Source organism: Arachis ipaensis, chromosome B9, assembly GCF_059453495.1.
Source record: "Arachis ipaensis isolate K30076 ecotype BB chromosome B9, ASM5945349v1, whole genome shotgun sequence".
In the NCBI taxonomy this organism is placed as follows: domain Eukaryota; kingdom Viridiplantae; phylum Streptophyta; class Magnoliopsida; order Fabales; family Fabaceae; genus Arachis; species Arachis ipaensis.
The window spans coordinates 138,454,679-138,526,767 of record NC_142444.1 but is presented as its reverse complement, the minus strand read 5'-3'; the positions used below and the strand labels follow the sequence as shown (position 1 = coordinate 138,526,767).

The window sequence follows — 72,089 nt, the reverse complement described above, 5'->3', positions numbered from 1 at the left end:
GAAGGGTTGGGATAGGGGATTTAAGGGGTTCCAAAGAGGTCAGTACATATTTTACCTATTTTTGTCTTTTTCTGGTAGAGTTTCTACATTGTCTCAGTTTGGGTCGCACCATTATTCTAAACTAGGGGTGTAATCGGTCTGGTTTGGTTCGGTTTTGGACCAAAAACCAACCGAATCGACCTGTTCGGTTCTACACTGATCTCAACCGTTTAGTTTGCTGCTGTCTAGACAACCGAACCAAACCGAACCAACCTGTTAGCCTAGTTTCACTAGCCTTTTTCTTTAGTTTTCAATTGAATTATGCACTTTCTTGAGCCACAAGCAAGTCAATTAGGTAGATTTTCATGCTTCCTTTGATTTAATCAACCATGTATGAATTCATGCTATTTCATGAGGTTTTATACTATAATTGTTACATATTATGAAAGAATGAATATCTCATGATTTTGAGCATAGCTTTGATGTGTTTGGTTGATTATGATAGGTGAAGAAAGCTTGGAGAAAGGTTGAAGCAAGAAGGAATGGCTAGGAGTAAAGGGAGGACAATGGAATAAGTGAAATTGAACCAGGAAGCAAAAAGCTGGACCTAAAGTTAGCCTCAAACTTTTGCACAAATTTTTGGGTGAAAAGTTAGCCCCAACGTTAGACCCCTAACTTTTGGGCTAACGTTGGAACTTAAAAATCACTCCCTGGGCACCAAAAGTTTGCGCCAACGTTAGACCCCTAACTTTTGGGCTAACGTTGGCACATGAAAATCACTCCCTGGGCACCAAAAGTTTGCGCCAACGTTAGACCCCTAACTTGGTGGCTAACGTTGGCACATGAAAATCACAAGGGGAGGAGCAAAAGTTTGCGCCAACGTTAGCCCCCTAACTTGGTGGCTAACGTTGGCGCCACAAGTGCACAAGGTAAGGCCAACGTTAGGGCCAAAGTTAGACCCCTAACTTTGGCACCAACGTTGGTATCAGATGGATATAGCTGCTGATATGAAAAGTTTGGGCAAAAGTTAGCCCCCTAACTTTTGCTCAAACTTTTGGTCCAACTTTTGCAAAACTCAAACCCGGTTCAATTGGTTCACTTTGGTTCCTCTCCAAACTTCAAGAGCAATCAACCAAGGCCTCTTTCAACCCAATTCTACCAAGAGCAAAGGCCCAACTCAAGGCTTGAAGATCATTGGAAGAAAGTGTATAAATAGGATAGAATTCAAGAGCTTTCCCTGGGAGCTTTCCCTTTGAATTTTCATAATAGTTTTCGGAGAGCTTTGGATATTGAGTGATCTTTAATTTCTTTGTCTTGGGGAAGGAGAATTCACTTCTCTTCCTCTCAATTTTATTGCTTTCAATTTCTATTACAATTGTCTTGGATCTTGGGTTGAAGAATTGAAGAAATTCTGTTTCAATCTCATCCTTGGATCTCTCTGTTTATTTACTGCTTAATTGAATTTCAGTTTGGGTTAATTGTTCTTCATCTATTTTCTTTGTAATTTACTTTTCCCTTGCAATTGTTCTTGTTGGATCTAGGAAGGCATTGAGATCTAGACTTGGTTTTCTAGTCTCTGGGTCCTGAGATCTAAATTCCCAATTTACATTTTGTTGCTTGCTTTCAATGTTCATTTACTTTACTGCTTCAAGATCCGATTCAACCCAAACCCTCTTCTACTTCTCTGCTTGATGCAAATTTACTTTTCCTTGTTTAATTTCTGCAAATCCAACTCCCAATCCCTTTTACATTTCGAGCCATTTACATTTCTTGCACTTTAAGATTCCGCAATTTACATTTCTTGCACTCTAAGTTTCTGCCATTTAATTTCTTGTTCTTTAAGATTCAACAATTTAATTTCCTGCTCTCTTTAATTTCATGCAATTTAAATTCTGCAAATCACAAATCACCCAACCAAATCTTGATTCGCTTGACTAAATTAACCACTAAACTAAAATTGCTCAATCCTTCAATCCCTGTGGGATCGACCTCACTCCCGTGAGTTTTTATTACTTGATACGACCCGGTACACTTGTCGGTTAGATTTGTGTGTTTTGGGAGAAATTTATTTTTCACCAAAATACTCATCAAGTTTTTGGCGCCGTTGCCAGGGATTGATTAGATTGACAATGATTAAGTGAAGTGGAGATCTAGATCAAGCACTTTTTCTTTTCTGTTTCTTTAAGTTTTGACTAACACGCTAACTGTTTGAATTTTTGCCTAAGCTAACTAATACTTCACTTCAGCCATGGATTGAAGTGTTATTGTTTTTTTGGTATTATGTGATTCTTGTATTTTGCTTGTATGTCAGATACAAGAAGAGAGATCCCTACCTTTCATGAAACTGACGAAAGAATCCTCCGAAGGCTAAGAAGAGAAGCAAGAGAAAAAAATGTTGCTGGAGAGGAAGAATCAGATGAAGAATATCATGAATTGGAGGAACACTCAACAAATCCAACAAATCCACCAGTAAGAATGGCCAACAACAATGGTCAACCCCAGAGGAGAGTCTTGGCTTCATATACACTTGCTAATCCAAGGCATTGTGGGAGTAGCATCCTTACTCCAAATGTCGATGCAAATAACTTTGAATTGAAGACCCAACTCATCACCCTGGTGCAGAACAACTGTTCTTATGGAGGAGGCCCCTTGGAAGATCCAAACCAGCACCTATCCACCTTCCTGAGGATATGTAACACAGTGAAGACCAATGGTGTACACCCTGACAGTTACAAATTGTTGTTGTTTCCATTTTCCCTGAGGGACAAAGCTACTCAATGGTTGGAGTTATTTCCAAGAGAAAGCATCAACAATTGGGAGGATCTAGTGAGAAAGTTCTTAGCAAAGTTTTATCCTCCTCAAAGGATCATCAGGCTCAAAACAGAGATTCAAACATTTACTCAGATGGATGGAGAGTCATTGTATGAAGCATGGGAGAGATACAAAGCTTTACTCAGGAAGTGTCCACCAGAGATGTTTAATGAATGGGATAAACTCCAAAATTTCTATGAAGGACTGACAATGAAAGCTCAAGAGGCACTTGACTATTCAGCAGGAGGCTCAATGCAACTCATGAAGACAGCTGAAGAAGCTCAGAACCTCATTGACACGGTGGCTAACAACCAATATTTCTTTGGCCATCAGAGACAACGCCAACCATCACTAAGGAAAGGAGTGTTAGAAATGGAAGGGGTTGACACCCTCCTAGCTCAAAACAAGATAATGCAGCAGCAGATTCAAGAACAATTTGAGCAGATGGCTAAGAAGATTGATAGTTTACAAGTTGCAGCAGTGAATACAAGCCAACCATCAACCACATGGGGACAAAATGAAGAAAACCAAGAAAATCAGCAGCAGGAACAACCTCAATATGTGCACAACCAAGGCTCAGGCCAAAATGAGGTTTATGGTGACACCTACAATCCCTCCTGGAAGAACCATCCAAATCTCAGATGGGGAGATAACCACACCCACAGCCAGCAACCGTGGCAGAAAAACTCAAACCAAAACAACTCAAGAAACACAACTTACTCAAACCACGACCAGCAAAACGCTAATAATAATCAATACAAGAAACCACAAAATACATATCAACCACCCCACCACAATCCACAAACTCATCAAAATAGCATTTCCGCACCAACATCTAACCCCCAAAACTACCACACTACCCCTACAAATAACTTCCAGCAACCACATTCTACCCCCATCATATCACCAATAGACCATCATGAAAGTAGAATTTCAAGTCTTGAGGCAGCCATACAAGCAATTGCTCAGTCCACTCAAAGCTTGGTCAAAATACAAGAGAGAAATGAAGCTACCATGAAGAGCCTTGAACGGCAAGTGGGACAATTGGCCAAACAAGCTGAACGACCAATCAATGTTCTCCCAAGTGATACAATCTCCAATCAAAAGGACCAAGGAAAAGCTACAAAGTGGGAGGAGTGCAAAGCAATCATAGTGGGAAGTGAAAAGACTAGGGAGGAGGAAGCCATCAATCAAGAAAAACACAACAGAGAAGTTTCACAAGAAGAGACAGAAGAGAGAAGTGAAGAGGAGAGAAAGACCAAGAATGCAAAAAGCTCAAAGAAAGATGTGGACATCCTTGAAACACAACTACAAGAGAAGAAGGAAGGGGTGAAGCCAGATGTCCCCAAACTTCCGTACCCTCAGAGGTTCAAAAAAGAAAACGAGGATAAGCAATACTCAAAATTCCTGGATATATTCAAGACTCTCAGCATCAATATTCTTTTCTTAGAAGCACTTGAACAGATGCCATTATATGCCAAATTTATTAAAGAAGTACTCACAAAGAAAAGATCCCTGAAGGAAGGACAGATTGTTAAGATGACAAAGGAATGTAGTGCTATCCTCCAAAGAGAGTTGCCAGAGAAGAAAAATGATCCTGGGAGTTTTTACATACCTTGCACCATAGGAAACATAACAATTGAGAAGTCATTTTGTGACCTCGGTGCAGGTATAAACTTGATGCCTTTGTCTCTAATGAGGAAACTTCAAATTTCTGAGCTGAAGTCCACACGAATAGTTCTCCAAATGGCTGACAAATCCATTAAGCAAGCACTGGGAGTTGTGGAGAATGTGTTGGTAAAAGTGGGAAAATTCTTTCTCCCAGCTGATTTTGTCATCCTGGATATGGATGAAGACCCTAACACTCCCATCATCCTGGGGAGGCCTTTCCTGGCTACGGGCAGAGCATTGATAGATGTTGAGAAAGGGGAGTTGTTGCTGAGAGTGCATGATGAGCACCTAGCATTCTATGTTTTTAAAACCCCACATGAGCCCACTCAAGAAGAAGATGGTATGAAGGATAAGGCCAAGGATCAAAGCTTAAAGGAGGCATTCAATGAGTTAACTCCAAGACTTTTACATCCATGCTTGAAAGAAGTAGAGATGGTGCAACAGACCAAAGAAATCAAGGAGGAACTAGATCCAAAACCCCCAGATGAGAACCTTAACATTCCAGATAAAGAACCACCAAGGCATGAATCATCTCTTAAGAAAGAAGAGAAGAAGAAGAGGCCAAAAGGGTGGAAAAACAAGAAAATCCCCACTGAAGGCTTTTCACCAGGGGATAAAGTAATGTTAAACACCCAACCAATGAAGGTGTCCCCACAATCATCTGAATGCTATACTGTGAACCGGATCCTTTCACTTGAACACCTAGAGATCATCAAAGAGGAGACCGGAAGAAAGTTCACAGTAAGAGGAGAAAAGCTGAGGCACTATGATTTTCAACCTCCATGATCAAAAGAACAAGATGTCAAGCTAGTGACATTAAAAGAGCGCTTGTTGGGAGGCAACCCAACCTGAGGTAATTTTCTTTTCATAGCTTTTTCAATAAAAATGTTGAATAATTAAGTATGTATTGCAAGGAGCTAAGTTTGGTGTTGCACACCAAAACAATTTAAGGGAGAATGGAGGATTCTAAGTTTGGTGTTCCACCAAAACCTCATTCAAAAGCACATTCTAACTTCCTGCACATTGCTAGTTCCAAGCAATCAAACATATTATTCAACCACTTAACTGCTTTTTAGTCTTAACTTCATAACCTTTAGCAAGGACACAAGATTTTGCCTAGAGTTAACCTGCTGTACCCAGAGAAGTGGCAAGAACTCAAGTTTGGTGCTACACCAAATTAAATCCACAAGCCACACTCAATTCATGCATACTAACTGGTCATCTAAGGGCTTGAGAAGCAAGCAACTTTTGAGAATTATGCAGGGAATTCACCACCATTTGAAGACACTATGCATCATAACTCAAAAGGGCACAACAGAAGGAAGGACAAAGGAATTGCAAACCAATAGGTTGTATTTATATTTAACTCTTACTATTGAAAAATGTTTTGACTTGTGTTTTGATAAAGTGTTCATCTAATACAAGTAGAATTTTTCTTAGAATAAGTAAGCTAGTCTATGTGTGTGCTTGTATGTTTACTTTCACTGAACAAAACGCATGCTTTGTCCCCTGCATTTTCAATTCAATAAAAGAAATGTTTGAATGTGAAGTGAGATAGTTCTCTGTTAGATAGAAGTACAATAAAAGTAAGTGGTGGTGTGTGTGTGATTGTATGATAGCTCACTTTTAGTGAATAAGAGAACTAGGATGTCTCCTTCTAAGTAGAAAGTGGCCTACTGTCTATGAATCTCAATCAAATAAAAATCCTTGGTTAGAAAGAAAAACAAAAAGAAAGAAAAAAAAAAGGGAAAAAAGAAATAGCCAAAGAGTGGCAGAACAAAAGGAAACAAAAAGAAACAAAGCTGGACACCAATAGCTTGAACCTTAAAATATATGCCTGTGGTCTCTTTGTACTAGGATCTGCTTGGATTAGTAAGCTCTTCGGAGTGCATCAACACTTGGTGACTTGGATTAACTAATCCGGGATCATCAGCTGAAAACCCACTATCAAGAGCAACCTAACTACAAGGCATTTAGTAACCCAAAGAGGTGCTGGGCATCAATGTTTAAAAGGGAATGTGAGCCAAGTGTCCATGGTGAATAATGTGTCAAGTATACAGAAAAGAAAATGAACTTGCTACACATGACACTCAAATAAAGCTTATAAACAAAGTAATAGCCAAGGATAAAGGAATAATGAGAGGTCATAGCAGTATGTTACTTGAAGCTTGAAGGAGACTTTCTAGGCCTAAGAGTCAATAAGAAGTGAGTATTTACATATCCACACAAAATCCCATGAACTACCAAGAATACTCTGCTAGCATGAACATCCTCTTCCTTTTCATTCTTTCTTCTCAATAAATCTTTTCTTGCTTGGGGACAAGAAAGCTTTAAGTTTGGTGTTGTGATGACAAGTCATCTTAGCCTAGTTTCACTAGCCTTTTTCTTTAGTTTTCAATTGAATTATGCACTTTCTTGAGCCACAAGCAAGTCAATTAGGTAGATTTTCATGCTTCCTTTGATTTAATCAACCATGTATGAATTCATGCTATTTCATGAGGTTTTATACTATAATTGTTACATATTATGAAAGAATGAATATCTCATGATTTTGAGCATAGCTTTGATGTGTTTGGTTGATTATGATAGGTGAAGAAAGCTTGGAGAAAGGTTGAAGCAAGAAGGAATGGCTAGGAGTAAAGGGAGGACAATGGAATAAGTGAAATTGAACCAGGAAGCAAAAAGCTGGACCTAAAGTTAGCCTCAAACTTTTGCACAAACTTTTGGGTGAAAAGTTAGCCCCAACGTTAGAACCCTAACTTTTGGGCTAACGTTGGAACTTAAAAATCACTCCCTGGGCACCAAAAGTTTGCGCCAACGTTAGACCCCTAACTTTTGGGCTAACGTTGGCACATGAAAATCACTCCCTGGGCACCAAAAGTTTGTGCCAACGTTAGACCCCTAACTTGGTGGCTAACGTTGGCACATGAAAATCACAAGGGGAGGCGCAAAAGTTTGCGCCAACGTTAGCCCCCTAACTTGGTGGCTAACGTTGGCGCCACAAGTGCACAAGGTAAGGCCAACGTTAGGGCCAAAGTTAGACCCCTAACTTTGGCACCAACATTGGTATCAGATGGATATAGCTGCTGATATGAAAAGTTTGGGCAAAAGTTAGCCCCCTAACTTTTGCTCAAACTTTTGGTCCAACTTTTGCAAAACTCAAACCCAGTTCAATTGGTTCACTTTGGTTCCTCTCCAAACTTCAAGAGCAATCAACCAAGGCCTCTTTCAACCCAATTCTACCAAGAGCAAAGGCCCAACTCAAGGCTTGAAGATCATTGGAAGAAAGTGTATAAATAGGATAGAATTCAAGAGCTTTCCCTGGGAGCTTTCCCTTTGAATTTTCATAATAGTTTTCGGAGAGCTTTGGATATTGAGTGATCTTTAATTTCTTTGTCTTGGGGAAGGAGAATTCACTTCTCTTCCTCTCAGTTTTATTGCTTTCAATTTCTATTACAATTGTCTTGGATCTTGGGTTGAAGAATTGAAGAAATTCTGTTTCAATCTCATCCTTGGATCTCTCTGTTTATTTACTGCTTAATTGAATTTCAGTTTGGGTTAATTGTTCTTCATCTATTTTCTTTGCAATTTACTTTTCCCTTGCAATTGTTCTTGTTGGATCTAGGAAGGCATTGAGATCTAGACTTGGTTTTCTAGTCTCTGGGTCCTGAGATCTAAATTCCCAATTTACATTTTGTTGCTTGCTTTCAATGTTCATTTACTTTACTGCTTCAAGATCCGATTCAACCCAAACCCTCTTCTACTTCTCTGCTTGATGCAAATTTACTTTTCCTTGTTTAATTTCTGCAAATCCAACTCCCAATCCCTTTTACATTTCGAGCCATTTACATTTCTTGCACTTTAAGATTCCGCAATTTACATTTCTTGCACTCTAAGTTTCTGCCATTTAATTTCTTGTTCTTTAAGATTCAGCAATTTAATTTCCTGCTCTCTTTAATTTCATGCAATTTAAATTCTGCAAATCACAAATCACCCAACCAAATCTTGATTCGCTTGACTAAATTAACCACTAAACTAAAATTGCTCAATCCTTCAATCCCTGTGGGATCGACCTCACTCCCGTGAGTTTTTATTACTTGATACGACCCGGTACACTTGCCGGTTAGATTTGTGTGTTTTGGGAGAAATTTATTTTTCACCAAAATACTCATCACATACACAACTAGCTAATTTATTTGCATCATTTAATACTCACTAACTGCCATACATTAACAGTTTGGTCGTTTGCAATTTTCACCCAACTGTTGAAGTAGTTATATTTGTTTTTTTAATACTCACTAACTGCAATACATTATTTTGAGATAATTCAACACAAATCTACTAAGACATAAGCAGCTCATAGCCTCATACACAGCTCATAAACAAAACCAAAGCAGCTCATAAACAGAACCATAACTAATTCATTTTTAAAGCCAATCAACAGAATTTAAATAACCATACACATTCAGAAATAGCTACCCATATATATTCAAAAAGACACTAAGGCAAAACCATTTTATTCAAAGTTTCTAACAAAGTAAACCTTTTCTTTCTCAAGTATTTCTATCCAATCAGACAGCACATGCCCTTTATAGAATATGCAAACTTGAAACTTCTAAGAAACAAGTTTGTTTTCCATGATTATAAATGTCAAAATAAACAAATGTAATAAGAGGGCAAAAGTATTACTTTCCGATGCTAATCCAATAATTATTGCAAAAACATGGTCTTTCTTTCATTAATCACAAATCAATCCTTCCAATCAAAACCCTATAAATCACAAAACAGATTCCAAAAAAAACGCATTTTCCAAACTTTTTATAATCAGAAGGAAAAAGAAGTTCAACCCTAAATCCCTAATACTAACTAATATTATTGCATAAATAAGCCCTTTTATCGCAACTCAAGCAATCCAATCAAACCCTATAAATCACAAAAACCTCAACAACCACAGAAACACTCTTTCAACCCAGAATTACATATCTGAACCAAAAACAATTAAAAGAAAAACATATCTAACCTCCGAAGAAGATTTTGTTCGGTTGCTTTTTGCAGGAGAGGGCTCGGTGAGACGGTGACTGGAGTGCTGCTCGAGTTGGACTGCTCGGCCACTGGCGTCTTGCTCGGCGACGGACTGCTGCTCGGCGACAGACTGGATTGGAGTGCTGCTCGGCTTTGGCTTTGTTGCGACGGCAACCCTGCGACGGCGACCCTGCGATGGCGATGAAGCGACAGCGACCCTGGAACCGTGGAAGACTGGGAGATAGAAGTGTGGGTGACTGGGTTTAGGGTTCGCGTGAAAGGAGAAGAAGAAAGCTAGGGTTGTGCCGGCCCTGCGACGGCGATGCAGCGGCGACGACCCTGGAACCGTGGAAGAATGGGAGATAGAAGTGTGGGTGACTGGGTTTAGGTCGCGTGAAAGGAGAAAAAGAAAGCTAGGGTTGTGCCGTTGTGGGCTTGTGGCTGCAGTGCTTGGCCCTTTTATACCTAGGTTAAAGGGTAAGTTAGTAAAAACACACGCTACTAAACCCTTACTCTTTAGTTCGGTTCGGTTTCAGCAAAGACAACCGAAAATCGAACCGAACAGATCGGTTTAGTTCGAAAAAAAACGGTTTTTTTGGTTTTTCTTTCGGTTGTTGTAAAATTCGGTTCGGTTCTGCGATAATTTTCAGTCCGGTTCGGTAACTTACACCCTATTCTAAACTAGAATTAGATATTAAAATTAAAGATTTTATTAAATAAACAATGACTTTTTTAAATAATGTGAATAATGAATTTTAAGGTAGCGTTTGTTTTAAGGTATTAAGATAGAAATTAGGAAATTGAGATTCAGTATTATGTTTGTTTGTTTAGAGACTGATACTAAAATTTCTGTCTCTATCCCTAAAATTTCAGTATTTTAATACCTCTAAAAGTAAGAACATAATTGTTTTGAAGTACTAGAATGGAGACTCAAAGACTGGAACTTATAGTATCATGTTTGTTGGCGCAAATACTGATACTAAAATTTCAGTCTCTATCCCCAAAAATTTCAGTATTCCAGTACCTTTAAAAAGTAGGGACACAAGAGATTGAAATTTTTGGAGATAGAGACTAAAATTTTAATAATATTTTATACCTAAAATACCCTCATTTCAATTAATGAATTCTAATTTTACCCTTTGTGCAAATTAAATTAGAGCTTCTTTCTTATTTCAATCTCTATCTCCTATTTTAGAGGTATTAAAACACAATACTAGATTTATTTCAATCTCTGTCTATCCGTTTCTGTCTCTCAGTCTCAATCTTAGTCTCTCAGTCTCTGTCTCTCTTCTAAACGCTACCTAAGATTGACCCAATAAAGTAAATAAATACTCCATCCCCAAATTACCTCTTAAACCTTAATATTAGGATAATCATCTAATGAATTGAACATCCAACCATTGTTAATTATACATGAGTAAATCAAATAAACAAAAAATAATCATCGAATTAAGAATAATCAACCTAATCATCTGCATACCTATTGAATTGAACATCCGACATATCTATTGTTCACATTGTTTAATATTCTCATTATCTCCCTATACTTTTCCTAAAATTAATTATTAGTGTAAAATATATATTAAAATATAAATTTATATTACAAATAAAAATTTAATTATTTTATTAATTTTTATAATTTTATCAAATTTTTAATGAAGTTTTTATATTTTTTTAATTAAATTTTTATACTATTTTAAATTTTATAATTAAAATTTTTATATTAAAAATACTAAAATTAATAAAATATTTTTTTAAAATACATACCCTCAAAAATCTATTTATATTTTTTACTATGAATACTTTAAATTTGTAAAAAAAAAATATTCAATTAATTTTAATATTTTTCATACCAAAAATGACGTAATTATAAAGTTAAAAGTTAGAGACTCAATTAAAAGAATAAAAGTAGAAGGATCTAATAATTTTGAAGTATATCTCGTTTTAAAAAGAATCGAACTTGACTCTTCATCTCTATACTTGTCTTTTTTTGGGCAAATGGCAGTATTAAGTTAGTTTGGATGAGATATTACATGATTCAACCAAGCAGAAAAATAAGACATGGATCAACCAAAAGCATGTATCTATATAATTCGAATTAATGTAATTCGAACTAAAGACAATGATAATTCGAATCAATGCCGTTCGAATTATGAGGGAGTATGCATGCTAGGTAGTTCGAATCATACTGATTCGAATTACGCATGGGGAAGTTCGAATCACTCTGACTCGAATTATGCTTGAGCAGTTCGAATCACTCTAATTCGAATTATATGGTGAGCAATTCAAATTCTATACAATACTCTTCTGCCCATTTTTGATATAATTTGCAATACTTTTCTGCTCATTCTTTTATTAAAAAATTAATAATTTATTAAAAAAATTATTAAAAATTAATAATTTGAAAATTAAAAAATTTATATTTTATTTCATACATTAAAAAAAAACTAACAAAATATTTAATTATGAGACTTCTTTAAAATACTAATGAGCTATCAATTCGAATTTCATACAATACTCTTTTGCCCATTTTTGATAGCTCATGAATATTTTTTAATAAATTTTTTAAATAAATTTATTTAAATTATACTATAAAAAATTTTATTTTATGCAAAATAATTTTAAAAAAATGGTTTAAAAGATCTTAGAAGTACTATAAAAGTTTGTAATATTCTAGTGACCTAGGTAAATACATGCATATACTCAAATTTTAAATAAAATACTCTACATAGTCATTAATAATTTAGAAATTAAAGAAAATATATTTTTATCATGTATTTACCTAAGTCACTAGGACATTACAAATTTTTATAGTACTCCTAACATCTTTTAAGCAATTTTTTTTAATTATTTTGTATGGAATAAAATATTTCCTATAATTTCTAAATTATTATTGACTATGTAGAGTATTTTATTTAAAATTTGAGTATATGCATGTATTTACCTAAGTCATTAGAACATTACCAATTTTTATAGTACTCGTGACATCTTTTAAACCATTTTTTAAAAATTATTTTGCATAAAATAAAATATTTTTTGTAGTATAATTTAAATAAATTTATTAAAAATTTTATTAAATAATATTCATGAGCTATCAAAAATGGACAAAAGAGTATTGTATGGAATTTGAATTGATAGCTCATTAATATTTTAAAAAAGTCTCGTAATTAAATATTTTGTTAGCTTTTTTTAATGTATGAAATAAAATATATTTTTTTATCTTTAAATTATTAATTTTTTTAATAAATTTTTTTTAATAAATTATTAATTTTTTAATAAAAGAATGGACAGAAAAGTATTACAAATTATATAAAAAATGGGCAGAAGATTATTGTATAGAATTCGAATTGCTTACCATATAATTCGAATTAGAGTGATTCAAACTGCTCAAGTATAATTCGAATCAGAGTGATTCAAACTTCCTCATACGTAATTCGAATAAGCATGATTCGAACTACCTAGCATGCATACTCCTTCATAATTCGAACGGCATTGATTCGAATTACCATTGTCTTTAGTTCGAATTACATTTATTCAAATTATATATTATATAGATACATGCTTTTGGTTGATCCATGTCTTATTTTTTCTGTTTGATTGAATCATGTAATATTTTATCCAAACTAACTTAATACTGCCATTTGTCCTTTTTTTTTATACCAAATATAAGGAGATTCGAATTTACAACCTCTTAGAATTTATCCTTATTTAAAAATAAAACATAACTTATATAAAAATTAAATTATAAATAATAATGATGCCATGACTGTTTAATAATTAAGTTGGTCATGATGGCTATTAAATTTATCAGTTATAAACATAAAATTAAGATAAATAAAACTAAATTATTACTCATCATGTATAATAAAAATTAGATAAAAAGATAAATAGATCCTTAAACTTTTGATTTACGGATATTTAAGTTTTTGAAAATTTGAAAATATATTTAAATCTTTGACTTTTTCAAAATTTGAATACATCGATATCTCTATTCACTTGAATCTGTCAAACTGAAAAAATTAAATGTGGCTTCCATTGTATTGATGTGACCGATAATATAGATGCACACACCACACATGAAAAAATTTTAAAAATAAGACAAATTAAATCTAAAAATCGATATATCTATATTTTGAAAAATTAAAAACAAATATATTTTTAAAATTATCATAAATTTAAATATTTATGAACCAAAAAATCAAAAATTTATTTATTATTTTTTCTAAAAGCTAAATTATTCTCATTATATAAGATTAAGCCGAATTATAGTTTAAGTAACGGATCAAAATCAATCAATATTATCCATAAATATCACCGTCCAAACAAAATATGATAGGGAACTAATTCAAATTCAACAATGATAAACTCATCGAAGGAATTTTTTTAAAAATTTAAGGCTCTAGTACGAGTACTAATATGTATTGATATGAAAAAATGTGAACATGTGAAAAAGAGAGACGTCAATGCCGACTAGTTATAGTTTAAATTTATTCCTTTAAATATTAGTTTTAAAAAGATTAAAATATATTTTTAGAAATTAATTTTAAGATTAAAATAAATATCTAGAATTAATTTTCTTTACTTGTTTTATAAAAAAAAATTGAATTTAATTTCAAAAAGCTAACATATTTTTTAGTTAATTTAAAAAAAAAAACTAAAATATTTTTTTAGAACTAAGATTCGTTAATTGTATTAAAAATTAGATTTTGATTATTAAAAAACTAAAATAATTTTTTTGTAAATTTTAAAAAGAGTAAGTTATAATACGGTAAAACTCCTCTCATTAAATATTTCTTCCTTTCACCGTTTGATTGCTATGCATTAATTATACACAATTGACAATCATAGTGTATTTGTATTTATTTTATTATATAAAAATTAGATTTCTGTAGTTAATGATAGAATTAACGTAGTATGTTTTTAAGCATATTTTTAAATTTATTTTTTAATTCTTTGAATATAATTTATTATGCTAAATTAATTATATCAACTAATTGATTTGATTATATATTTAGATATCACATAATTTATTATAATTTATATCAATCAATTAATTATAATTTATTATATCGATTATTTTAATTCATTAATTTATAAGATACATAATAACATAAAGAATTTGTCATTTATTTTGATTAAATAATATAATAAATACATATTAATTTAATTAAAAAAATTTTATCTTTTATAATTTGCTATTTATTTTTTTAATTCATTAAATCCAATCAAGTAAAATCAAATAAAATCAATTATACTAATTATTTGTATCATAATAATAAGCCACAATTATACTAATTATTCTAATCAAATATAGCATAGAGAATTTATTACTTATTTTGATTAAATACAATAAATATAGATTAATTTAGTTAAAAAAATTATTGTCTCTTATGTGTTTATTTTTTTTTAATTTATTAAATTCAATCAATAAATCAAATAAAATCAATTATACTAATTAGTTATATCAACTAATTGATTTGACTAATTTTTAAGAGCACTTTTATTTAATTTATTTTATTATTTAAATACATAAATTATAACTAATTAATTATTTAACTTTATTAGGATAAATATATCAAATTCTATTCTTAATATAAAAATACAAATTTTTATTCCTTTCATTTTTATTTTACCACTATAAAAGACCGTATATACTAGAAGAAAATATCATTTGTTTATTAATTACTCTTTCATGAGTAGTTTTTACAATAATTCATTTCCTTTCCATGAGGTGTGGTCGCAAGAAAGCACCATCGTGAACACAAACCACCACACCCTCCAACTCCTATTAACTGGTCTGAGTGTTCATCATTCGAAGTTATATATGATATGTTAGTCCTGAAGCATTCATGAACCATGGTGTTATTATGTATGCATAAATAAGAAAAAAGTACGTATTTGAACTTACTCAAGTCATTTACCTATTTGTGTGGTATATTGTAGTGTAAAATTATTTTTAATTTGTATTGTACAATGATATTATGGTCGAATTTAAGCTTTTACTTTAGAACTGTGTTATAATTTTATCTCATCATTTTCTCTTAGATATCAAGTTGATATATTTTTATTTATTATTATTGAAACGGATGTGATATGAAATTTATAAAAAAAACTCTCGCACTCAATTTATTTTATTATAGTTTTCTATCTCTTCTATTTTTTTATTTTCTTCTTATTCATTTTATATTTTTTAATATCACACAATTTATTATAATTTATATCAATTAATTATAATTCATTATATCAGTTATTTTAATTAATTCATTAATTTATAATATGCATAATAAAAGAAATAATTTGTTACTTATAACATTAATTCTTCTAAAATCTAAATCTAGATATAATTATATTTTTACTTTTTGTTATGATCAAAATATTATTAATAATGAATAATAATTAATTACTTATACTTTTAATTAAAGTGTTTGAAAGATTTTTTTATTTATTAATATTAATTGTTGATTTTTTTTGTAAATAAATTATATTATAATTTTATGTTAGTTCATAATTTATTAACGATTAATCTTCATGAAGATATGTTACTCTAAATTTTATATTTTACAAATATTTTATTTAAATATAATTTTTTGAACAGAAAAATTTATTATTTTTAATAATATCATACTTTTATTTTTTTAATTCTAAATGAATATTTTTATCAAATACTAATTAAAGTTATCCTTTCATTTGCTTTTACTAATCTATTATCTAACTATTATATAAAATTTAAATCATATTAATATATTAAATATTAAAGTTGGCTTGGCTTTTTATTTAGAGTATTTTTTGACTTTTTTAGTCTAATCCACCAAAATTATTCAGTTATAAATAGTCACTTCTATCTTATTTTATATTATTAACTAATTAAAATTACTAAAATTTAATAATACAATTTTATTTTATATTTTTATATTTAGTCTAATCTATCTAAACTATATAATAATCACTTCAATTTTTATATTTTATTATGTAATACTAAATACATTAATAGTAAAATAACATAGTAAATTATCATATTTTAATATTAAATATAAAATTAATATGTACAAAAATTTTAAGCTTTTAAATCAATACAAATCATTGTAAGTAACAACAATACTTATTTATAGCATAAAAAAAGGAATACAGAGTCTTTAATTTTGCATATAAACATTTAGAAACATATTATACAAATGTAATTACATATTGTTAATTTTTTTTAATGGTATAAACTAACACCTCTAGTTTTATTTCATTGTCAAATTAAAAAGAAAGTTATTTTAAAATTAGTTAGAAAAAAAAACAACGAAATTGATAAACAAAATAGTTAACTTATATTATTCTATTAATTTATTTAATATATTAAATTATTTTTATTTATATTAAGATAAATTTTGAATATTTTAAAATAAAAAATATAATTAATCATAATTTGCATATTAAGTTATGTTAAGTACATGACATTTTATTGTTCTGCTTGACGGAGAATAAATGACGGCTTAGAAAATTCTAAGATTTTTAAACTCGAATGTCGCAAGTATAGTCCAAACCGACATGTGATCCCCAATTAAAGTTTAGAAGAGTGTCACAACAATCAAATCAATTATCAAAAGTAGAATCCCAGATCATTTTTTCTAGGACTTACAAATGAATGCACATCATTGGTTAGAAAATTTTGAATTGCTTGCAAAAAAAAAAGTGAAGTGACAAGAATCTAAGAGCAATGAACAATTAACAATTAAATTGAAATAACTAGAATTACCAATAATGTAATTAACTAACTAACAAGCATGCAAAAAAATGATAGCAATAAAAAGGGCATATAACTAATGAATGTGAAATTAAGTTAAAAGGGCGAAGAAATTAAAGTCAGCAAAAAGGAATGATAATCAATCTAAAAACCTTGGCTAGGGGTGAGAATTAGAATTCCTATCCTCATTATCATCTTCAATTGTAATGGAAATTGTCTATTACTCTCAATTAGTCATCATCTAACAATTAAAGAAAAGTCAAATGAGCACAATTGACTCTAGTCTACAATTCCTAATCAAATCCTAGTGAAAGATTAGCTTTAGTAGAGTTCAAGTCAACTAGCAACCCTCAATTACAGATCAACACTAGATTTTGATAATTCAAGAGTCTCCAATTACTCAACACCAAAGCCAATAATAGAAATCTACTCCATAATCATAAGTTACATTTTCACAAACACTTAGTGAACACTAATAAAAGACATCTTAAAATTGAAAAATTAACCCAAATCAATTCTACCCACTATCAATTATCAACAATAATAAACCAAACAACACGTATCAAACATAAAAACGTTAATGCATTAATTAAAAATCAAATCCAACAAGAACCAAAATCACAAGTAAGATAACTTGAATTACAAGATTACTAAGCAAAATTAAATTAGAGAAACTACAATTATGGTAGTAAAAATGAATTTGAACAAGATCTAATCCATGGATTGAAATAAAAATTGAGCAAGGAATAATAAAACCTAGAAACAAGAGTTTCTCTCTCTAGAAGTAAAGACAATGTAATTTTTTATCTAATGGTATGTTGTGCCTTGACCTCCTTCACCCCATCCTATTTTCCTTTAATTAGGATTAAAATTGGGCTAGAAGAGCTTCGGAAATCACTCCCCATATAAGTGATGTGCATGGTACATAGCATGAAAGATAAGTGGCAACACCAAACTTAGTGTGACACTTTCATTTTAGAATGATGCAAGTACGTGGTGAAGATTGAAAATCAATTTGTTGCAAGGCAACACCAAACTTAGAATGCAATCATATGCCAAATTATTAAAAATAAACAAAGCAAGGAAAGAAAATGTTACCTACGGTTGGGTTGCCTCCCAACAAGCGCTCCTTTAATGTCATTAGCTTGACATGGTGTTCTCAACTTTCTTCCTCTTCTTCCAGTTTGTTAAGAGGAATGACCTCAAGAGGAAAGATGAGCCAGTTGATGTCCCGTGTTTTGAGTGCCTCCTAGCAAGCTTTCTTTTGTTGTTAGCTCGAGTGAACTTGCTTGTTGGGGTAGGGGTGGGATGGCTTTTGGTTGACCTCTTCTTCATGAATATTATCCTTCTTTTCTTGGTCATCATCCTCTCTTTGGTATTTTTGTTAATTGCCTTCACTTCTTTGATTTCAAGAGTTGGGTGTTGTGTGATGATTGGAGTGTCTTCTTTATCAAGAGCTTCTTGAATTGGTGGTTGAATGAACTCACCCTTTATGCAACTCTCTGTTTCAATGGAGTGTGAACTCCCTTGATTGACTTTCTCCATTTCTTCTGCATGATTTTGTATTGCTTCCTTTGGGAGTGAGTTTGCATGTTCATTTGTCACTCTCATTAGTCTCTGTGGGTATGAAGCCCTAGGTTTATATACTCTCTAAACCTCCTCCTTCTTCATAGGAATCTCACTTGGTATGGGTGCCTCTTTTTCTTGTTTTCCAATTCCTCCTTTGCATCTATCATTTGATCTTCATCCTCCTTGCTAAGCACCACTTCATCCATGGCCTTGCATTCTTTCCCTGAAGTGTTCTTAATGTCACTTGAAAAGGTATTGGTGGGTTTTACTAAGTATTTAGCAAGTTGGTCTATATACACTTTAATGTTCTTGAAGGTGATATCTTGTTCCTCTCTAAATTTTCTAGACCATTGGATGAAATCCTCCATACTACTATCCATCTTCTCTCCCTCCTCTCTCATGATTTTTGTTTTCTCTCCAAGGCTTTCAAGGAGGTCTTCTAAGGAAGGTTGTGTAGGTTGGTTAGAGTAGTAGGCTTGTGCTTGTCTCTCTACCTCTGCTAACCTTGCCATTGCGGCTTCTAATACATTTTGATAACGGTTGCTGTGTGGTTGTTGGTTGGAGTGGTAAGGGCTTTGTGGGTGATGGAATGAGTTTTGTGGACTGTGAAAAGAATCTTGTGTATAGTGGAATAAATTTTGTGGATGATGAAATGAATTGTATGATTTAGGAAGGAACTTTGTGCTGAGGCATGCTCAAGTGATAAAGAATTTGGACATGTAAAACTAGAAGGTGCGGTTGGATAATTAAGAGGTGATGGCTCTTGATGAATGGGGTATGAATGAGTGAAATCTCTTTGATTTTGATCTTCCCAGCCACAACATGAGTAGTGATCACACCCATCAAAATATGGACCATTTTGTGGCCCTGGGAAGCACCCCATTTCATGTTCTTGATACTCCCACCCACCACGAGCATAATAACGTGAATCATTCTCTGGTGGTGGAAAGTTTCCCATGAAATTTGATTTACTAAAATATGATGGACACTCCATTCTTTCTTGCAAAAAAGCTCTATCTCAAACAATAATCACCAAAAGAAATTGGACTCCCCATTATCATAAATGAGGAATTCTTAGTGAAGCAATATCACAAATAGTTAGTTAGCAAAAGAAAACAAAGAAACAAAAGAAATTAAAGACAAAAGAAAAATGTCTAATCTAGTAAATCAATCAACCGGTAGTTTGTTAATCACAATTAATCCCCGGCAACGGCGCCATAAAACTTGAAGACCGGAATTCACTCTCCATATAAAATGAATCCGTTCTTTGGCAAGCGCACCAAATATCGTCAAGTAATAACCCACTAAGAGTGGGTCGAATCCCATAGAGATTAACGGATTAAGGCACACTATAAGGTTCCACATCAGTTGAGGAGGGGAACAAAGCATGCCTTATAAGGGTGTGGATACCTCTCCCTAGCATGACGCGTTTTGACGAGTGAGTATGGGAGACTTCGGTTATCATCCCTATCGTCAAAGGCAAAACAGTGAGGCCTTGTGTGCCAAAGCGGACAATATCGTGCTAGCGAGTGGTCTGGGCTGTTACCGATGGTATCAGAGCTGGAGCCCGAATCGATGTGCCAGCGAGGGCGCTGGGCTCCCTTAGCGGGTGGATTATAAGGTCCCACATCGGTTGGAGAGGGGAACAAAGCATGCCTTATAAGAGTGTGGATACCTCTCCCCAGTATGATGCGTTTTGACGAGTGAGTGTGGGAGGCTTCGACTATCATCCCTATCATCAAAGGTAAAACTGTGAGGTCTTGTGTGCCAAAGCGGACATGATGAGCAGATAATTTATACGCTTTTTGGCATTGTTTTTAGGTAGTTTTTAGTATGTTTTAATTACTTTTAATTATACTTTTATTAGTTTTTGTGCAAAAATCACATTTCTGGACTTTACTATGAGTTTGTGTATTTTTCTGTAATTTCAGATATTTTCTGGCTGAAATTGAGGGACCTGAGCAAAAATTTGATTCAGAGGCTAAGAAAGGACTACAGATGTTGTTGGATTCTGACCCTCCTACACTCGAAGTGGATTTTCTAGAGCTACAGAAGCCCAATTGGCGAGCTCTCAATTGTGTTGGAAAGTAGACATCTTGGGCTTTCCAGCAATATATAATAGTTCATACTTTGCCCGAGATTTGATGGCCCAAACTTGCGTTCAACGCCAGCCAGAGACCCTTTTCTGGCGTAAAACGCCAGAACTGGCACCAGAACTGGAGTTAAACGCCCAAACTGTCACCCAAGCTGGCGTTTAACTCCAAGAATGGCCTATGCACGTGAAAGCTTCAAAGCTCAGCCCAAACACTCACCAAGTGGGCCCCGGAAGTGGATTTCTGCACTATCTGCACTTAGTTACTCATTTTCTGTAAACCTAAGTTACTAGTTTAGTATAAAAACTACTTTTAGAGATTTATTTTGTAACTCATGACATTTTACATCTCATATTGTATTTTCTACGGCATGAGCCTCTAAACCCCATAGGTGGGGGTGAGGAGCTCTACTGTGTCTCAATGGATTAATGCAATTACTATTGTTTTCTATTCAATCACGCTTGATTCTGTTCTAAGATACTCACTCGTACTTCAATATAGAGAATATGATGATCCGTGACACTCATCATCATTCTCAAACTTATGAACGTGTGCTTGACAACCACTCCCGTTCTACCTGAGCTCAATGTAGTCATTGGGCGACAGCTTAAGTGCGTATCTCTTGGGTCTCTAATCCACGGACCGAGTCTGTGGGATTAGAACCTTCATGGTAGAGGCTAGAACCAATTGGCAGCATTCCTGAGATTCGAAAAGTCTAAACCTTGTTTGTGGTATTCCGAGTAGGATCTGGAATGGGATGATTGTGACGAGCTTCAAACTTACAAATGTTGGGCACAGTGACAGTGTGCAAAAGAATAGAGAGATCCTATTCCGACACAAGTGAGAACTGACAGATGATTAGCCGTGCGGTAACTGTGCCTGGTATTTTTCATCCGAGAGGACGGATGGTAGCCATTGACAACGATGATCCACCAACATACATCTTGCCATTGAAGGAAGCCATGCGTGCTTGGAGAAGAAGATAGTAGGAAAGCAGAGATTTAGATGACAGAGCATCTCCGGAACCTCAACCTGTTCCTCATTACTGAACCACAAGTACCATTTATTTCATGTTATTTACTTTTCATAAAAAAAATCATTTTTATCATTAATCTCCTGACTAAGATTTACAAGATAACCATAGCTTGCTTCAAGCCGAAAATCTCCGTGGGATCGACCCTTACTCACGTAAGGTATTACTTGGACGACCTAGTGCACTTGTTGGTTAGTTGTGCGGAGTTGTGAAAAGTGTAATCACAATTTCGTGCACCAAGTTTTTGGCGCCGTTGCCAGGGATTATTTGAGTTTGGACAACTGACGGTTCATCTTGTTGCTTAGAATAGGAAAAATTTATCTTTTTTTGGTTTAGAGTCACTAAAATTGAGTCTTCTATTATTGTTTTTGTTAAAATTTTAAAATCCTTGTTTTCTTTTTTCTATATTTTTTTTTCAAAAATTTTTAATAAATAGATAAAAAACCAATAAATGAATAATTGAGTCTTCTGTTTGAGTTTAGTTTCATGTTTTAAGTTTGGTGTCAATTGCATGTTTTTATTTTCCTTCAATTTTTCGAATTGTATGGTTTTTTTATTCTTCATATTTTCGAGTTTTATGTTCCTTGTTCTTTCTTAATCTTCAAGTTGTTCTTGTTTATTTTCTTTGTTTGATCTTTAGTTTTTCTTATTTTGTGTCTTTCCTTGTTTTTCTTGTGCATTTTCGAATTATTAGTGTCCAAAGTATAAATTTTAAGTTTGGTGTCTTTTGTGTTTTTATTTTCTTAAAAATTTTCAAAATTTGCTCTTGGTGTTCATCTTGATCTTCAAAGTGTTCTTGGTGTTCATCTTGACATTCAAAGTTTTCTTGTTTGTTTTCTTTGTTTTGATCTAAAAATTCTAAGTTTGGTATCATTTTATTGTTTTTCTCTTTCCTCATTAAATTCAAAAAAATATCTTTTTTCTTTATTTTAATTTAATTTTCGAAATTTACAAAAAAAATTCAGATTTTTATTTTAAAATTTTTATCTTATCTTATCTTAGTTTTAAATTTCAAAATTCAAATCTTTTTCAAAATATTATCTTATCTTATTTCAAATTCAAATTTCAAATTTTAATTAAATTTCAAAATTTAAAATTCAAAATTCAAAATTTAAATTTAAAAATTTTAAATATCAAACCTTTTCAAAATTTAAATTTTTTTCAAATATTTATCTTATATTGTTGACTTTTTCAAAATTCAAAATTCAAAATTCAAATTTAAAATTCAAATTTCAAATTTCAAATTTCAAATTTCAAATTTCAAATTTAAATTTCAAAATTTTTTAATTTAAAACTTATTTTCTCTTAAATTCCTTATCTTCTCTTACCTAACTTATCTTATCTTTTCTTTTATTTATTTTCTTACAAGTATCTTTAATTTTAAGACATATCTTTTTCAAAACTTCCTAACCACTTTCTCTCTCTTCATTTTTCGAAAATTATCATCCATAATTTTTCAAATATTTTTAATTAATTAATTAATTTAGTTTTCTAATTTCTTTTATTTCTTTTCTTTTAATTTTCGAAACTTATACCATTTTTTCCCATTTACTTTATTTTAATTTCTTTAATTTCAAATTAGCATTAAATAAATAAAATAAAAACAAAAATATTTCAATTTTTCTTTTATTCTATTTTTATTTTTCAAAATATAATCCTTCTTCCACATCTATATTTTTTCTATCTCATCTTCCAACACCAGTACTCTATATCCTGACATAGAGACACACATCTTTTCATTTCCTTGTTAACTGTGTATACAGAAACAAGAGAGGTTCATTATGGACTCAAGTGGAAATGAACAGTCCAAGAGGACTTTGGGGTCAGATGCTAACCCCACTAGTACTTCCTATGGGAGTAATATCTGTATACCCTCCATTAGAGCCAGCAGTTTTAAGCTAAACCCTTAGCTCATTATCATGGTGCAGCAAAATTGCCAGTATTTCGGTCTTCCACAGGAAGAACCTACTGAGTTTCTGGCACAGTTCTTACAAATTGCTGACACAACACGTGATAAGGAAGTAGATCAGGATGTCTACAGATTATTACTATTTCCATTTGCTGTAAAAGATCAAGCTAAGAGGTGGTTAAATAACCAACCCATAGCAAGCATAAAAACATGGAAATAGTTATCAGAAAAATTCCTGAATTAATATTTCCCTCCAAAAAGGATGACACAGCTAAGGCTGGACATCCAAGGCTTTAAACAAGAGGATAATGAATCTCTTTATAATACTTGGGAGAGGTACAGAGAGATGCAAAGGAAATGCCCCTCTGAAATGTTTTCAGAATGAGTGCAGTTAGATAGTTTTTACTATGGACTTACAGAAAAGGCCCAGATGTCTCTAGACCACTCAGCTGGTGGATATATACATATGAAAAAGACAATTGAAGAGGCTTAAGAGCTCATTGATACAGTTGCCAGAAATCAGCACCTGTACTCAAGTAGTGAGACCTCAGTGAAGGAAGAGGCTGAGGCAATATCCACTGAACTTAGTCCTCCAGAACAAATTGTTGAACTCAATCAGCAATTATTTTCTATAACAAAACAGTTAGCAAAATTTAAAGAGATGCTACAAGAAACCAAAGATGCTAACCAGAATATGAAAAAATAATTGAATCAGACAAGACAGCAGTTATCTAAACAGATAACAGAAGAATGCCAAGCTGTTCATTTAAGGAGTGGAAAGACATTGAATGTCTCAACTCAAGGTAGCAAAAAGCCAAGAAAGGAACAACTGACAGAGGATGACCAAGCCACTACCCAAAATCCCTCTGAGGACAGTAAGAGCCCAGAGAGGAATGATTCTGGCGTTCAAACGCCATAAAAAGGTGAAAAATTGGCGTTAAACGCCCAATGGATGGCCAATTACGCCAGAAAAGGGTGGCAATCTGGCGTTAAGCGCCCATACAGCACCCAATTCTGGCGTTCAAACACCAATGGGGGATCAGACACCTGCAAGTGCTGATAACAACCCCCTTAGGCAGGCTTCTCCAACCACTTCTGTAGGAAGTAAACCTGCGGCAACTAAGGTTAAAGAATATAAAGCCAAGATACCTTATCCTCAGAAACTCTGCCAAGCAGAACAGGATAAACAATTTGCCCGCTTTGCAGACTATCTTAGGACTCTTGAAATAAAGATTCTGTTTGCAGAGGCACTTGAGCAAATACCCTCTTATGATAAGTTCATGAAAGAGATCTTAAGTCATAAGAAGGATTGGAGAGAAACTGAAAAAGTTTTCCTTACTGAAGAATGCAGTGCAGTCATTCTGAAAAGCTTACCAGAAAAGCTTAAAGATCCCGGAAGCTTTATGATACCATGCACATTAGAGAATGCTTGTACCAAGACAGCTCTATGTGATCTTGGGGGCAAGTATCAACCTAATATCTGCATCCACTATCAAAAAGCTTGGTTTGACTGATGAAGTTAAACAAATCCAGATATGCCTCCAACTTGCTAATGGCTCCATTAAGATTCCATCAGGCATAATTAAGGACATGATTGTCAAGGTTGGGCCATTTGCCTTTCCCACTGACTTTGTGGTACTGGAAATGGAGGAGCACAAGAGTGCAACTCTCATTCTAGGAAGACCTTTTCTAGCGACTGGACGAACACTCATTGATGTCCAAAAAGGGGAGGTGACCTTGAGAGTCAATGAGGATGAGTTTAAGTTGAATGCTGTCAAAGCTATGCAGCATCCAGATACCTCAAATGACTGCATGAGCATTGATATTATTGACTCCCTGGTGGAAGAGGTCAATATGACTGAGAGTCTCGAATCAGAGCTAGAGGACATTTTTAAAGATGTTCAGCCTGATCTGGAGGAACTAGAGAAAACAAAAGAACCTCTGAAAGCTCCTCAGGAAGAGGAGAAGCCTCCAAAACCCGAGCTCAAACCACTACCACCATCCCTGAAGTATGCATTTCTGGGAGAAGATGACACTTTTTCGGTAATCATAAGCGCTGCTTTAGAGCCACAAGAAGAGAAAGCATTAATTCAGGTGCTAAGGACACACAAGACTGCTCTTGGGTGGTCCATAAGTGATCTTAAGGGCATTAGCTCAGCTAGTTACATGCACAAGATCCTATTGGAGGATGATGCTAAGCCAGTGGTTCAACCACAAAGGCGGCTGAATCCAGCCATGAAGGAGGTGGTGCAGAAAGAGGTCACTAAGCTACTAGAGGCTGGGATCATTTATCCTATTTCTGATAGCCCCTGGGTGAGCCCTGTTGACAAACCCCAATTTGACGGTTTATCTTGTATTGAATTTAGGGGATTTTATCACCTTTTACCCACATTTATTCAATGAAATAGCATGGTTTTGTATATTCTCCTTTAATTGTGCTTAAGAGTGAAAACATGCTTTTTAGGTCTTAAAATAGCTAAATTTAATTCTCCTTTATTCCATTAGATGCCTTGATATGTTTGCTAAGTGATTTCAGATTTAGAAGGCAAAGATTGGATCAAGGGAATGAAGAAAGAAGCATGAAAAGGTGGAGAACTCATGAAGAAATGAAAGAACCGGAAAGCTGTCAAGCCGACCTCTATGCACTTAAACGACCATAACTTGACCTACAGAGGTCCAATTGATGCGGTTCCAGTTGGGTTGGAAAGCTAACATCCGGGGCTTCGAAACGATATAAGATTTGCCATAGTTGCTACACGTATGGTGGCGCGCACACGCAAAGTACGCGCACGCGCCGTTGCTGCCACCTAGTTCACTTAAAGCAAAACGTGGCCAACGAATTCTAAAGCCTTGTGGGCCCAATCCAACTCATTTCTGATGCTATTTAACCCAAGGAGTGAAGAGGGAAACATATGTTAGTTACCAATTAGTTTGGTTTAGCTTTGTAGTTAGTTTCAAGAGAGAGAAGCTCTCTCTTCTCTCTAGGATTAGGATTAGGAATTAGGGTTAGATTAGGATCTCATAGTTCTAGGTTTAATTCAAGTCTCCTTCTACTTCTACCTTCAATTGATGATTGCTACACTTTGGTTCTTCTCTCTATCCCTATTCTCTTGTTGTAATTTCTCTTATTTTGTTTCTAGGTTTTGTAATCATGATACTCTTGTTCTCTTTATTTTCTTTCAATAATGCAATTTGAGGTAATTCATGATAATTGTGATTTCCTTGATTGTTGTTGTTAATTCTTTACATTCAATTGTAGTTAGAATTCATTCTTGTTGTGATTGACTATACTTTTCTTTTGTGCCTTCCAAGTGTTTGATTAAATGCTTGGAAGAATTTTAGACTAGAATTTTATGTTCTTGGCTTGAGAAGGTAACTTAGGATTTCTTGAGTCACTAGTGTCCAATTGATTGATAGTTGATAGCCATTAACTCTAGCCTTCATTAATCCAATTAGTGGAAAGCTAGGACTTATGGACTAGGATTGATATAACTCACTTGACTTTCCTTTGTTAATCGATTTAAGGATGACTAAGTGGGATTAATCCTTGCAACTACCATACTTGTGGCTAGTGATAATGATGAAGACCCTTGACAACCAAACCTTGCCAAGACCATTTTGTGAATAAAGTTTTCCTACCATTTACTATTCACATTCCTCATCCAAAACCCCAAAATAAACAAGTCCATAACCAATAACAAGAACACTACCCTGCAAGTCCTTTGAGAGACGACCCGAGGTTTAAATACTTCGGTTTATAGATTTTAGGGGTTTGTACTTGTGACAAACAAATTTTTGTATGAAAGGATTAGTGATTGGTTTAGAAACTATACTTGCAACGAGAATTCATTTGTGAAATTCTAAACCATCAAAAATCCATTCGTCAAAATGGCGCCGTTGCCGGGGATTTGCAATGGTGTTGTGTTATTGGTTATTGTACATATGTGAATATTGTGAATAGGTTTATCTTTTGTTGTTTCTTAATTTTTGTTAGTTTTATTTTGTTCTCTCATTATGAATTCTCACCACTTTGGCTTTGAGTTTGGTTCTAAGTGTGTTGTAGGAAATGTGGACTTCAATGGCAACATGTACCATGGATGGAACCAACAAAGATGGGAAGAGCCTCAAGGAATTGATCACTCCTATTGGCAACAACCTCCGGATACTTATAGGTATAATTTCCATCCTAATGCATGCCAACTTAGCGGCTATGATGATTCTTTTTGTGACACTCAACAACCACCATCATATGCCTATGAATTTCATCCTCAACATGAACCTCAACCATTCTCACAAGCCTTCCATCACCAAGCACCACCCTATGATCCATATCCATCATATAACCAATCATCCATACCATATTTTTATGGCCATTATGAGCAAGAACCTCTAGAATCACCACAACCATATCAAGATTACTCCCAAGAACCACCTCAAAACTCATCATCTCCATACCTTTACTAAGAAGAACCACCTTCCTACCATGAACCCTCCCTCCAAAATAATGAACCTTCCTATTCACCCCAAGCCCCAATAGACGATCATCTCACTTTGTTACTCCAAGGACAAGAAGCCATGAAGCGGGATACACTTGAGTTTGTGACCAATTTGACCAAGGTGGTGCACACTTTAGCCCACCAATGCTTGAATACTCAAGGTACTTCCGTGACCACATGTGAAAAGTCAAAAGAAGAGCAAAGTATGAAGGTGAAATTGGAAAATTCGGTGGAGAAAGAGGAGTCAAATTTTGTATTGGAGCAACTAGAGGAGCCTATGATCATTGAAGAAAAGGAAGAGGTGGTTGAAGATTTAGGAGATGTTGAAAGTCCAAGGGAATGTAGCATCATGGAGCACTCTTCCAAGAAGCTTGATATTGATGCTGAGGAGGGTGCGCAACCTCCAAGGTATATCATCGTTGGAGACTTGGAAGAGGCTTATCAAGAGATGGATTCAATCATGGATGAATTTCTCTCTACAATGGAATCCTCTCCCATTGGACATGGAGTTGAAATTATAAAAGAGTGTGAACAACCTCCCATACCCTTGGTGAGCAATGAGAAAGAGAGCTACCAAGAGAAAAACGTTGACATGGTGTATATCGAAATTGAAGAATATGAAGAGGTTGACCAAGAAATGGATTTATTCATCAATGAATTTCTATCCAAAATTGAACCACCTCCAATTAGGCAAGAAATCAAAGTTCTTGAAGACAACACCAAGCTATGTGATAAAAGGGGAAAGGTTGAAATCAAGGAAGCCCGCAAAGAGGTGGAAATACACAAAGAAGAGCACAAGGAAGTAGACCTTGCATTGTCTAAGTGTGGGGAGGTCTCCCTTCCCGAGTCATCATCCAACACAACATTCAAGTGGGTAAAATTCCTATCCATAAGCTTCACTTTCTCACTTGAATATGGTTTGATTGAAAATGATGGTCAACTTAGAGCTCTTTGTGGAATTAAGAGTAAGAGAGAGTTGTGTAGTGGTTGGAAACACCATTCTAAGTTCATGATGGTTGCATGCTCAAAGTTGAATGGAAATGTTTGGTGTGGAGCTAAATTGTGTGGGTCTAGGAGAATGTTTGGATGCTTCTTTGAGAATTCCAAGGCTAAACCACCCAAGCGGAATCATGATGATCAACTAGAAGATGGGTGTGAAAATGAGATATGGGATCCCGGATCACAACATGAAGACCAATTTTGGGAGCTCATATCTTGGGAAGAATCTCACCCAAGCTTGGTGGAATTGGTTGGAAATTCTGACAACCAATTGAGGAGCAAGCATTCTTGGAGGATCAAGGATGAATACAAGCATAAGCCACCATGACAAGGAGCCTCCCAAATGTCCAACTTAAGGACTTAAACTAAAAGTGCTAGGTGGGAGACACCCCACCATGGTAAACTCTTTCCTTCCTCTTTTAGTTTTGTTTAATAAGTGATTTGAGTTGCCATTGTAGGTAGATTTTCATTTCATATTGATTTGTTTGTAAAGATTGGTTGTTAGTATGTTGTATTCATTAGTAGTAGATGAATAAATCCTAAAATCAAATTGCATTTTTGTGAATTGTTTGATATTTGATTGAATAAAGAAGAGTTTTGGACATTATAGGGAGCTCTTGGGCATTTTTTCTGCTTTTTGGGCAAAAAAAAAAAAGGGGCATCGGCGCGCTAGCACGCTGTGCGCGCGCGCGCGGATTGCACTTCTGCAACTTCTAGTACAAAAACCAGAGAGTTGTGCGCGCTTTGTGCTAACATTGTGCTGGGAGCACAACCTCATCCACGCGTAAGCGCGCTGTGCGTGCGCGCGCGGATTGTCCCTGCTGCATCCACGCGTAAGCGCGCTGTGCGCGCGCGCGGATTTGCACCCTGCTTTTCTCCTCCCTCCTTTCTCCTTCTTTCCTCTTCTCTTCTTCTTTCTTTCTCATTTTTTTTCTTCTTCCTCTCTTGAAAGATTTTTTTTTCTTTTCTCTTTTAATGTAAATAAAAAAAATAAAAAAAAATTTATAATAAAAACAAAAATATATAATAATAAATAAATAAAATTTAAAAAAAAAAATTTTCTCTTCTTCCATTTCCTTTTGTCTATTACATTTGCATACTTTTATTCTTTGAATTTTAATTCTATTTGTTCTCATTTTATTTTCTAAATTTCCCATTTTAATAATGGTGTTGAATTCTCTCACTCAATTGTTGAGAATTTCTTGCATTTGTTTTGGTGCTTCATGACTTGTTACATTAATTGTAATATTTGTCAACACACAAGATTAGTGCTTTAGTCCTTCCTAATTCATTACCCTTTGTTTTTTTCTTGTACCGCTTCATCATTGAGTTAGGATAGAATCAAATGCTTTCATGCGTATCACTAATCTTGTTTGTGTCAATTCTTATTTGATCTTGATGCTCGATATACTCTCCATGCCTTAACTTTACTCTTGCATCAAATATCAGTTGATATGCCTTTTGCTTATATTGATTTCTCACTCACATGTTGTAGCTACCATGTAGTAGAGAATCATACTCTTATTTGGCATTAGCCCCCGCCTATGTTCTATTTATTTTGATATCTTTTTTGTAGGCTTAATTTTCTTTCTTTTTCTCTCCTTTTCGGCTGGCCACCAAGAAAGGAGGAAACGGAAAAGCTTTCAAATGGGACAACAAATAAGTTCACCCGCACAACCTTTTGAAGGAGCTCATCAATTGTAGAAACCCGCCCACCTTGCTCTTCTTTGCATGCACCGAGGATGGTGCAAATTTCTAAGTGTGGGGAGGTCGTCCGACCGATCTCCATGGGTAACAATTTCCTTTCAACACCAATTTTTAATTTTTGTCGTTGTTAGATTAGCTATTGCATTGCATGATAGGTTGCATGTTAGTTAGAATTTGTACATATTTTTACCACTTCTTTGTTATTAGGACTACTTGGTTAGGGTGATGATTTTCTTTCCAAGAAACCGTTTTAGGGTAACCTACCAATTTGAAAATTTTTGTTGAACTTGCTTGAAAGAATTTATTTTGGAACATGGTTTTGAGCTAAGAACACAAGCTTGTGAGATTTGAGCCTAATGGTGTGGTTACATCTTAAAACCACTTATTTTCCTTCTTGCGTGTAATTGTTCTCTTTCTATGATTGTAATCTTTGATTTGTTTGAATCTATATGTCCCATTATTCCTTGTATTCATGCATTTATATGATTGAGGCCATCATTTCATTAGCTCACTTATCCAAATAGCCTTACCTTTTACTCTCCTTTGTTAGCCGATTTTGAGCCTACGCTTAACCCACTTGTTCTTATTTTAGCACATTACAAGCCTTAAAGCGGAAAACAATGAATGTCCTTTATTTGGATCTTTGATTGGCTTAGGCTAGTGAGTGTGAGTGTCATCCAAGAGTGGGAAAACTTTGGGACATTGGTTGGGATAAAAGGGTGTTTGTGTTTTGTATTTTTATATTGGAGAATTGGTACATACTCATGTATTGATTAAATATATAGACCTTATGCATTAATGTTCTTGTATATAGTTTGAAAGAAAAAGAAATAAAAGTGAAAAAGAAAAAAAGAAAAGAAAAGAAAAAAAAATGTATATAGAAAAAGAAAGAAAAAAAAAGAAAAGCAATAAAGGGGACAAAATGCCCCAAAGTGAAGCTCAATAAGAATCAATGCATAAGTGTTGTGAAATGAAAAGAAAATGCATGAGTATGTGAAAAAGTGAGGAATGGGTAGTTAGATTAGTACTTAATTGTATAGGTCATTATATAGGTTAGGTGGGAAAGTTTAAGTTAATCAAAGATTCAAATCCTAAGTCCACTAGCCATATATGATCCTACCTTGACCCTAGCCCCATTACAACCTAAAGAAAAGACCTCATGATACATGTATGCATGCATTGAATAATTGTTGATTGTTAGAAGAAAAACAAATCTTGGAAAGCATGATTAGGGGAGAATTGAGAGAATCAACCCCAAACACCGAGCGACTAGAGTGCAAACACTTCCGGTGAGGGTTCGATGCTCAATTCCTTGATTCCCGGCTTTCATGAGCGTTCTTCTCGCAAGTCTACTTGAACTTCAATTTTTATATTTGAATTGGTAGGATTCATGAATCGTTATATGATCTTGACCCTACTTGTGCATGAATGACTTGGAGGATTGATTTATTTTTAACCAAGTAGGTACAACCATTGTGCATCTAGTTGCATTCATGTAGATAGGATGCATATAGATAGGTTACATTGAATAAATGTTGATGCCCTTTGCTTTCTCTTGGCTTAAGCATGAGGACATGCTTGGTTTAAGTGTGGGGAGGTTGACAAACTCCAATTTGACGGTTTATCTTGTATTGAATTTAGGGGATTTTATCACATTTTACCCACATTTATTCAATGAAATAACATGGTTTTGTATATTCTCCTTTAATTGTGCTTAAGAGTGAAAACATGTTTTTTAGGTCTTAAAATAGCTAAATTTAATTCTCCTTGATTCCATTAGATGCCTTGATATGTTTGCTAAGTGATTTCAGATTTAGAAGGCAAAGATTGGATCAAGGGAATGAAGAAAGAAGCATGAAAAGGTGGAGAACTCATGAAGAAATGAAAGAACCGGAAAGCTGTCAAGCCGACCTCTTTGCACTTAAACGACCATAACTTGAGCTACAGAGGTCCAATTGATGCGGTTCCAGTTGGGTTGGAAAGCTAACATCCGGGGCTTCGAAACGATATAAGATTTGCCATATTTGCTATACGTATGGTGGCGCGCACACGCAAAGTACGCGCACGCACCGTTGCTGCCACCTAGTTCACTTAAAGCAAAACGTGGCCAACGAATTCTAAAGCCTTGTGGGCCCAATCCAACTCATTTCTGATGCTATTTAACCCAAGGAGTGAAGAGGGAAACATATGTTAGTTACCAATTAGTTTGGTTTAGCTTTGTAGTTAGTTTCAAGAGAGAGAAGCTCTCTCTTCTCTCTAAGATTAGGATTAGGAATTAGGGTTAGATTAGGATCTCATAGTTCTAGGTTTAATTCAAGTCTCCTTCTACTTCTACCTTCAATTGATGATTGCTACACTTTGGTTCTTCTCTCTATCCCTATTCTCTTGTTGTAATTTCTCTTATTTTGTTTCTAGGTTTTGTAATCATGATACTCTTGTTCTCTTTATTTTCTTTCAATAATGCAATTTGAGGTAATTCATGATAATTGTGATTTCCTTGATTGTTTTTGTTAATTCTTTACATTCAATTGTAGTTAGAATTCATTCTTGTTGTGATTGACTATACTTTTCTTTTGTGCCTTCCAAGTGTTTGATTAAATGCTTGGAAGAATTTTAGACTAGAATTTTATGTTCTTGGCTTGAGAAGGTAACTTAGGATTTCTTGAGTCACTAGTGTCCAATTGATTGATAGTTGATAGCCATTAACTCTAGCCTTCATTAATCCAATTAGTGGAAAGCTAGGACTTATGGACTAGGATTGATATAACTCACTTGACTTTCCTTTGTTAATCGATTTAAGGATGACTAAGTGGGATTAATCCTTGCAACTACCATACTTGTGGCTAGTGATAATGATGAAGACCCTTGACAACCAAACCTTGCCAAGACCATTTTGTGAATAAAGTTTTCCTACCATTTACTATTCACATTCCTCATCCAAAACCCCAAAATAAACAAGTCCATAACCAATAACAAGAACACTACCTTGCAAGTCCTTTGAGAGACGACCCGAGGTTTAAATACTTCGGTTTATAGATTTTAGGGGTTTGTACTTGTGACAAACAAATTTTTGTATGAAAGGATTAGTGATTGGTTTAGAAACTATACTTGCAACGAGAATTCATTTGTGAAATTCTAAACCGTCAAAAATCCATTCGTCACCTGTCCAAGTTGTCCCCAAGAAGGGAGGCATGACAGCGGTTCATAATGAAAAGAATGAACTATTTACTACAAGAATAGTTACAGGGTGGCGTATGTGTATTGACTACAGAAGGCTCAATACAGCCACCAGGAAGGATCATTTTCCTTTACCATTCATAAACCAGATGCTAGAGAGACTAGCAGGCCATGAATACTACTGCTTTTTGGATGGCTATTCAGGTTACAACCAAATTGCAGTAGATCCTCAGGACCAAGAGAAAATAACATTCACATGTCCATCTGGAGTACTTGCCTACAGAAGGATGCCATTTGGTCTGTGCAATGCACCTGCAACCTTTCAGAGGTGCATGCTCTCTATCTTCTCTGATATGGTAGAGAAATTTCTGGGAGTCTTCATGGATGACTTCTCAGTATTTGGAGACTCATTCAGCTCCTGTCTTGACCATCTAGCACTTGTTCTGAAAAGGTGCCAATAGACTAACCTGGTTTTAAGCTGGAAGAAATGTCGCTTTCTGGTGACTGAAGGAATTGTCCTTGGGCACAAAATTTCGAACAAGAGAATAGAGGTGGAGCAAGCTTAGGTAGAGGTAATTGAAAAATTACCACCACCTGCCAATGTTAAGGCAATCAGAAGCTTTCTGGGGCATGCAGGATTCTATAGGAGGTTTATAAAGGATTTTTCAAAAATTGCAAAACCTCTGAGCAATCTGCTAGCTGCTGATACACCATTTGTCTTTGACACAGTGTCTGCAGGTGTTTGAGACTCTGAAAGCTAAGCTGGTCACAACACCAGTCATCTCTGCACCAGATTGGATATTACCATTCAAACTAATGTGTGATGCCAGTGACCATGCCATTGGTGCAGTATTGGGACAGAGGCATGACAAGCTTCTGCATGTCATTTATTATGCTAGTCATGTTTTAAATGACGCGTAGAAGAATTACACAACCACAGAAAAGGAGTTACTTGTAGTGGTTTATGCCATTGACAAGTTCAGATCTTATTTAGTAGGATCAAAAGTGATTGTATACACTAACCATGCTGCTCTAAAATATCTCCTCACAAAACAGGATTCAAAACCCAGACTCATAAGATGGGTGTTGCTTCTGCAAGAGTTTGATATAGAAATAAGAGACAGAAAAGAGACAGAGAACCAAGTAGCTGATCACTTGTCCCAGATTCAACCTGTAGTAGGAGCGTCCCTCCCTCCTACTGAGATCCTTGAAACCTTTCCGGATGAGCAACTCTTTGCCATTCATGAAATACCATGGTTTACAGACATTGCAAACTATAAAGCTGTGAGATTCATACCCAAAGAGTACAGTAAGCAGCAAACAAAAAAATTGGTTTCTGATGCAAAGTACTACTTGTGGGATGAACCATATCTCTTTAAGAGATGTGCAGACGGAATAATCAGTATATGTGTGCCTAGAGAAGAAGCACAGAAGATCCTATGGCATTGCCATAGATCACAATATGGAGGACATTTCAGAGGTGAGCGAACAGCCACAAAGGTCTTCTAATGTGGCTTCTACTGGCCTACTCTCTATAGAGACTCCTAAGAGTTTGTACGTAACTGTGACAGTTGCCAGAGAGCTGGTAATCTACCTCACGGTTATGCCATGCCTCAGCAAGGGATCTTAGAGATTGAGTTGTTTGATGTATGGGGTATTGACTTCATGGGGCCTTTCCCACCATCATATTCAAACACTTATATTCTGGTGGTAGTAGACTATGTATCTAATGATACTAAGACAGTGATACTAAGACAGTGATGAAGTTCCTCCAGAAGCATATTTTCAGCAGGTTTGGTGTCCCTATGGTACTGATCAGTGATGGAGGCACTCATTTCTACAATAAACAGCTTGACTCTGCTCTGGTCCGATACAGAATTAACCATAAAGTGGCGACTCCATATCATCCACAGACAAATGGGCACGCTGAAGTCTCAAATAGAGAACTAAAACGAATCTTGGAACGGACTGTAAGTGCCCGTAGAAGGGATTGGGCAAGAAGTCTGGATGTCGCTCTGTGGGCATACAGAACCGCATTCAAGACTCCTATAGGGACCTCTCCATACCAGCTTGTGTATGGAAAAGCCTGTCATCTGCCAGTGGAACTGGAACACAAGGCCTACTGGGTAACCAAGTTCCTAAACCTTAATACTAAGGTAGCTGGAGAGAAAAGATTACTCCAGTTGAATGAGCTGGAGGAGTTCAGACTCAATGCTTTAGAAAATGCTAAAAATTACAAGGAAAAAGCAAAAAGATGGCATGACAGAAAGCTGTCATCTAGAGTCTTTGAGCCAGGATAGAAGGTTCTGCTGTTTAACTCTAGGCTCAGATTGTTCCCTGGGAAATTGAAATCCCGGTGGAAGGGACCATATGTGATTACAAGTGTGTCACCATATGGATATGTAGAGCTTCAGGATATTGACTCTGACAAAAAATTTATTGTTAATGGACAGAGAGTCAAACATTATCTTGAAAGCAATGTTGAGTAAGAGTGCTCAAAACTGAGACTAAATTAAAAGCTCAATAAAAGTCCAGCTAAAGACAGTAAAGAAGTGCTTATTGGGAGGCAACCCAATCTTATTTATTCATGTTAATTACTTTTTCATTTCATTTTCCATTGTTAGTTTATGTTTTCTTTAGGTTGATGATCATGTGGAGTCACAAAAACAGCTGCAGAATTAAAGCAGAATCAAAAACAGCATAAAAATAGCACACCCTGGAGGACAGGCTTACTGGCATTTAAACATCAGTAAGGATAGCAGAATGGGCGTTTAACGCCCAGTCTGGCAACATTCTGGGCGTTAAACACCAGAATTGGCACCCAGACTGGCGTTTAACGCCAGAAAAGGGTGTCTGGCTGGCGTTAAACACCGAAAATGACACACAGAGGGCGTTTAAACGCCAGAAAGGTGCAGGGATGAGAAATCCTTGACACCTCAGGATCTGTGGACCCCACAGGATCTCCACCTACCCCAATTATTTCTCTCTCTCCTTTTCACACATTCCAATACACTCTTTCTTATATACCATTCACCTATCACATCCATTTCCCTCCCAAACCCACCCCCTATCACACGAATTTCCCTTCTCCCTTACCCTTTAAATACCCCTCTTTACTCCTCCACTTTCACACATCACAAACACTTCATAACCCCCTTGGCCGAATCATTCATACCCTTCCATATCCTCCATTTCTTCTTCTACTCTTTTCTTCTTATTTTACTCGAGGACGAGCAAACCTCTTAAAGTTTGGTGTGGGAAAAAGCTCTGCTTTTTATTTTTTCATAACCATTAATGGCACCTAAGGCCGAAGAAACCTCTAGGAAGAGGAAAGGGAAGACAGTTGCTTCCAATTTTGAGTCATGGGAGATGGAGAGATTCATCTCAAAAGCCCATCACTAGAAAGAGGATGGAGCAAACAAGAGAGCCCACTCATGGACCTCAACAAGAGCCATGAGGGAAGAGCAACAAAGGCAAGGAAGAGACATAGAGGAGCTAAAGAACTCCATTGGTTCTTCAAAAGGAAGAAGAAGCCACCATCACTAAGGTGGACCCGTTCTTTAATCTCCTTATTTATTTTCTTTTCTGTTTTCAGTTTTTATGCTATGTTTTGACTATGTTTGTGTCTTCATTACATGATCATTAGTGTTTAGTGTCTATGTCTTACAGCTATGATTGTTCCATGAATCTTTCACCTTTCTTAAATGAAAAATATTTTCTGAAAAAAAAAAGAAAAAGAAGTACATGAATTTTGAATTCTATCTTGAAAATAGTTTAATTATTTTGATGTGGTGGCAATACTTTTTTATTTTCTGAATGAATGCTTGAACAGTGCATATTTATGATAGTGAAGTTTATGAATGTTAAAATTGTTGGCTCTTGAAAGAATAATGAAAAAAGAGAAATGTTATTGATAATCTGAAAAATCATAAAATTGATTCTTGAAGCGAGAAAAAGCAGTGAAAAACAAAGCTTGCGAAAAAAATGGCAAAAAATAAAGAAAAAGAAAGAAAAAGAAAAAGCAAGCAGAAAAAGCCAGTAACCCTTTAAACTAAAAGGCAAGGGTAAAAAGGATCCAAGACTTTGAGTATTAATGGATAGGAGGGCCCAAAGGAATAAAATCCTGGCCTAAGCGGCTAAATCAAGTTGTCCCTAACCATGTGCTTGTAGCGTGAAGGTGTCAAGTGAAAAGCTTGAGACTGAGCGGTTAAAGTCGTGGTCCAAAGAAAAAAGAGTGTGCTTAAGAACTCTGGGCACCTCTAACTGGGGACTGTAGCAAAGCTGAGTCACAATCTGAAAAGATTCACCCAGTTATGTGTCTGTGGCATTTATGTATCCGGTGGTAATACTATAAAACAAAATGCTTAGGGCCACGGCCAATACTCATAAAGTAGCTGTGTTCAAGAATCAACATACTGAACTAGAATCCTTTTTTGTTCTTAATATTAGCACATCACAACCCTAAGAAAAAAACCATGAATGTCTGTAATTTGCATCTTTGATTAGCTTAGGTTGAGGGATGTGTATCATTTAAGTGTGGGAGAGTTTTGAAAAACATCGGTAGAAAATAAAAGTTTACTTTGGATATTCATTGAAAATTTTGGAAAATGCGTGCACATTCATATGTCAATTGCTTAAACCATATGCATTTATCTTTTGTACATATACATATATTTTTCCAAAAAAGGAAAGGGAAAAAATGAAGAAAAAAAATGAAATAAGAATATATATATATATATTGTGTGTGGATAATGAATATATATGTGATTTGAATGGCAAAGAATGCATGAATGTGTGGAAAAGGAGAATAATGGGTAGTTAGATTGCATCATAGTGATTAGGTTGATATAAGTTCGGTGGATACTTAAGCTAATCAAAGATTTAATTTCTTAGTCCACTTGACCATATTTATCCTACCTTAATCCTAACCCCATTACAACCCTGATAAGTCCTCATGATACTTGCATACATACATTAAATATTTATTAATTGTTAGATGAAGAGCAAATCCTAGAAAGCAGGATTAGAGGAGAATTGAGTGATTAAACATTAAACATGCACTAAGCTATTAGAGTGTATACATATCTAGTGAGGGGTTCGATTGTTCAATTCTATATCTCCACGTCTCTTATTTTGTATCATCTTGCAAGTTACTATATTCTTTTTGAAAGCTCGAATCAATTCATGGGATTGTGATTACAATGAACTAATTCTTTGTTTTAGCCCTATATGTCTATAATCTTTCTTGGAAAGTTTTTTGTTTATTTTGATCACATCAATTGATAGAAGTAGTTGCATGCATATAAGTAGTCTCATTCAATAAGTTATTTTTCCTTTGATCCTTTTCCTTTGTGATTAGCATGAGGACATGCTATTGTTTAAGTGTGGAAAAATTGATGAGTCCATATTCGATGATAATTTTTTTCTTGAATTGAGTGGATTTCATCACATAAACTTGCATTTATTCACTTGAATAGCATGCTTTTGTGAATTCTCTCTAAATTGTACCTAATTATTGAAAACATGCTTTTTATGCTTTAATTAATTAATTTAATTATGCTTTTATTCTATTCGATGCCGTGATATATTTTGTCAAGTGATTTCAGGTCCAATAGGCAAGGATGACTTTGGAAAAGTGGAAGAAAGCATGAAAAGTGGGAGATTTCATGAAGAAACAAAGAGGAAGAACACACTGCTGTGTGTGCATATGCACACCTTCCTGTGCGTACGCACAAGAAGACTTTCAGCCATTATTCGTACACACAAGTACAAATGCGTGACTCACTTAGAAAGTCACGTGGCTCTTGATTTTAGGGGCCTCTTTGACCCTGGCGTTAAACGCCATGTTGCTGCCCATTTCTGGCGTTTAACGCCAGCTTCTTGCCCTTTTTTGGCGTTAAACGCCCAGAATGGTGCCAGACTGGGCGTTTAACGCCTATTTTGCTGCCCTTACTGGCATTTAAACGCCAGTAGCCTTCTTCTCCAGGGTGTGCTATTTTTCATTCTATTTTTCAGTTTGTTTTTGCTTTTTAAATTGTTTTTGTGACTTCACATGATCATCAACCTACAGAAAACATAAAATAACAATAGAAAATAGAAATTTAACATAGATAAGTAAAATTGGGTTGCCTCCCAACAAGCGCTTCTTTAATGTCAGTAGCTTGATAGTGGGCTCTCATAGAGCCTCATAGATACTCAGAGCATGATGATGGCCTCTCAACACCAAACTTAGAGTTTGGTTGTGGCCTCCCAACACCAAACTTAGAGTTTGAATGTGGGGATTTTGTTTGACTCTGTATTGAGAGAAGCTTTTCATGCTTCCTCTCCATGGTTACAGAGGTAGATCCTTGAGCTTTAAACACAAGGAAGTCCACATTCACTTGAAGGACCAATTCTCCTCTGTCAACATCAATCACAGCTCTTGCTGTGGCTAGGAAGGGTCTGCCAAGGATGATGGATTCATCCATACACTTCCCAGTATCTAGGATTATGAAATCAGCAGGGATGTAGTGGTCTTCAACCTTTACTAAGACATCCTCTACAAGTCCATAAGCCTGTTTCCTTGAATTGTCTGCCATCTCTAGTGAGATTTTTGCAGCTTGTACCTCAATGATTCCTAGCTTCTCCATTACAGAGAGAGGCATGAGGTTTATGCTTGACCCTAGATCACACAGAGCCTTCTCAAAGGTCATGGTGCCTATGGTACAAGGTATTGAGAACTTTCCAGGATCTTGTCTCTTTAGAGGTAATTTTTGCCTAGTCAAGTTATCCAGTTCTTTGGTGAGCAAGGGGAGTTCATCCTCCCATGTCTCATTACCAAATAACTTGGCATTTAGCTTCATGATTGCTCCAAGGTACTTAGCAACTTGTTCTTCAGTAACATCTTCATCCTCTTCAGAGGAAGAATACTCATCAGAGCTCATGAATGGCAAAAGTAAATTCAATGGAATCTCTATGGTCTCAGTGTGAGCCTCAGATTCCTATGGTTCCTCATTAGGGAATTCCTTGGAGGCCAGTGGACGTCCATTGAGGTCTTCCTCAGTGGAGATCACTGGCTCTTCCTCCTCTCCAAGTTCGGCCGTGTGGATTATGTTGATGGCCTTGCACTCTCCTTTTGGATTCTCTTCTGTATTGCTTGGAAGAGTACTAGGAGGGAGTTCAGTAACTTTCTTGCTCAGCTGACCCACTTGTGCCTCCAAATTTCTAATGGAGGACCTTGTTTCAGTCATGAAACTTTGAGTGGTTTTAATTAGATCAGAGACTATGGTTGCTAAGTCAGAATGGTTCTGCTTAGAATTCTCTGTCTATTGCTGAGAAGATGATGGAAAGAGCTTGCTATTGCTAAACCTATTTCTTCTACCATTGTTGTTGAAGCCTTGTTGAGGCCTCTGTTGATCCTTCCATGAGAAGTTTGGATGATTTCTCCATGAAGGATTATAGGTGTTTCCATAGGGTTCTCCCATATAATTCACCTCTTCCCTTGCTGGGTTCTCAGGATCATAAGCTTCTTCTTCAGATGAAGCTTCTTTGGTACTGCCTGTTGCTGCTTGCATTCCAGATAGACTTTGAGAAATCATATTGACTTGTTGAGTCAATATTTTGTTCTGAGCCAATATGGCATTCAGAGTATCAATTTCAAGAACTCCTTTCTTCTGATTTGTCCCATTATTCACAAGATTCCTTTCAGAAGTGTACATGAATTGGTTATTTGCAACCATTTCAATGAGTTCTTGAGCTTCTGCAGGCGTCTTCTTCAGATGAAGAGATCCTCCAGCAGAGCTGTTCAATGACATCTTGGACAGTTCAGATAGACCATCATAGAAGATACCTATGATGCTCCATTCTGAAAGCATGTCAGAATGACACCTTCTGATCAATTGTTTGTATCTTTCCCAAGATTCATAGAGGGATTCACCTTCCTTCTGTCTGAAGGTTTGGACTTCCACTCTAAGCTTGCTCAATTTTTGAGGTGGAAAGAACTTTGCCAAGAAGGCATTGACTAGCTTTTTCCAAGAGTTCAGGCTTTCTTTAGGTTGTGAATCCAACCATGTTCTAGCTCTGTCTCTTACAGCAAAGGGAAAAAGCATAAGCTTTTAGACCTCGGGATCAACCCCATTGGTCTTGACAGTGTCACAGATTTGCAAGAATTCAGCTAAGAACTGATGAGGATCTTCCAATGAAAATCCATAAAACTTGCAATTCTGTTGCATCAGAGAAACTAATTGAGGCTTAAGCTCAAAGTTGTTTGCTCCAATGGCAGGGATTGAGATGCTTCTCCCATAGAAGTCAGGAGTAGGTGTAGTAAAGTCACCAAGCACCTTCCTTGCATTATTGGCATTGTTGTTGTTTTCGGCTGCCATGGCTTCTTCTTGTTTGAAAAGTTCTGTTAGGTCCTCTATAGAGAGTAGTACTTTAGCTTCTCTTAACTTTCTCTTCAAGGTCCTTTCAGGTTCAGGATCAGCTTCAACAAGAATGCCTTTGTCCTTGCTTCTGCTCATATGAAAAGAGAGGGGAAGAAAATATAGAATCCTCTATGTCACAGTATAGAGATTTCTTGAGGTGTCAGAGAAAAATAAAAATAGAAGGATGAGGTAGAGAAGAGAGAATTCGAACTTATCAAGAGAGATAGAGTTCGAATTGTTGATAATGGAGAGGTGTTAGTTCTTTAAATAGAAGGATGTAAGAAGAGGGGAAGAATTTTCGAAAATAAATTAAAAAGATTTTGAAATAATAAAAAGAAACTTGAAAATTTGATTGATGATTTTCGAAAATCAAGATTGGGAAAGAAATTAAGTGATTTTTGAAAAAGATTTTGAAATTAGAAATCAAGGAGATATGATTGAAACTTAATTTTGAAAAAGATGTGATTGAAAAGATATGAATTGAGAATTTAAAAAAAAAGGAAAGTTTTAAAATTAAAGTTGATTACTTGACTAACAAGAAATTAAAAGATATGATTCCAGAATTTAAAATATGATCCTTTCTTAATAGGCAAGTAACAATTAGAAAATTTTTAATTAGATCATTAATTGTAACAAATATTTTCAAAAATAGTAATAATAAAAAAAACGGAAAGAAATTGATTTTGAAAGGATATGATTGAAAAGATATGATTTGAAAAAGATTTGATTTTGAAAACTTATGAAAACTTGAAAAAGATTTGAATTAAAAACAAAATCTTCTCTCTAGTGTCCTCCTGGCGTTAAATGCCTAGAATGGCATCCATTCTGGCGTTTAACGCCCAAAATGCTACCTTTTTGGGCGTTTAACGCCCAGCCAAGTACCCTGGCTGGCGTTTAAACGCCAATTTTCCTTCTTCACTGGGCGTTTTGAACGCCCAGCTTTTTCTGTATAATTCCTCTGCTGAATGTTCTGAATCTTCAATTCTCTGTGTTATTGACTTGAAAAGACACAATTTGAAAAAATTTTTGAATTTTTAAATGATGAGAAATAATAAAAAATGCAACTAAGATCAAATAAACAATGCATGCAAGACACCAAACTCAGAAGTTTGTATACTAAGGACTATAACAATTTAAAAATGCATGTAAGAAACAACAAAAGACACAAAACAAGAGAATTTAAAGATCAGAGCAAGGAAATCATCAAGAATAACTTAAAGATCAATGAAGAACATAATGCACATATTCGAGAAAAAATGCAAGGAAAATAAAGACATGCAGGACACCAAACTTAAAATTAGACACTAGACTCAAACAAGAAACATAAAATATTTTTGATTTTTTATGATTTTATAAATTTTTTTGTGATTTTTCGAAAATTATATGGAAAGGAAAATAAAGGGATTCAAATTTTTTAATGAGAATTCCAGGAATCATTGCAATGTTAGTCTAAAACTCCGGTCCAGGAATTAGACATGGCTTACTAGCCAGCCAAGCTTTCAGTGAAAGCTTCGGTCCAAAATACTAGACATGGCCAATGGCCAGCCAAGCTTTAACAGATCATTACTTTCAACAGCAAGATTGATAGAAATCATCAAGCTCTTGTGATGATAAGTTGAAACTTCGGTCCAAAAGATTAGACATGGCTTCACAGCCAGCCAGACTTCAACAAATCATCATGAAACTCTAGAATTCATTCTTAAAAACTCTGAAGAACAGAATAGAAAAAATTTTTTTTGTAATTTTTTTTTCGAAAATAAGAAGTAAAAAGCTTAAACATAAAATAAAATTACCTAATCTAAGCAACAAGATGAACCGTCAGTTGTCCAAACTCGAACAATCCCCGGCAACGGCGCCAAAAACTTGGTGTTGTTGCCGAACCAAAACTTGGCACTGTTGTTGCCGGAAACAAATGCGAAATTGTTGTTCGTTCCTTCCCCGGCAACGGCGCCAAAAACTTGGTGCACGAAATTGTGATCATCAATGGCGCCAACAACTTGGTACGCACAATTGTAATCTCAACTCTTTGTCACAACTCCGCACAACTAACCAGCAAGTGCACTGGGTCGTCCAAGTAATAAACCTTACGTGAGTAAGGGTCGATCCCACGGAGACTGTCGGCTTGAAGCAAGCTATGGTCATCTTGTAAATCTCAGTCAGGCAGATTCAAATGGTTATGGAGAATTGATAATAAAAAGATGAATAAAACATAAAATAAAGATAGAGATACTTCTGTAATTCATTGGTAGGAATTTCAGATAAGTGTATGAAGATGCTTTGTTCCCTCTGAACCTCTGCTTTCCTATTGCCTTCTTCCAATCATTCATACTCCTTTCCATGGCAAGCTTTATATTGGGCATCACCGTTGTCAATGACTACTTTCTGTCCTCTCAGTGAAAATGTTCCAAATACCCTGTCACCACACGGCTAATCATCTGTCGGTTCTCGATCATGTTGGAATATGATCCATTGATCCATTTGCATCTGTCACACGCACAACACTCGCGAGTTTGAAGCTCGTCACAGTCATCCCTTCCCAGATCCTACTCGGAATACCACAGACAAGGCTTAGACTTTCCGGACCTCAGGAATTGCCGCCAATAATTTTAGCCTATACCACGAAGGTTCTAATCTTAGATTAGAAACCCAAGAGATACACATTCAAGCTTGATTGCATGTAGAACGGAAGTGGTTGTCAGGCACGCGTTCATAGGTGAGAATGATGATGAGTGTCACGGATCATCACATTCATCAAGTTGAAGAACGAGTGTATATCTTAGAGAAGAAGTAGGCGTGAATTGAATAGAAAAACAGTAGTACTTTGCATTAATTCATGAAGAACAGTAGAGCTCTACACCTTAATCTATGGTGTGTAGAAACTCCACCGTTGAAAATACATAAGAACAAGGTCTAGGCATGGCCGAATGGCCAGCCTCCATAAAGGTCTAAGATAGCATAAGACTAATCAAAGATTCAAAAGTCCTATTTATAGAGAACTAGTAACCTAGGGTTTACAGAAATGAGTAAATAATGCAGAGATCCACTTCTGGGCCCACTTGGTGTGTGCTTGGGCTGAGTATTGAAGCTTTCACGTGTAGAGGCTTTTCTTGGAGTTAAACGCCAGCTTTTGTGCCAGTTTGGGCGTTTAACTCCAGTTTTTATGCCAGTTTTGGCGTTTTGACGCCAGAATTTCTATGCTGACTTGGAACGCCAGTTTGGGCCATCAAATCTTGGATAAAGTATAGACTATTATATATTGCTGGAAAGCCCAGGATGTCTACTTTCCAACGCAATTAAGAGCACGCCAATTGAGCTTCTGTAGCTCCAGAAAATCCACTTCGAGTGCAGGGAGGTCAGAATCCAACAGCATCTGCAATCCTTTTTCAGCCTCTGATTCATATTTTTGCTCAGGTCCCTCAATTTCAGCCAGAAAATACCTGAAATCATAGAAAAATATACAAACTCATAGTAAAGTCCAGAAATGTGATTTTTATTTAAAAACTAATAAAAATATAATAAAAACTAACTAAAATATACTAAAAACATACTAAAAACAATACCAAAAAGCGTATAAATTATCCGCTCATCAGCTTCAAAATTAGGGATTAGGGTTTTAACTTGATTTGAGGGACCAAATTGATTCTGGACAGTTTACTCTGCCACATCAGCTAGCCGTTGTAATGCCCACGTGTCACGAAGCCTGCCAACTCAGCTTTTCAGTAGCGCCAGGTGGGCAGAAATTGTCGGAAGGACAAGTTTGAGTCCCAGAGTGCAACTTCAGGGATGAATATAGGTAACTTTTAAGTTCAAGAACTACTATGAGGCTCAAGTGCAACTTCAGAGACTACATTGAAGCTTATCTCAATGCTTTGCATGCATGCATGCTTAATTTTACTCTTAGTTGTTACTGGCGTTGCTTGAAGTAACGCTTTGTGCTTTTGGGGTAACTAACGCCATGTAAGGTTGGAGAGCTTGAATCTTGGATAGTGTTGGCGCCTCCTTTGATAGTGCTTCTTCAAGGCTGCGTTACTAACGCCATGCAAAGGCTAGAGAGCTTGAATCTTGGAACTGGAAGCCTAGTTGCATGCGTTGTTGAAAGTGGCGCTTCAATGATGACGCGTTTCTAACGCTTTGGTGTGTCTCTGGGGACTTTGTTGCATGCGTGAATACACAATATAATCTTTAATGTCATTTTTTATTCTTGACTGATTTCATCCTTGAACAACTTGAATCTCACACCATTCATCATCATTCTCCTAAAAATCATTAAATATAAGTGCATCAAAACTTCGTTCTTAATCTCATGAATTAACACAAAATAAACTAATGTACATAAGTGCAACAAACTTAGTTCTATTAGTCACAAAATCACCTAATGTACACAAGTGCATCAATCTTAATTCTTATATTCATGAATGAACATAAATTCAACTAATATTAATTGATTCTTTGCATGCAAACGTAATTGAGAATTAACCACAAAAACACTTTATTAGTAAAAAAGATTCATGATTTATTTGATGAAAAAGAGTCCTAAACTAACTAACTAAGATGTACATGTATCAAATACTCTAATCCAAGAACTAGAGGTAATATAATTAATTTTTTTTATTTATAAAAATTAAAGTAATAAATTTCAAATTTTCAATTATTTAAATTGATTCATATAAAATTTTTATTATTTTACAACTACAAAACTTATAATTTGAATATAAAAAATTATCCATTATAAAATTAGCTAAAAATTCTAATTTAATTCAAACTCAGTTTATCCAAACTTAATTTAATTATCTTTAATAAAGTTATTTCTGAAATTGAAGTCTTTAATGAATAAATAAATCAATTGAAATTGGCTCATAATAAGATTTTTTAAAAGTTTTGGGTCTTACACACCACATGTTCGGGGCCTCGGGAGGTTTGCCGACCACTTCTATCAAGAAGTCGACTATTGCCTGGTGGGCTTTGATGGAGAGATCGTTGAAAGTGAGGATCAGGACCTGAATGAGAGGATTGAGGTGAGGGATCGAACCTATGAGTCGTCGATTGGTCAGCAGATGGGGTCACCTGCAAGGACACTTCAATGCTAAAGTAAGAGTCCATACGATGATGAAACGGCTGATTGAGGTTGTAGTGACATACCTGAGAAGAGAGTAAGTTCCTCTCCTTTTATCCCAGATTATCCGGATGGACTCTCTTTCGCCAGGACCCAACTCCTCGAAAATATCCGCTAGTAGGGGTGGCAACAGGGCAGGTAGGGGCGGGTTTTTGCTCTACCTGATCCCACCCCGCCTTACAATAATCCGTATAAAACCCACCCCACTTCTACTCACGGGTAGTAAATAGTTGAACCCTAATCCGCCCCACTCCTACCCGCCCCTATAATTATTAAAATCTAATAAATAAAATTAAATTTTAAAATTTATATAACCATCATTAGATATATAATATAAACTAAAATAAAATTTTAAATATGATACAATATTATCAATCATTTTACTAATTATTTTACGTATATTACACATATTATATATTAAAATTGTATATTATATATATATCGGGATGGGTAGTACCTAAACTTGTCCCACCCCGATGCAGGATTACTTGCCCCGAACAGATAAGGGCGGGATGAATATCTGCGGTTTCAGATGGTGTTACCATCCTTATCCGCTAACTATCAAGATCTCTTCGAGAGATCAAAACACGTGTCCGTTTGGTACTTTGGTAGACTCCATCTGTTGGGCTGAGCCATACCACATTTTTTATATATCATTTTAAACGTTTATTAAATATTTTTTATATATCTTATATTCATTAAGAATAGTAAACAGTAAATTGAATAATCAATATGAAAACGTTTAAAACGTTTACCAAATACAAAAGAGAAGAGACTCAAAAAATCTACATTGAGTTAATTTTGAAGTGATGTGATTATAGTTAATCATTATATATACAGTACGATCAACACGCCTGATAAACGAGGAACAAGATATTATTATATAAACATATAAAGAAAGCTCTGTTTGCATTCATCACCTACATAAATGCTTGATTTTGCTGCCAAGTGCCAACAAGCAAAACACACAATAATAATCCACTCACAAAGTCAAAAAAAAAAAAAAAAAAAAAAATTCACATCGATATTCTACAATTTGAAAAAAAAAAATTTTTTACAGTTATAATGGATCTTTCAATTGTACTTGCTTCTTCAACTCCATCTATGTCCACCAAAATGTTGCTTCATCCTCCGAGGAGAAACTCATCGTCATTCCTAGCAAACAAGAAATTCAGAGTCCCTCCCACAACTCAATGCAATATTAATGCATCAAATAAAGTTTCTGATAATAATAGCCAAGCAATTGTTCGTCGGTCTGAGAACTTTTTTCAACCTTCTATTTGGCATTATGATTATATCCAGTCATTGAGTAGTGAATATAAGGTATGGTTTCATACTTCAAGAAATTAACGCTAATATTAGAGAAAAAATAGTTAAATTTTAACTTAATATTCATAATTATATATATATATATATATATATATATATATATATATATAATATTTATAATTATATATTTATTAATTTATAATGTACAATTATTTTAATAATAATTAACAAATATTAAATAAGATAATTTTTTATTATTTATATTATTTTTTATTGTTTTTAAATATTATTAGAAATTAAATACATACATGATTTATTTTGTAATAAGACAGTTAAATATATGTGCTTTAGTGTTTTTATATTTCATGTTCAATATTTTAAAAAATTTGTGGAGAAAAAAATGAAAATATGGAAATAAGATTTTATTAACTTCACACTATCGTTTACTTTTTAATTAAATTTAAAAATAAAAAACGTTAAATAAATGGTCTATAATAATAGGTAGGAATTGTTTGCTCAAACACAGTATAGAATTATGTTTTATTTTTTAATTTTTTAAATAAATTCTAAAAACAAAAAACAATTAAGCAGAAAATTAATATTTTTTCAAATCAAATAAATTAAACCTTTAAACTCATTCTCGAAAAGATCTTTTTTTAAATGATATATTTTTAAAAGATTTTTTATAAAAATAAAAGTGATTTTATATTTGAATATCTCATGTAAAAAAAAATTTTTATCTATCAATTATATATTTGAATAAATAAGATAAAAGTATTATTTTGTTCATTTATTATATAAAAAATATCTTTTTTTTTTAAAAAAAATCTTTTAAAAAAAAATATAAATTGTAGTTTTTCACAAAAAATTTTTTTATTTTTTTAATATTTTTATTTTTACTATTAAAAATTTACTAAACATATTAAAAAATAAAAAATATTTTTTTTATTAATAAAATATATTTTTTATCGATTTAATGAGGTGTAAACAAGCACTAAAATCTAATTAATCAATGTGGACAATTTATCAATAATGCAGGGAGATGTGTACGTAGAGAAAAGCCAAATGCTAAGGGAGGAAGTAAGAATGATGCTTTTCAAAGTGGAAAATAGTGTTGATCAACTTGAGCTTATTGATGTCTTGCAAAGACTTGGAGTGGCCTATCATTTTAATAATGAAATAAGGAACATGTTGGACAATATTTACAACATGATGGATAACTCAAAGAAGGATAAGAATTTATATGCTACAGCACTTGGGTTCAGACTCTTAAGGCAACACGGTTATGATGTATCAACAGGTTTTTTCTTTCTCTTTTTGTTAATAGTGATGGCTAGACACTCCCTTATGAATTTATACATACATTATATTCATGGTTTTAAATTGCAGACCATAATTAAAAATACAGAAAATATAAGAAATTAATTTTTAGTCAATATTAACTAATTTTTTAGTCAATATTTGAAACATTTAGAATCTAACATTGAGGGTTTAATTATGATGATTAAGGATATAGAGTTTTAGATAAAATAATTTTTAAAAAGTTAATTGATATTGACAAAAAAATTTAATTTTCTAAAATTATATATATATTTTTGATTTATTAATATTCATAATTTTAGTCCCTTCAAAATTTGTGTGTAGTAGGATCAAAAACAAATTAATATCTTCAATTTTTCAAAGATCAAAACTAAAAAAATTATTTATAGCGTAAAAAGAAGTATATTTCTATATGAACTAAAAATTTATTTAATTTTTTTAATGGATATTGTAGATATGTTTCTGAGCTTTCAAGATGAAATGGGCAACTTCAGTCAACACTCATCAATTGATGTTGAGGGAATGCTATCACTTTATGAAGCCTCATTTCTTTCATTCGAAAATGAAACTATATTGGATGAAGCTAAAGATTTCACCTCAAAATATCTCAAAGAATATTTGAGCAAGAATAATGATGAAAATAATGATCATCATGACCACTACTTATCACTCCTGATTAATCAAGCTTTGGAGATTCCATTACATTGGAGAATTCCTAGATGGGAAGCTCAATGGTTCATTAATGCATATGAACAAAAGAAAAACATGAATCCACTTTTACTTCAGTTAGCTAAATTGGATTTCAACATTCTTCAGACCATATACCAAGAGGAACTCAAAGTCTCATCAAGGTATGATTAATATAGACTTCAATTTTTAGTATAAATTGATAACTAAAGATACATATTAACTAGAATTTGTGTATATTTATACATATGCCTTCGGATTAAGATCTTCTAAAATAAGAAAATTGATAACATAGTAAATTAAAGAATTAATTATTCTTAAATTAAGATAGTAAAACACACATTTCATAAAAATTATAACATTAATGATGTTTAACCTTTTATTTTATTATTTTACAATTTTTTTTGCTTTAAAAGATCTAAATTATATGCATTCACATATTTACTAATTAAATAATCAACTACTAAAATATTAAATTTTTCATAATAACATAATAAACTTACAATACATGAATAATCAAATTTGTTTGCATACACAGTAGCATAATAAAAATAAAAAGCTATATATTATACGTAACATTAAAAAGTAATTATTAAATTAATTATTATATTATTTATATAAAAATATATTTATTTTATATATTATTAATGTCTATTTTATATTCTAATTTTTAATATATATATATATATATATATATGACTAATTTTTAAAATATACGCAGCAAAATTATAAATTCTTTTTATGAGATGTCAAAGATATATTTTTGTATACAATAGTTGATTAATAGCTAATTTATAACGTATATGTAGTATAATTGATTTATGAGTATCATATAGTTTAAATTAAGTCTTAGGGATAATATAAGAATAGAAAAAGAAAATCTACTATTTTAAAAAAGGGAGCAAAACTGATGAAATGATAGTTTTATTAGTGGAATTAAAATTATTTTAAAAAATAATAGAAAAATATCAGAATTTATTACTTTTAATTAATAATTAATTATTAATATTTAAAAATATAAGATAAAATATATTATTAGATTAGTAGATTATAAAAATTGAGTTAATAATTAATTGATGATAAAAAATAATAAATTTTTTATTATTTAAATTTTTTTTATTAAAATAATTAGTATTTCTTTCTCCCTCACAACCACTCTGCATCCTAGTCACTTCGTGCTCGTAATTATAAGTGGTAATGACTAAATGATCGTGATGATCTTTTTCTAGCAAACTCAATCATTATTGGTGCATCTTTAGTTTATTAGAAAATATATTTGGTGCTTTAACACTGTTTAATCTTCAATCATTTTGTTCTATTATTAACTTATCTTTATCTTTATAATTGATCTAGATAAGTGCTGTCTAGTATGGAAAAATTATTGTTAAATATTATATTACACAAGTAGAATTTTTCTTAAATAAGACAGAATAACTACTTTTCATGCTTTTATTAGAGGAGTGTGGAACAGTCTTTCGATAAAATATACATATTTTCTTTACATTATGACTATTATTTTATATGAAAAAGTACATAATGAGTGATTATTAGATCAAAAGGTGATAATTACAAACTAATAAAAAAATTGTTAAATTGGTTCTTAATATTTTAGAATATTAAACAAATTAATTTTAATAAAAAAATAAAAAAGAATTTAGTCTCTAATTTTTTTTTTTTTTTTTGAAAAGTGACAATACTGTTTTCTAGAGATAGTATGGATAATAGATTAAATTGTCTAAAATTATAAAAGATAAAGGAATAATTTGTCAAATATTCTAAAATATTAGGAACCAATTTGTCATTCTTTTCATTAATTAAAAATTAATTTGTCCAAACCAAAAATTATGAGAGAGAGCAATTTAATAATATAAATATTCCAATTAAACTTCCTAATACTAATGCCAAAACCTTTGTTGTTGTTTTTAAAGATGGTGGAAGAACACTGGGCTTGGTGACAAGTTAAGCTTTGCAAGAGATAGGATGGTAGAGAATTACATTTGGACTGTTGGAGACATTTTTGAGCCACAGTTTGCGAATTTAAGAACGGTCATAACAAAGGTCAATGCCCTAATCACCACCATTGATGATGTTTATGATGTCTATGGAACCTTCGAAGAGTTGAAGCTTTTTACAGATGTAATTGAAAGGTTAGCAATGATTATTATTACTCAGTCATATCTTTTGGCCTACTAACAACCTTAGATTATTTGAAATTTTTACAATAGAAATTAAATAAAATGCTTATAACTATGTTATTTCAGATGGGATCCATTTACCATTGATAATCTCCCATATTACATGAAATTGTGCTTCCTAGCACTTTATAACTTTGTGAATGAGTTGGCATATGAAATTTTCAAAGATCACGGCTACAATGTCACTCCATACCTACAGAAATCGGTAAGCTATTAATTAGTTATTACCATCCCTATTAGTTTTCTATTAGTTTTAAATTTTTGTTTTTCCAATTTGCTGAATTAAGTTTCAAAATGATTCTTAAAAATTGGTTGCATATATTAAGATAGTCTCTAAATCTCAATTACAACAATTATTATAAATCTAAATTTGACAAATTAAAGTATACAACATTAATTCCTAATAACGTAATGTATCACTTGAGGAAAAAGTCACACATCAGATATAAGTCATAAAACATAATGTGAATCCTATATATCATTCTTTCCTTTTTCTATTGGATGTTTTAACTTTTTACTGACTATATATATGTATAGTGACACCAAAAAGTAGCTCAAAGAATATTTCTAGAAATAAATATTGTACATAACTTATTCATAGTGTATGTGTGAACTAATTGAAATTTTAAAGTTTTCAGTGGATAGATCTATGCAAATCATATTTTATTGAAAAAAAGTGGAATCATAGTGGATATAATCCAAGCTTCGAAGAATACATAGAGAATGCATGGGTCTCCATAGGTGCATCTGTTATACTTGTTCACACTTATGTTCTGATTCCACAATCATTTAGAGAAGACGAATTGCTTCAGTACTCTGAAGTCATCAAATATTCATCAATGATTTTACGCCTTGCTAATGACCAAGGAACATATGAGGTATATCCTTAATTAATTCCTTGCTATATATATCTCTCAATCATGTTCTTTACATAATTCTTAAACCGTGTCAAACAATAAGTGAACGTCTAAGACCAAATAGTTACAAAAACAAGATAAAATAAATAATATAAGTTAACACACACATGTCATTTATTCCCAAATAACATAGTATTTTTTTTTTCATTTTTCTTGGTGAAATCTATTGGTTTTTATTACCTAGCTCTTGAATTAATAACCGGACTAATTATTTGACTAGACCTAAAAATTAAAGTTCACAAAATAAGAGTCGTTTAGTTTCTCAAAAAAAAAAAAAACTTTTGTAATCCATCTCACCGACACACACTATTGTACGGTTTTTTTTTTTTTTTAAACAAATTATACCCTAACACACGGACCCTCTTTTTTCCCTCCGCATGTGTTTTATAACCATTTTTCAGTCTCAATTAGGATTTAAATTACACCCTAACACACTATTGCACTTTAGTTTGCACATTGGGTTGGAAGTCCCCGAACTGCTGCCCATCGCGTGAGGCTGGACCGAGCTATTTTCAAATTGGACTTGGCACACTCAATTTGTCTCTAATTTAAAATAAAAAAATAAATTAAATAATTATTTTTATTTATTTTTTTAAAAAAATTAATTCATTTTAGAAAATGTTCTTTTAAACTATGTCAATAAATTCTCTATTTTGTTTTCCTTGACAGCGTGAGAATGAGACTGGTGACTTCATTAAGTCAATTCAATGTTTGATGAACGAAAATGAAACTTCTGAAACAGATGCACATGAGCGCATAAAATCCATGTTAAACATAGTATGGAAGAAGATGAACAAAGAAGCTCATGATTCTCCATTGTCTAAGCGCTTCAAAGAAATTGCTATGAACCTTGGAAGAATGGCACTATGCATGTACCAACATGGAGATGGCCATAGCATTCAATATTCTCAAATCAAGAATCGCATATTATCATTACTTATTCAACCCATTCAGGATAATATATATGTATGAAGGACATGCAAAAAAGTAATTATAAATTTCATAGGTGAATAATTATATAACATTATCTAGAATGACATTTTCATGTCATTTCAAAATCTGAGTGCTATATATGTATATCCATTTGCTATTGAAATAAATAAAGAGACGAGCATTAGCAGTTGTTCCTCCATCATATGTTGGTATAATTTGGCAATACAATTTCTTTTTCTATAATTTCTCCAAGTTAGTTAATGAGTTACATTCATATATGTAGGATTATTTTATATAAATAAATTAAATATTTTATTTATTAAAGTATATAATTATAAAAAAATTATATTTTTACGGTTGAGTATATTACAAACCTGATAGATATATACATATCTCGTTTATACTTTAAAAGAGATAATTAAGAAATTAATTGTCCACATTTTATTTGCAAACGAGATAGGTAGAATTCAAAATAAATTTTGTTCTCACTAGAAATGAAATATCTGTATATTTATAGTAATTGCATTATCGTTTGGATCAATCTAAGAGATATAATAAATCAACAATACTATGTGCATACTAAAAATCAACCACCATATCAGTCGCTATCGGTAATGTTAGAAAGACAAAAAAAAAACAGTCAAAACTTGTCTTATTTAACATTCATTAATTGCTATAGCAATTAATGAATGTTAAATAAGGCAAGTTCTGACTGATTTTAGCTAAATTTTTTTAGTTACCAAATATTTTTGAGTCGCTATATATTTATCTATAAATATATGTGTAGCTTGACAACCACTCCCGTTCTATCTGAGCTCAATGTAGTCATTGGGCGACAGCTTGAGTGCGTATCTCTTGAGTTTCTAATCCACGAGTTTGACTTGCATCTCCTGACAACAAAGCATTCAAACCCATGAGATCAGAACATTCGTGGTGAAGGCTAGAAGAAACGAGCTTCAAACTCACAATCGTTGGCGCGCAGTGACAGTATGCAAAAGGACAGAGAGGTCTTATTCCGACACGAGTGAGAATCGACAGATGATTAGCCGTGCGATAGCTGTGCCTGGTATTTTTCATCCGAGACGAGAGATTCGACAGATGATTAGCCGTACAGAAGCCGTTCCTGGACCATTTTCACTGAGAGGAAGGACGGTAGCCATTGACAATGGTGATCCACCAACATACAGCCGGCCATAAAAGAAGCCATGCGTGGTTGGAGAAGAAGACAGTAGGAAAGCAGAGATTCAGATGACAGAGCATCTCCGGAACCTCAACCTGTTCCTCATTACTAAATCACAAGTATCATTCATTTCATGTTATTTACTTTTCATAAACAAAATTATTCATATCATTTGAATCTCCTGACCAAGATTTACAGGATAACCATAGCTTGCTTCAAACCGGCAATCTCCGTGGGATCGACCCTTACTCACGTAAGGTATTACTTGGACGACCCAGTGCACTTGCTGGTTAGTTGTGCGGAATTGTCACATAAAGTGTCTTGTAATTTTGTGCACCAAATTTTTGGCGCCGTTGCCGGGGATTATTCGAGTTTTGACAACTGACGGTTCATCTTGTTGCTTAGATTAGGAAAAATTTATCTTTTTTTGGTTTTGAGTCACTAAATTTGAGTCCTTTATTTTCTTTTAAAAAAAAAGTTTTTAAAAATTTGTTCTTGGTATTCATCTTGACCTTCAAGTTGTTCTTGGTTGTTTTCTTTGTTTTGATCTAAAAATTCTAAGTTTGGTGTCATTTTATTGTTTTTCTCTTTCCTCATTAAATTCAAAAAAATAAAAAAAAAATCTTTTCCTTTATTTACTCATCATTTTCGAATTCCTTGGGTTGACTTAGTCAAAATTTTTAAAATTTGGTAATTTCTTGTTAGTCAAGTCAAAATTTTAATTTTAAAAGTTTATCTTTTCAAATCTGTTTCGAAATAAATTCTTTTTCAATTTTTCTTTTTCTTTTTTATTTTTTTTTTGAAAATCTCTTATAAAACTTTTCAAAATTTTTTTAATTTCTTTTATTTAATATTTTTCGAATTCATTGTCATATTTATTATTTTGATTGAAAAATTTTAAGTTCGGTGTTTTCTTGTTAAAAAAGTTTCAATCTTTAAAATTTTAAAATCATATCTTTTTCAAATCTTTTCTTTTATTTATTTTCTTACAAGTATTAATTTTTCATGTATTTTTTTTAGATCTATCTTTATAATATTTCATTTATGGATTATGATTTTTTGTTATTGTAAAATTTTAATTAAAAAAAATTATTTGTTTAACGCGATAAAAATAATGGTAAAAACTGTCTTTTTAGACGGTAAATACGGCGGTTCAAAAATATCGTTTTAACTAACCAAAAATACCATTTTAACCTAGTAAAAATGTCGGTTTCAAACGTCATTTTAACCAATAAAAATGCCATTGTCAGGGTAAAAACAACGGTTTAAAAATGCCATTTTAACCCGGTAAAAATGGCAATTTTAACCAACCAAAATACCACTTTATCAGGGTAAAAATGGCGGTTCAAAAATGCCGTTTTAACCAACTAAAAATCTATTTTTACCTTGAAAATAACGGCGGTTTGAACCGCCATTTTAATCGACAAAAAATGCCATTTTATTTGAAAATAATGGCGATTTGAACCGCCATTTTAACCTATCCAAAAACCACTATTTTAACCCATGAAATTGTGGCAGTTTTTAAAAAACCGCCACAATAACCAAATGACGCCCAAAATTACGTCGCTTTCTGAAGCCGCCGTTCTTGGTAATAATGGCGGTTCAAACTGCCGTAAATACCCAAAAAACAAAACCAGAATTTTTTGTAGTGTATTTATAAGGAGAAATAATGACTTAGTCATCTGAATTGATGATCTTATCTAAAGTGAGTGTGTGATTTCTTTCCTTATTGCATGAGAAATTAGCCCACGTCGCGTAGTTGTCAGTATTAAACTATTATGAAAAAAAATTTATATAATTAAAACTAAAATCTCAAAAATATTTAGTAAAAGCACTTGTATTTAAAAAATTTGTGAAAAATAGAATTAAAATGAGTGCATTTAAAGATGCTAACAATTTTTAATTTATAAGAAAATGAGAAAAAAAATTAGTGAATGAACTAATTTGATGTATGACATTCAAATTCAGGGACTAAAATAAATCACTTGGTTTAAATATATCTACAATGATAATATACCAGATGAAACATGAATAAATAATATTACAACATGCAGAAACGAGTGTATTCTTTAGGTTGTGAGGAAAAGTGTCCCACTAATGTTCTTAAAACCTCTAAGAAAATATATATTTATACATATATTTTCCCTTAATGTAAAATTATTATTATCCCCATATCAAATAAAATTTATTTTATGAAATTTTGTATAAAAAATTATTTCACTAAATTTAATTTTACATGATAATAAAAATTTTCTTATTAAATTCTATGTAGTATAAAATACAAAAAAATATATTAAATCAATTTGACAAAAATATATTATTGTGTTACTATTCAATTAATATATTTATTTATTTGAAGTTCATATTCTTGAGTTGCTTTTCTATTAAAATTTAATATTTATTAGTAAACTGAAAAATTTTGTAGTGTATTATATATGTGAAGGATTACTATGTGTTCATAACATGCAGCGAAAGTTATAAAATAATTCTAAAAATTTATTTTGTGCTTAAATTTTATTTTGATAACATAGATTAAATTCAAATACATGAGTATGCTAGTAAAAATAATTTTATATTTCGATGATATGAAGACGCTATGGATATTCACACCGAAATCAAATTTTGCTGTCAACTGCTTGACCAATGAATATATAATCTAAATTGAGAAAACCTCTTTGCAACTCTTTACACACTATAACATTTCTCCAAAAATTATGCTCATATATATTGTGTATGTAGAGATAAAAGAATAAAACTCTTATGTGTTTTTCCTTTACTCTTGTTATACATATATATAGTATGAAATTTGTTACTGATTTTACATTTGACTCTCAATTCAAATTTAAATCATATCTTATTTCAAATCTTAATCTTATCTTATCTTATTTCAAATTGAAATCTTATGAATCATATCATATCACAATTTAATTTAAAATAAAATCGATTAGGATCTCATTCAAACTTAAAATTCAAATTTAGAAATAGAATAACTAATTATTCTCAATTATTATATTATGATTATATTCTTGGTGCTAGCCAAGAATATAATAATATAATTATTTATTTGATCAAATTAAAATAATAATTAAATAATTTTATAGTAAAAATTAAAATACTTGTTAGTATGTGACCCCATAGTGTAACGACCCAACTCCTAACACGTTATAATCGTACTAAAAGTAAGGTATTACTGACTTGTTTTCCTTATTTATCTATTTAATATTGAGCCTTTATATCGATGTCGCATTTCAGTTTTAAGAAAACTCCAAAAAAATTTTTTGCTTTTATTCTTTAAAGTCATATATCAAAGATCTCCAGATAATAATAAATCACATAAATACTACTAATAATAAATATTACACAAGTGAAATCAAATGAAACTCAGATACAATACCTACCCCTTTGTATAAAATAAATTTTTAAGCAACAAGAGCGAGGGAACTCTATGAAGGCAATTAAGTTCAGAAAACAGCATTCACTATCTGTCTGCAGCTTCATACTAATTCTTCAAACCTGTGACACTAAAAGGGTGGAAAATTTTGGAGTGAAAACTAACCACTCGTTCTCAGTAGAAGATGAGAATGCCATAAAAGTAAAGAAATAAAATATAAATAATCAACTTATAACTCAAGAATGTTTATCCTAATGAAACCCTTAAAATTCTCTCAGTCCTACTTAAAACAATTTAGTTATTTTTTTTTCAAATTACATTATTTGATCAATTTTCAGTTACATTAATCAACCTTCAATCACTCGGTTCACGGTCACTTTTATAAATCAACAAGCACAAACAAGGTACATAATACAAACATACAAACAAATCACGTAAGTCAAAAAACAGAAAATTTCACAGTTAACATAACACTGCAACAGAAAGCACATTTAAACAATTCATACAAATATATATGATGAATGTCTATTCCTATTCAGGTCGTGAGCTCATGTGTCGGTTTGTTGCCCAATACCCGGCAATGGTCCTGAGATAGGTGTTACGTATCACAGTCCCTACCTCAGCCAACGTCCCTTCCATGAGCGTTACGTATCGTCGTCCTCATGGGGAACCTTCTTTCTGGTCTCAAGTGGGCATTACATATCGCCGTCTCCACTGATACTTATCCTCTGAGTCTCAAGTGAGCATTATATTTTGCCTTTCTCATAAGGTTGTGCTCAAAATCAAAGTCTTTAATTCGCTTTATTCATTATTCCTCAAACCTTTAAACCTTTAAAACTCATTCCTTAATTCCTTAAGCTTTAATCCTTAAACCTTAATTTCTTAACCCTTAAATTTTAATTCTTTAAACCCTAATCCTTAAATCTTAAACCTTAATCTTCAAACCTTTCTTGACATTATCTTTACCTTTTTTCTTAACTTTTTCTTTAACCTTGTTCTTTTACTTTATTTTTTTTTTACTTATACCCTTCACCTTTTTCTTTAACCTTTATATCTTTTTAGTTTTATCTTTTCTTTAGTTATACTCTTAACATTTTATATAAATGTGAACTTTAATTCTTAACTTTTACGTAATTAATTTCTTATCCCTAAAACTTTCACATAATTAGCTTTTAACCACTCAAACCTAGTATTTAAATATCCATTCTAGTTTCTTTACAAATTAAAAGTCATTTGAATTGTATGAATAACTAACATGTTCCAAACATAGGTTCATTAAGTCTATGCTGAACCAGTTTAATTTTTCATATTTTACCAAACTTCAAAAACACAATTTAATTGAACTAAGTCCTTACATTTTTCTAAAAATTCAGACATAACCTCCCCTAAAAATAAGACTTAGCTACCCTTACGTGTTCCCTCTATTTCAACAATTCACTGATCTTTTTCTCATTAACGATCAAAACAACAAGGTTCTCAATCCATTCAATTTAGTAACCAAAGTAATATTAATAATATAACCAAAATCTACGAAAAACACTCATTATCAATAAATCAGAAAACAACCACAATCAAACCATCATCACAATAATTCCCAACCAAGCACATACCTACCTCAATTCATCAATTAACTACATAAGACAATTATAAATTATTTGCAGTTATTCATTAGGCTTTCTTGGTATTCATTAATTAAAACGGTCGATTTTAAAATAAATTTCCTACCACAATTAGCTGAATCCATAGGAATTAACCACAATAAACCCACTTTTTTTGAATTCACAGCAACAATGACAATTTCAACGTAACCAGAATGACAACGGCAACAAATGGAACAACAGCAGAGTCAATCCGATGATGGCAATGGTAGTTGCATTAAAACAGAGGATTCAAATTGAACAAAAATCAAAAGCAAATACAGCCCTAAAAATCTCAAAATAGGGCATATACTAGAATCAAATAAGAAAAAGCATGGTAGTGACAATAAAACGTGTAAATAGACCGTAATCAAGAAAAAGATCAAAATCAATGTAGCAGCATTAGACTCATTCACGGCAGCTTCAGCATTTTTTTAGTTCTCAGCAGTAGAGAGACGGCGGTGCGTTCTTCAGTGGCAATTGACGACAGCGGTGGCAAAGAAGCTCAAGAACAGTAGTGGCAGAACCACTTTACAATAGCTAGGGTTCCAACAGCGGTGAGACGCGATGGCGGCAATGTGGAACAGTGGCAACAACGCATGGCTATAACGAGGACGAAGCTTTCTTCCTCTTCTCTGTCGATCTCTCTCTCTTTTGCTCCTCGGCGACGGCAGAAGCTGCGGCAACAAACCCTAGCAGTGGTGGTGGCGGGTTCGGCGGCGTGAAGGCATGGCAGGGCAGAACAGAGCTTCCCTCCTTCCCTTTTCTCCCTTATGTCAGACTCTCTCTCTCTTTATCTCTCTCTCTCTCTCTCTCTCTCTCTCTCTCTCTTGGCTCTGCTTCTTGATGGTGACCTGGTGATACGCGGTAATTTGCCTCTCAACAAATTTCCTTCCATCAAGTGCACCGGATTGTCGTCAAGTAAAAACTCACAAAAGAGTGAGGTCGAATCCCACAGGGATTGGTATATCGATCAATTATAATTGGAGAATTTTACTAGTTGAGCTAAATCAGGATTGAATTGGGAATCGCAGAAAGTAAAATTGGCTGGAAACTTAAATTGCAAGAAATTAAAGAAGCTGGAAATTAAATTGCAGGGAATTAAAGTGCAGAAGCTTAAATTTCAAGAAATTAAATGGGAAGGGGTAATTAGAATGAAATTAAAGAGCAGAAAGTAAATAGAATCGGTAGATCAGAGAATGGGGAGTTCATTGGGTTTTAGGAGATATTGAATTCTCCGGATCAAATCATTTTCACCTCTTCCTCAATCAATGCATTCATTGACAATGCTTGGAAATCTTAGATGATTGGATCCCAATGTCTTGGCTCACCAATCTCTCTAAGCATGAACAATTACCCAATGTTTTGATTTAATTACTCATGGAAAGAGTTAAAGTTCGGTCACTGACTATACCACACAAATTCATAGATCAAAGTGTTGGTAGGATTACATGTCACTATATCCATCCAAACCCCAATCTAATCCAATGTGAGAAAGCAATTCTAGCATGAATTCCTCATTCCTCTCTCAAGGCTCCGAAGAATTCCAATTATGGATAGCTTCTCTCTCAAGACAACTATCCAATTGAATTAAGATCGAAAGCTTTCTAGCAAAAATCAAGAGAAAAGAAAGAAGAAGAAGATGAAAATTACTATTAATCCATTGAATTACAATAGAGCTCCCTAACCCAATGAAAGGGTTTTAGTTGTTCATAGCTCTCAAAATGGAAATTGGAATTGTAAAATACATTCTGAAATTCCAAGTGCAGTAAGTGAAAACTAAAAAATGGAAAAAGGTGTAAAAAGTTTTTTCTAACTTAAATTCTAAGCTATTTATACACTTTCTTCCATTGATCTTCAAGCCTTGAATTGGGCTTTTGGCCTTGATGGAATTGGGTTGAAGATGGCTCCAATTGGTTGCCCTTAATGTTGAGAAGATATTTGTGTGACATCTTGAATCCTGATGTTTCACGTTTGAGACAACGTTTGAGGGCCAACATTGACTCAAACGCCATTTTAAAATAAACCAGCAAAACCAGAAAGGTTGCTGTCATTGGCGTTTGACTCAACGTTGGAGGGCCAACGTCAGCTAACCCGCGCGTACGCGTGGATGCAAGATTTTCCTTTTTTGTAGTTTAAAACAAGGAAGGGGATGTTGGCCTCAACGTTGGACCTCCAACGTTCCCTCCAACGTTGGCGCTTTAATGCGTACGCGTACTGTGCACTTAGGCGTCCATTGCTATTCTTTTCATCCACGCGTACGCGTCAAAATTTCCCAATCTGAATTCTGGGCTGAGCATCGCGGACGTTGGAGGCTGGCATTTGATGCAACGTTGGACCTCTAACGTTCGGTCTTGGCGCGTATGCGTACCGTGCGCTTCTGCGCAAACAGGTCAAAAATGCTTATTTACGCGTACGCGTGATGCACGCTTCCGTGCGGATATCAAAAATTGCATTTTTACGTGTATGCGTCATAGGCGCGTACGCGCCACTCAAAATTCTTTCAGCCCCAAAATTGATCATTTTCTCACAACGTTGGGGTTAACGTTGGACCCCCAATGCCACCTCCAACGTGAGCATCAACCATGTTTACAGATAAGTGCTCTGTTTCTTTTCCAATGTTTGAGACAACGTTGGTGGTCCAACTTGGCCACCAACGTTGCTTCCTCTTCATCCTTTCCATGCTCCTTCTTCAACCTTCCTCCATGCCTTCCTTCACCTATCATTAACCAATGAATGCTTCAAAGCTTTGCTAAAATCATGAGAATTCCTATCATTCTTAGCATACAAGCATCATAGCATAAATCATCATGAAATTGCATCAAATTACTCATGGTTGAATGAATATAGGCATACATGAATTTCTACCCAAATGGCTTACTTATAACTCAAGAAAGTGCATAAAACCTATTAAAAATAAAGAAAAAGGCTAGTGAAACTAGCCTAAGATGCCCTGGCATCACAACACCAAACTTAAATCTTGCTTGTCCCTAAGCAAGTACTGAATTATTAGGAAGAAAGAATGAAACAAAAGGGAGTATTCATATCAGCAAAGCATTATTGGTAGCTCATGGGGTTTTATGCAGACAATGCAGTAGCTAACTTCTTATTGATCCTTAAGCATAGAATGCCTCCTTCAAGCATCAGTTAACGCACTGCCATGACCTCTTATTATTTACTTATCCTTGGTAATTACTTTTCTTCATTTTCTATTCCTGTAAACCTTAGCTCAATGTCATGTGTGTAGCAGTTTCTCAGCTTATTTGCACTCAACACATTATTCACTACAGACACTTGGCTCACAATTCTTCTTAGAACATCGATGCCCAGCACCTCTTTGGGTTACTAAATGTCTTGTAACTAGGTTGCTCTTGATAATAGATTTTCAGTTGATAATCCCGAGTTAGTTAACCCAAGTTAAAACACTCCATAGAACCTAATCATCCAAGCAGATCCTAGTACAGAGACACCACAGGCATATGTCCTAAGGTCCAAGCTATTGGTGTCTAGCTTTATTCTTTTCTTTCTTTTGTTTTTGCTGCCACTTTTGGCTTTTTTTTCTTTCTTCTTGTTTGTTTCTCTTTCAACCAAGGACTTTTATTTGCTAAGATTCATAGACAGCATGCTAATTTTCACTTAGAAAGAGAACAATTTATCCTTTATTCATTATAAGTGAGCTACTACACAATCAAACATATATACCACTACTTACTGTTATTTTACTACTTGCTAAAAAGGAACTATTCCACTTCTTGTTCAAACATTTCTTTTATTGAAATTGAAAAGACTCAGGGGACAAGACAAGCATTCAGACAGGTGAAAGTGAAAGCGCACACACTTAGACTAGCATGCTTATTCCAAGATTAAACACACACAGATTGCAAAACAACTTAAACTAAAAGTTACTATCAACTAAGACAAACATGTTCTTTCTTTATTAAATGGAATAGCCAAGGAGCAGGTCCACCTTTCTTTTTTTATCATGTTTGTCTTTCTTCTTCTTCTCGCTTACTTGCTTACTACTTTCTCCCTTGCCTTTGCCCTTTAGCTTTTGCCAGAATCCAGCTTTCTTTATTATCTCTGCTACTCTGTTTTCAAGGCTTATTGCTTTGTCTATTTATCTTTCACTCCTTTCCTTGAAGTATTCATCATAAATTGGAAATGCTAGGTCCATGCTATGCAGATGTTCCCCAATATAATTGAGCTTGATTTAGTTGTTTATGTTGTAATCAGCTTGAACTCTATATCTTGCATCCTGAAGGATTGTGAACTCATTGAAAGCTCTCATGTTCTCAACTTGAAGTTGAGCCAGCTGGTTGAAATATTCTTGAGATTGTGAAGCTTGTTCCCTTTGCATAACTAAGGATCTTGACTCATAGTCTCTTTGTTGATTCATCATCCTCAACTGAAGCTCCTCTTGTCTCTGTTGAGTTCTCATGTACTAAGAATGGAATTCTTCTTGTTTCTCTTCAATTCTCATGTACTGTTCGGATAGCCTTTCAATTTCTTCTTTCATCAGACCCATGTCCATGTTGTTGTGTGGTTGGAATTGTTGCTCCTCTCCTTGTTCTGCTTGTTGTTCTTCTTCCTCCCATGGTTCTTCTTCCTCCCATGGTTCTTCTCTCCTTCTCCTCCTCTGTGGCCTTCGTGCTTGTTGTGCCTCTAAGACATTCATCATTATTTCAAAGGTCATAGGCATGCCTGGATGCAGCCATGTGGGGTTTGCATCCTCCAATGGTACTCTGGCCTTCATGCATAACCTCATAATGGTGCTTGGGTAATATAGCTAGGCTTCAGCAGCATTTTTCTCTGAGATCGTTTGAATATCATTTGCAATGATCTTATGAACCTTTACCTCTCCTCCCACTATTATACAGTGTAGCATGACAGCCCTTCGTTTGTTAACTTCGGATGTGTTCACTGTGCCCAGAATTGATTTCTTTATCAGTTCATACCAACACTTTGCCTCGGGAGCGAGATCCCCTCTTCTCAGGTACTTGTGCCTTCCTTCATTGTCTCTCTCCCAGTCAGTATTTATCACACAGATATCACTGCAAATTTTATCATAATCGGGGTTCCCGTTCACTCTTTGTTGGTACCCTGTCTCATCAAAATGTGCTTGCCTTAGTCCTAAGACCTTCATAATGGCCTTCGGGCTAAAGTCTACTTCTACACCCCGTACAAAACACTTGTATGTTGGTGCTTCAGTCATGTCTAGTCTTGTGGCATTAGCATAGAACTCCCTTATGATGTTTGCATTAATCCTGGTGATTGGTGAGGTCAGATCTTCCCATTTCCGCCTTTTGATCTTGGCTTTTATTTCTGAGCATCCCTCCTCAGGCAACAGGAAAGGAATTTATGGATATATCTTCTTATCATTCATCCACCCAAGTTACATTTTGTGGAACCATGATCTGAATTTCCATCGATCATAGTCATTTTCAGCTTCCTCAGTGATAGGTTCCTTTCCTCTCCTTCTTTTAGAACTTGAAGAAGAATCCATGCTTTTATTGATGGTTGACCGGGTTGAGGTTGAAGAGTTATGAAGGAGAATGGTTGGTGTGATACACTTTCGGAGAAAAAGTGTTTAAAGTTAAGGTAGTATTATGAAAGCAAGTGAACAAGGGTGTTTTGTAGCACAAGGAACACGGCTTCTGGGCTTTGGTTTTAGAGAACAATAGCGTTGAATATATGAGTACAAGAAGTATGAGATTTGAGTTCACATGCACAGTTCAAGGGAGGCTATTTATAGTAAGCTTTTAATGGAAAATGGATGGCTAGGATTCATTGGGACAAGTGAGAGGTTAACGTTGTGCATGCAAAGTTGAATAAAGACAAAAGTTTCCTCTTCATGAAGCATATCTCTTCGGTCTTCCACGTGCTTCCTCCAAGGATGCTCAGACACACCCTTCAAGCCATGTGATCCCCTTTCGTCTTCATGCTAGCCTTTCCTTTCCTTGTCTTGTCCCTTTTATGAAATAGTTCTCTATACACCTAACCATCATAACAAGACAAAAGGAGTGAGTACTAACAGGTGGTGGTAAAAGAACAATTAATATTTAAAATTAAAACTTTGACTACCATTCCTCATGCTTGTTTAACCAATCGTGACTCTTTTTAGTGCCACCATATATAGTCTTGGAGGACACCAAACTTAGTGTTTGGTCATATGGTTCAAAGTGTTACTTCCTCCAAATGTTGTCATTGAAATCTCAACGAAATTAGTGTCACTTTTTGGTTAAACCATCATGAGAAAAGCTTTATTTTGCTGTTTCTAGATATGAACTAAAAATTATAACCATGGTTGCACTCTCATGACTTGTTCTTGCAATATAAAGAACACCAAACTTAATGTTTGGCTATAAATTCCAAGAAACAAATGTCAAACTGGCATTATGATAATTATTTTTGAAAGGTATCCTAGTGTGCCTGTAGACACACCAAACTTAGAATTGGATCATATGCTTCTCAATGTCATGGAAAATTGGCAAAATGGTCTTGAATTCATGCTAGAGTAACACTCATTATTCATACTGAAGTATTAAAAACAAGGAAAACTAAATCATGGGTTGCCTCCCATGGAGCGCTTTTTTAGCGTCACTAGCTTGACGGTTGGTCTTTGTCATGGTGGATTGTAGTGCCTTAGGTCTTCTCCCCTTACAGTGAAGCGGTCTCCACTTGATTCCTTAATGATTTTTACATGCTCTAGGGAGAGGACTTTTTTAATGGTGAACACTTGAGATAACTGAGATGGAATGGTTGGAAGATGGGGTAGGATTGGTGGATAGTGGGCTGATATCACTTTATCTCCAAGGGAAAAACCCTCTGTAGGAATCTTTTTATTTCTCCATCCCCTTGGTAATTTCTTCATAAATCTTTCCTCTTTTTCATGTGGTGCTCCCATGAGTTTTGTGTCATGAAGTCCCTTGCTAGTTGCTCCTCTCAACTCTTGTGGCTTCGACTCTTCCTTGAACTCCATTGGTTGCTTCTTCTCTTGAGCTTCTTGTTTATCTATCAAGGAAAGCTCCAGATGTTGCCCCTATGGTTCATTTCTGTTCTCCTTCAGGGGACTCTCAATGTGCTCTTCTTTTAATTCCTTGCTCTCTTGCTCAGACTCATGCACAGGTTTGAAGGCCTGGAAAGTGAGCTGCTCATCATGTATTCTCAATATCAATTATCCTCGTTCTACATCAATGAGAGCTTTTTCAGCAGCTAGAAATGGTCTCCTCAGAATAATGGGATGGAGGTAGCTTTCCTCCATGTCCAGAACAACAAAGTCAATGGGAAGGAAGTAGTTTCCTACTTTCACCAATACATTTTCAATTAGTCCTTCAGCCTTCTTCTGAGTTTTGTCTGCCAATTGGACGATTACATCCGTGGATCTCAACTCATTGATTTGCAACTTCTTCATAAGAGATAGAGGCATCACATTTATGCTAGCTCCTAAGTCGCAGAATCCTTTGTCAATTTTTGTCTCTCCTATGGCACATGGAATATGAAAACTCCCTGGATCTTTTTTCTTTATGAGTATGACTTTCTTGATGAGGGCACTACATTCCTTGTTCATTGTGACTGTTTGTCCCCCTTTTAAGTTTCCTTTCTTGGTCAACAGTTCTTTCATGCACTTGATGTATTTTGGCATCTGTTGAAGAATTTTGATGAAGGGGATGTTGACACTGAGTGTTGCAAAAATGTCTAGGAATCTTGAATATGACCTGACTTCCTCACTTCCCTTGAGTCTCTGTGGGAATGGTGCTGGTGGCACAAAGGGCTCGATGTATTCTTTCTCTTTTCTTCTATCTCCCTTACATCCTTCCTTGGATTTCCCTCATCATCTTCTGAGTGTATGGAGCATTCTTCCTTCAGACCTTTTTCACTGCTTAGATTGATTGACTTGCATTCTTCCCACCTTACCTTCTTCATTTTTCCTCTTGGATTTTTATCTGTATCACTTGGGAAACTATCTGTGGGCCTTGGAAATTGTTGTGAAAGATGTCCTACTTGAAATTCAAGATTCTTAAGAACCTCCCCTCGGCTTTTCATAATACCTCTCTCCTCTTTTCGGAATTTTTTCATGTCTTCACACTCTTTGTTAAGGTTTGCAAGCATAGCTTTCATTCTGGCCATTCTGTAATCATCATGTGGTGCTGATTGGTTGGAATTGGGGTGTTGAGAGTGGTTATTGTGGCTTTGGTATGGTAGATATGAATAAGTATTTTGTGTGGTCTGGTATGTTTTTTGGTTGGAGTTTTGGTGAGTGGAGTGGTTGTACTGGGTTGGATTATGAGGTCTGTGATCTTGGCCTTGGTTTTGTTGGTTCCCCCATCCAAAGTTTAGGTAGTTTCTCTAACCAGAGTTATAGGTTTTAGAGTAAGGATCATTAGCTTGTCTAGATGAGTTTCCAAGGTAATTAGCTTCCTCCCAGTTAGCTCCTTCTTCTGTCTCCAATTCTTCTTGAGGTGATGATTGAGTGTGGATAGCAGCAGCTTGATTCTTTTCCATTTGCTTGGTCAATTCAGCAAGTTGCTTGGTGATCTTCTTGTTCTGTGCCAGAATTGCATCCATATGGTTCAATTCCAAGACTCCCCTGTTGTTGCTTCTATCTGAGGCATAAAAATACTCATTGTCAGCCACTGTCTCTATAACATCAATGGCCTCTTCAATGGTCTTCTTCTTGTTTAGGGAACCTCCAGATGAGTGATCTACAGCTTTTCTTGATTCACAATTCAGCCCCTCATAGAAGATGTGAATTTTCACCCACTCATTAAACATGTCAGGGGGGCATTTTTTTGTCAAATCCTTGAATCTCTCCCAGGATTCATAAAGAGTTTCACCATCCTACTGTCTGAATATTTGCACTTCAGTTCTCAGCCTGTTTACTCTTTGTGGTGGGTAGAACCTTGTCAAGAATCTACTCATTACAACTTCCCAGGTTGTCAAGCTTTCCTTCGGGAATGGCTCCAGCCATTTTGATGCCTTGTCCCTCAAAGAAAATGGAAACAATAGCAATCTATAGGTGTCAGGATGAACACCATTAGATTTAACCGTGTCACATATCCTTTAGAATTTAGTGAGATGCTCATTAGGATCCTCTTGGGCACTTCCTCCAAAAGAACAGTTGTTTTGGACAAGAGTTATGAGCTGAGGCTTCAATTCGAAATTGTTAGCATGGATAGTTGGCCTCTGAATGCTGCTACCACAATTTTCTGGATTTAGATTGATATATGATCCCAGGACTCTCCTCTCTTGTCCAGCTGGGTTAGCTCCACCTCTTCTGGCATGGTTATTCACCTCTTTTTTATGATGATTTTCCATATCCTCCTCCATAGTTATCAGAACCGAACCGGTGATCGAACCGGTCAGGTTACTGGGTCACTGAGTCACTGGTTCAACCGGTGGGTCACTGGTTGAACCGGTTGACTCGGTACTATATAAATAAAAAATAAAAATAGTCAAAAATTTAAAATTATAATTTAAAATACATATTTTTACTAATATTTTAAGAATATCAAACTATTTTAAAATAATATGGACCAGAAATAATAAGTATTTTGTTATTTTTATTCTATCATAAATATTTTTATTTTGTTTTTATATTAAAATAACTATTATTTTAAATTTTAATAATTTATTAATTAGTTTATATCTATTATATTATTATATAATACAAATATTTATTAAAAAATAATACTAATAGATGTTATATAATTATGAAAAAAATAAATAAATTTATAATTATTGTTAAATAAAAATATAATTAATTTAATAATGAGTAAATTTATAACTAAATTTAAAATAAATTATATAAAAGTAAATTATTTGATATATATATATATATATTAATTTGTATGAATTTTAATGAAAATCGTCACAGCCTGGTGGCCATGCATAGCGCTTTTTCTCAAGAGGGGAGGGGTTCGAACCCCATATGTAACATTTTGTTAAAATTTAGTTTCTAACCGGTTCGGTTGGACCGAACTTTACCGAGTTCGACCGATTTTCACTGGTTCGCACCGGGTTTAACCGGTTCGCAGCGGGTTGATACCTTATTCGGTCCAAACATCGGACCGGACTGGTTGAGAGTCCGGTTCACCGGTTTTTTGGTTAAACCGGCCGGTCCGATCCGGTTTTGATAAATCAAAGTATTCCTCCTCTTCTTCAGCACTAATAACCCTCTTTCCTCTTGCTTCCCTTCTTAATCTCAGGAAGGTTCTGTCCGGTTTACTATCAAAGAAAGTTGAAGTTTCTTTTCTCCTACCTGTCATACAATGAACAAGTACAAGAAACAACAAGTGTAGAGTCTACTAAAATAGAGTATAGTTAGCTTGGTTAGAGCAATTTATCAAATATTTAGTAGGTTAGCTTGCTGGAACGTAAAGAAGTAAGGTAAAATTAAAGAGAAATAACTAACAGAAAATTGCAGAGAATAAAATGAGTGACTGAAATTAAATTGCAATTAATCAAAAGAAAAAGTAAAGTGCTCAATCTAGTTATCCTTCAATTTAGTAATTGTCAATACAAAACCAATCCCCGGCAACAACGCCATAAACTTGATACGTGGTAATTTGCCTCTCAACAAATTTCCTTCCGAAAAGTGCACCGGATTGTCGTCAAGTAAAAACTCACAAAAGAGTGAGGTCAAATCCCACAGGGATTGGTAGATCGATAAATTAAAATTGGAGAATTTTACTAGTTGAGCTAAGTCAGGATTGAATTGGGAATCGCAGAAAGTAAAATTGGCTGGAAACTTAAATTGCAAGAAATTAAAGAAGCTGGAAATTAAATTGTAGGGAATTAAAGTGCAGAAGCTTAAATTGCAAGAAATTAAATGGGAAGGGGTAATTAGCATG

At 34.1% G+C, this 72,089-nt stretch overlaps 1 protein-coding gene and 1 non-coding gene across 3 annotated transcripts; both read left to right on the top strand.

The window, feature by feature from the left end:
• The first annotated feature begins 48,642 nt into the window (after window positions 1-48,642).
• On the top strand, window positions 48,643-55,230 carry LOC107616032 (terpene synthase 10). 2 transcript variants are annotated; one of them, XM_088499669.1, is made up of 7 exons: window positions 48,643-49,033; window positions 50,018-50,279; window positions 50,754-51,150; window positions 52,915-53,133; window positions 53,248-53,386; window positions 53,820-54,059; window positions 54,768-55,230. In XM_088499669.1, the coding sequence occupies exons 1-7, from the start codon at window positions 48,776-48,778 to the stop codon at window positions 55,068-55,070; spliced, it is 1,818 nt and encodes a 605-aa protein (XP_088355795.1). In that variant the 5' UTR covers window positions 48,643-48,775; the 3' UTR covers window positions 55,071-55,230. The 2 variants fall into 2 exon arrangements, with proteins under 2 accessions (XP_088355795.1, XP_088355796.1); XM_088499670.1 differs by lacking the exon at window positions 53,820-54,059.
• A 14,779-nt stretch (window positions 55,231-70,009) lies between these two features.
• On the top strand, window positions 70,010-70,113 carry LOC148546519 (small nucleolar RNA R71). The gene has a single exon (XR_015900344.1). It is a non-coding gene; the product is annotated as a small nucleolar RNA R71 (small nucleolar RNA).
• The last annotated feature ends 1,976 nt before the right edge of the window (window positions 70,114-72,089 follow it).

What these genes read in the sequence shown, in the direction of transcription:
- LOC107616032 (XM_088499669.1), top strand. Translation starts at nt 48,776, where the DNA reads ATGGATCTTTCAATTGTACTTGCTTCTTCAACTCCATCTATGTCCACC. An exon ending in GAACTCAAAGTCTCATCAAG is followed by an intron (nt 51,151 to 52,914) that starts GTATGATTAATA and finishes TTGTTTTTAAAG; the next exon opens with ATGGTGGAAGAACACTGGGC. An exon ending in ATGACCAAGGAACATATGAG is followed by an intron (nt 54,060 to 54,767) that starts GTATATCCTTAA and finishes TTTCCTTGACAG; the next exon opens with CGTGAGAATGAGACTGGTGA.